The following is a 65052-nucleotide window of genomic DNA, read 5'->3' as shown; positions in this document are numbered from 1 at the left end:
TTACAATGTTTCTGCCTTTTATGCGTTTTCGTCTTTAAAGGAAATCCAGAAAAAATCCAAAAGGAATTATGTAACACATAGAGCCTATGTTCATGGATAATTTTAATTTCAATTTAGGTCTCTAGCTTAGTTGCTAAGACAATGATAAAAACAGCTGCCACTGTGCAAAGCTCTCAGGGGTGGGGTCAGGTCTCTGCTGCCTTTGGGTTTTCCTGCCCTGCTCTCCCCGGCTCCCTCCGTGCGGCCGAGCTCTTCGCAGCCCACACCTGAGATTCTGCCTGGCAAAGGCAGGTGATTCCACCCAGTGCCAAGACTGAGACCGCTGCTCCAGGGCAGAGCCTCTCAAAGGCTTCCGGGAGCAGCCCCAGGGCCATCACCTGGGAATTTGTTAGAAATGCAAATGCTCGGGCCCCACCCAGCCCTGGGACTCCAGAGGCAGGGCCCCATCCCTGCTGTGACAAGCCTGCTGACGTGGTCCTGTGCTGGGGTGAAGGGAAGAGTCAGCCCTGTTGGGATGGAAATGCCAGGCCTAGGATGTAGGAGCGATGCGAAAGGAGAGGGCTGAGGCTGAGCAGAAACAGAGAGATTTGGGTAACTGCTAGTCTCAGGTTCCCCTGACACCTGTGTAAGCCCAGAGGTCAGCACCACACAACACTGAAGGAAAGCTTGCTGTGAAAACTGCTCAGGGGACCTCCAAACCACTGCACTCAGCAAAAGAAGGCAGACCCAGAAGACACGAGTTGGGCAATTGCACCGAGCAGGCAAAGTGACAGGATCCGAAAGTAAGTCGCTCCCAGGGTAGGGCAGGCAGGGCAGATGCCGAGGGTGCAGGGTTTCCTTTTGGGGTGATGGAGAGTTCTGAGGTAGATGGAGGCAATGGTTGTTGGAAGTAATAACCCTCCAGTGCCGAAAACAGACACACAAGAGACAGAAAATCTTGACCAGGCAATTTTCTCCTGATCAAGAGGGTGCGAGCATGTGCTCACTCCCGCTAAGCAACACACAAGCACAAAATGGCTGACAGTGGCTCCTCCTTATGTCCCTGACGCAGTCGTACCTGCCCCTCACCTGGGATTCGTCCAGGTCAAAGGTTCACAATTTCCCTCGATTGGCTAAAAGGCTCGGGGGATGGGTTAGGGCATGCAGTTTGGCGGGCAATGGAGTTGTACAGGAACCTGGAAGAAGAAGCAAGGGCCCTTTAAACATGCGAGTCACCTAAGATGGTGACCTGAGGAATTTTTAAGTAATCTAAGAGGGTAACAAATGCTTTGACAGAAAAGATCACTCTTCTCACATGGTTACACCACAGCGTGATGTACTAAACGAACGCCATGGGGCCGAATGCTTTAAAATGGTTAATTTTATGTCATGTAAATTCTGCCTCATTAAAAAAACAAGCCTGGTTCTATAGTGAGGTTCCATTCCTACCGTCTGCCGCACTTTCATTATGAGCTAACTCAGTGAACACCACTGGCTGAAGAGCAGTCAACGTCTGTCCAGAAAACTGTCCTCTCCCTCAGGGAGCACCTTCCTGAAGGACACCACGGAACTAGGAACGCAAGCCCAGGGCCCTCCCAGTCCAGTCTCAGCTTGGAATAACCCTCAGCCTTTGTTCAGGAGCTGTCAATGAGCCCCACAGACCTGCCACACTGTCTCCCAGAGCCTCTGTGCCTCATTGGAGGGTGAGGGTGGTGCCTCTCTATGGTTCTTGCTGACTCAGAAGGGCGCACTGTGGCTCTCAGCACAGAGCCCGATGCAGGCCAGCACTGGCCTGAGCCTGAAAAGTGGCCTTGCCTGTACACAGCCAGATGTACACATGCATGAATGGCCAGCTGGTGCTCTTCTCTGAAGGTGCCCAGCCTGCAATTTTCCCCAGCTATGCACACCAACCCATTCTATCTGGTGATCACAGATAAACAGAGGTCAGCGGCCAGGCTGTTCTCTGGGAGAACAGCCCCTCCTATAAAGCCCCTCCTATAAAGCCCCCTACCCGTTCCAGCCAAGCTGCTGCACTCTGAATCCGAGAGAGTCAGCTCCACAGTCTGGCCCCCAATAAATCTTTCTTTTTCTACACATGGCGTGGTCTTTGTTCAGCAGTTCCTTACACTATCCAGGGCCTTACAGTCCACTGGGTCCCTGCAGGAGCTGCAGATCACATTGTAAGAGGAGCGATAACAGAGGTGACTCCATTTTGGATGACAGAGGCACTTTAAAAGCAGATATCTAAGAGGCGTGGGAAATAACAGGCTTCTCAGAGAAAATAACAAGCCTCTCACCAAAGTAACAAGATGCAGCTGTACAATGTGGGGAGTGGGCTCCAAGGCCAGGATGAGTTGACCATACTCTCCTGGAATGTCCACTTTAATAAGGAGAGGGACAGATGGGTGGTCTGATTTAATGAGAAGCTGGCTCGGCACCAACCAATCACAAGTATAGAATAGTTGAACCTAAGCCAGTGAAGGCCCCATATAATCTAGACATCAGCCATTTTTTGGCTTAGCTCTTTCACTAAGTCCCACCTGTCAGGGAGCTTTGCTATCCTTTCAATAAACTTTGTTCTTGCTTTACTCTTAACTCCTGGTCTGGCATCTTCAATCATCAACTAAGCTAGGACACAAACCTGGGAACAGTCTGTCCAGGCTGTGTGCACACCCCTTCTTCATTCACCACAAGACAGCAGGTAGCCTCTCATGTTGCCTGGGGCTGGGAAAGGACCCTTGTTCCTACAAGGGTCCACTTGGACTTGGTCCTGGGGACTGTGCAGAGACTGCAGCTGGGCCACTGGTCAGATTCCTGCAATACTTCTAGGACCACACAGTGGTTTACAGATATATGGAGGGGTATGGTTTGGATCTGAAATGTCCCCCAAAGGTCATGTGCCAAAGGTGTGGTTGCTACCTGATGGGCTTGTGGGAAGTGATTGGATTGTGAGTACTCTGTGCTCATCAATGGATTGATCATCAATGGGCTCATAATTTTAAAAGCTATTTATAAGGAAGTGATGGAGACCTAGAAGGTGGAAACTGCTCTTTCCTCTCTGGCTCTCTTTCTCTCCCTGCCTCCCATCCACCATAAGGGGAACCACACACTTCCCACCATGACGTTTGGCCTTGCGTCTGAACCAAAGCAATGGAGCCAAGAGACCATGGACTGAAGCCTCTGAATCCATGAGCTGGAATAAACCTTTCCTCCTTTAAATTGTCTGTCACAGGTGTTTTGTCACAGCAACAGAAAGCTAAGTCAGAAAATTGTCACTAGGAGTGGAGCCACAGTTGTGACTATACCTGAAACTGGTTTTAGAAAACTTTGGAGGAAGAGGCTGAAGAAAGCCTAGAATTCTGGAAGGAGAGCTTAATGGGCGACTCTAGTTGGAGCTCAGAAGGCCACAATGCAGATAGGAATGCTGACTGGACAGAGAAGAAGAGGTCCACAAGCTTTCAGATGGGAATGAGGCCACTGATGGTGCATTACAGCAAAGACCTTGTCTACATTTTGTCTATGCCCTGAGACTTTGAGGGAGGCTGAGTTTAAAGGTGACAGGCTAATTAATCTGTTGGAGGAAACTGCAGAGCAGCTCAGCATTCAAACTGTGGCGTGGTTATTGCTGGCTGTTTTTAGCCAGATTTACAGTGAGAATCAGAAGCAAAAAGCAGAGCATAAAACTTGCAGTTTTTCCAGCAAAGGAGCATGTTGGACCTAAGGAGGTTGTGACTGCTGAAGAGATTAGTGTCATTGAAAAGAAGCCAGGAACTCTGTATCACGACAATAGGAAAGATGCTTTGACAGCATCTCAGGAACCAGCCTCACCCCATCCCTCACAGGCTCTAAGGTATAGTTATAAACCCCTTTGAAAAGAGATCTCAGGGGTACCCTACTGGGGTGCCCAGAAGTTGTTTCCCCAGGACTTATTTCACTGTGCTCAGCTGTCCAGGCACCCAAAGGCTGCTGCAGGTGCAGTCCAAGTGGACCCAGCTACTTCTCCAGCTGGCAGCAGACCTTGATATCATCTATGTGGTGCTGGTTTTGCAGACATGCAGAATGCAAAGTTTATGGGGTTGTGCAGACTTCCACCCAGCTTTCAAAGGAAAGCCTGGGAAGCCTGGCAATGTGTGACATGGACAGAGTCCCCGCAGGGAGCCTTGGAGAGGGTGATGCGTGAAGCTGGGAGAGGAAAGCCAAGGATGGGACGGAGACCCCAGGAATTGGGAGATGCCAGGAATGTGGATTTTCTGCCAAGGAAAGCCATAGGCAGCACGCAGAGCCAACCCAGGAGAGAAGCCATGTCGGCCACAGCCTGCAAGGTTACCCAAGGCCTTTGGAACTCACGTCATGCCGCCAGGTGCCTCAGCCATCAGACGTGGATCTACAGGGTTGAAGCTTTCCCTGCTGGGTTTCTGTCTTGCTTTGGTACCATCCCTCCTTTCTATGCCCTCTTCCTCCCTTTTGCAATGGAGATGCCATTCTACCTTGAGAGTATGTATCTTGCTTCTGAGGTTTGCAGGGGCTTGCAGAATTTGCTTTGTGTCTTGAACTTGGCCTTTGAGCCACGCTGGAATGGTTAGGATGTAGGAGATTCTTGGAGATGGACTGAATGCACTGTGAGGTGGCCGTGAGCCTTTGGGTTCCAGGGCAGAATGTTATGGTTTGGATCTGAAATGTCCCCCAGTGGCCATGTGCTAAAGGTTTGGTTCCCAGCTGATGGGCTTTGGGGAAGTGATTTGACTTCTTCCAACTTGTCTGAGTTCTTGACTCTGAGAACTCTGACATTGTCAATGGATTAATCCATTGATGGATTCATAGTTTAATTGGCTATTGGAAGGTAACAAAAATTAGGAGGTGAGGCCTAATTAAAAGGACTGTGTCCTTGGAGGCATGCCCTTGAGAACTGTATCCTGCCCCTGGCCCTTTCCCTTCTCTCTTTGCCTCCTGCCCACCAATACTCACACCATGACAGTTGTTCTTGCCTGGGCCTGAAGCAATGGAACCAGTCAACCATGGACTGAAACCATGAGCGAAAAAAAAAAAATCTTTCCTACTTTAAGTTGATTTTCTCAGGTTATTGTCACAGTGATAGAAAGCTGACTAAAAGAGGGGGTCACACCTTAGACCACAAGAAGGGGTTGCTACCACAGGAAATGGGCGCCTTGCCTGGGAAATCTGAACTATTATTCTGGAACAGCTCAAACATTAATTTCTTATGAAGGCTCAGGCACTCCCTTTGACTCAATCAGTGCCTCCTTGGCTCCCCCAGCATCTTAAAGTCTTCCTGGTCATTTGGTGACACTGAAGTGCATGAGCACCTCCCTCCTGTCGGGGCGAGAGTGGGAGTGGGGACTCACCTACAGCTTGTCCACTTGCATGGAATTAGATGAAGTGAGGTCTCCACCAGTGAGCCCTGCCCTGCAACTACTCAGACAGCCTCCCTCCCTGGGCTTCCTCCCAGGCCGCACAGAATTTTTGTACCCTCACCCAGCTGGTTCAGATGACACCAAGGTTTGGGATGAGGAAGCCCAGAGACAGAGGGCCAGGTATCCCTGGTCCCCTCTCAGGTGGCGCCTCCCCACCTGGGAGACCTGTCGTCTTCCAGACCCCACAGTCTACAAACTTCTCCCAGGCCAGTCCCAGTGGGCCACATGGTACCAGCCTCGACCTAAAGTGCAAATAGCCTCCCCAGCCTGCCTGCCCACACCTCACTTCCTCACTCTACGTCTGTCACTCAGGAGAGAAACCCTCCTAGGCTGGTGGTGTCTAGGGATGGACAGACAGCCCTCCCCTGCCCCAAGAGGTCGAAGGCCTTTTGCCGCATCTTCCCCAAGTCATGTGTCTTGGTCCATGGCCACCATCCCTCTGCCCTGCCAGGCCGAGCGAATGCACGGTCACACTGAGTGAATGAATGAATGTGCCTGCTGAGCTGAGTGGCCGATGGATGCCGCGTTGGGGGGTGGGGTGGGCGGGGCTCACTGTGAATTTGGGGCCCCCCCGGCCACCATGAGGCCTCACAGCATCCTTGAATCCCTGCACCCCCAGGAACGCTGGCTGGGATCGGGGCCCGAGCCCCACCTTACTGGCTCTGATGGGCAGAGAAGTAGGAATGCAGTTGGACTTCTCCACTGAGCGATCCAGTGGCCTCACTGGAGGCTCGCTGAGTGCCGGCAGAGATCGCAAAAACACCGAACACTTCTACCTCCAGCCCATGGCAGTTCTTTTCTTTCTTTTCTTTTCATTTTATTTATTTATTTATTTATTTATTTATTTATTTATTCATTGTAGGTACTGGGTTTGAACTCGGGGCCTCACACTTCCTAGGCAGACTCTACCACTTGAGCCACAACCCTAGCCTGTTCAGGTTTCTGTCATTTTTGTCCCTGGACCACAATTCTCCTATCTATGATATAGCTGGGATCCCAGTCATGTTCCACCACACGGGGCTTATTGATTGAGATGGGGTCTTGCTAACTTTTTGCCCTGCCTAGTCTTGGAGCACCTCAGCCCTCCAATCTCTGCCTCCTGAGTAGCTGGGATTACAGGTGTGAGCCACTGTGCCTGGCCTGAGACATGGCATTTCTAACTTACTTTTCCAACCAAAGAATGCAGCTGAGGGGCGTTTCTATCATGCTCCACCCTTGGCCATGTTTGTGCAGACACTATTGCTTACGAAGTGACACATGCAGCTCTTGCTGGCTTGTTGTTCCAATACTGGGGTTTTTCACTGAAAGCAAAAAGAATTCCTCCATTCAGTGGTTGAGGGGGGTTTTGTAAATAGTTGACTCAAGTGCCAGGTATGTGTTTGCAGATAGGTAAATCTAGCTCACAACATTGGCACAATTGGTGCCAGGGGCATGGACTGTGACAGCTGTCAGGACCAACAGAGATGACCACACCATTGAGTCAGACCGACCTGTGCAGGGCTGTTCCTCCTGCCTCACAGCGGGCCTGGCAGAGAATGCATCCCAAGGGAGCTGAGCCTGGCAGGAAGCCTCCAGTGGAATTCATCAAAACTTCAGGCACCAATTACAGTGTGCACCAAAACCAGGAGTGTCCCCACTGTGCCCAGGCCCTCTGTAGCAGGACTCACCCATTCCATGTGACACTGCTCCTGAGAGCTGCACCACCCCTGTGGCTACCCTTCAGGCTCGGTTGGATGTGTGCATCCTGGCTCGGGGTGAGTGCGGTGGCACCAGCACTAAGCTTCCAGGATGCAGAAGATGAAACCTGTCCCTGAAGGGCTGAAGTGGCAGGCAGGTGGAATGCTATGGTCACAGAACTCCAGGACACCCCGCCAGGGTCTGCAAAAAGACATTGCTGGGTGTAGGTGTGTCCACACCTCCGGGACCTCCCAAGAGGAACACACTCCTGGCTGTCCCAGGGCTAGAGGTACAGTGGCCAAGCTGTGGCTCACACACTCCCCACATCCCACCCAAATGCCCACCATGCGAAGAGCAATTCCCAAAGGAAAGGGTGGGGCCATTGCCAAGATCAGGAAGAGTGTTGGAGCTCAAACAAGCAAGCATGTCCCTCAAACCTGTGCTGGGCCCTCCAGGCCTCCCCACTCCAGCAGCCCTCAGGCCTGCAGACAGCAACCTATGTCCCCTGTTCTCAGCCATAGGAGAATCCTGCTGACTCCATTCTGAAGCTGATCCAGTGCACCTGCTGTCTCCATCTTCACTGTGTTCCCCAGAGCCCAGTTGTCACTCCAGCCTTCAGCCACCGTTCTCCATGCCTCCCTGCCAATCTACCCACCAGCAAGAGAGACTGTTAGTGGACACAAGTCCAGGTGGGCAGCTCCCTGAAACCTTCTGGGCTTCCCACTGCCTGAAGAGTGAATGCCCACACGTGTCCCCAGGGCCCGAAGCTGGTCCTGCCCTCAGTTTCACCTGGGGATTCCATTTAAAGCCTTCCCTGACCCCATCTGTACCTGGACCTTTCACCTCCTGCTCCACAAAGCCCCTTGACTCCAACACTGCCCCCAGAGAGACCCTCCCTTCCAGCCAGGATCCCCTTCTGCTCACCCAGGGCCATCAGGGCACCCTGTTCACCCCTAGGCTGCTTCTCACAGACCATCCTTCATCCATCTTATCCTGATTATCGTCTCTCTCGCAAATCTGGGAGGGTTTTTCACACCATCCTCAGCCCCAAGCACAAAGCAGCACCTGGTGAGTGTTGCAAGAGCAATAGAAAGAATGAACGAATGAGGAATCTTAACTTGTTACACTTCACAAGTTGCTGACAACGTACTGCATAACAGCACGAGGGGCAGGAGCCTCGATCCGCAGAGAAGGACATCCTGATGCTTCCTCGTAAGCATGTGTGTGCAATTGTATGTGCAGGCATGCATGATGTTGCACGTGTGTGCATGTTTGTATGTGAATGTATGTATGCGGGTGTATATGCATGTATGCATGTGTGTGCTGTGTGCACATGTGCCTGTGTGTGCATGGTGTGTGCACATATGTCTGTGTATACATGTGTGTGTGTGGTTGTGCACTTGTGTGTGCACATGTGTGTGGTGTTCCATGCGTGTCTGTGTGCATGTACTGCATGTGTGTACATGTGTGGTGTGTGCTTCTGTTTCTGTGTGTGCATGTGTGTATGCATGTGTGTACATTTGTGTGGTATGTACATGTGTGTACACATGCTTTGAGTGTGTGTAGTGTGTCCACTTGTGTGTGCATGCGTGTGCTGTGTGCACATGTCTGTGTGCATGAGTGTGGACCATGGGGGACTGTGTGTGTGTGTGTGTGTGTGAGTATATGGTGTGTGCACATGTGTGCATCTCTTGAGTGTGTGTAGTGCATGCATTTGTGTGTGCATGTGTGTGGTATGTGCACACATGTGCCTGTGTATGCACCTTTTGGGTCTGGGTATGTGTGTGTGTGCATGTGGTGTGTGCATGTCTTGCATGTGTTTGGTGTGTGCACTTGCATGTTTGTGCATGTGTGGTGTGTGCACACGTGTCTTGTGTGCATGTGTCTGTCTGTCTGTCTGTCTAAACAGCAAGGGCAGCAGCAGGCTCGTTAGACCAGAGGCCCATGAGTCACTTCCCACAGGTAATTAATGCGGGGAGATAGGATCTCAGCAGATCAGTCAGTGATTACATCGCCAGGTGGCTGAAGGGGAGGAAGCTGGGCGCATTCCTGTGACTCCCAGGCTCTCGAGTGCGCAACCCGGTAACGTCAGTGGAGCCATGCTAATGGGGTGGCAGGCGACTGGTCTCGACCTGAGTCTCTGCCCATAAAACATGAAAGCAGAGATCCTGTGAGGAATCGCACCCAGTGGCCCAGCTTCCCAGGTGGCTGAGCCTGTGTGTTCCCAGTGAGGTCACCTGGGGGTGGAGAAGGACAGTGGCCTTGAAGATATTTTAACAGACCCTGGTGAAAGCACCCTATCCTAAACCTCAGGGGCTCCTGGGGACCTGTCTGCCTGCTGCCTTGGGACAGTGATGGGGCCAGAACAATGACTCAGAGAAGAACTGAGTGTGCTGCTGAGCACCGCCTGTGCCAGGCTGTGTCAACAAGCCATGTGGCATCCAGGGCCAGCTCCAGGTCTGCCTGGTTCCAAAGCCCAAGTTCTTAGCTGGCCCCCAGCCCATCCATCTGCTGGGCCCTTGAGGATGAGGGGCTGCAGCTCTTACCTCAGGGTGAGTAGTCTGAGGTTCGGTCCAGTCAATAATTATTTATTTGTTTATTTATTTATTTGTCATCACTGCAGCTTCTCAGAGAAGCTTACAACTCATGAGGCAGCTTCCCGGGGAATCCTCTGTGTGGAAAGTCACCATGTGAAAAGTGTACACATACTTCTCTGACAGGAAAAGGTAATCTCTGGACTTAAAATAATGTAGTATTAAATAAAACAAAGAGGCAAGATGAAGAGACACACCTCTGTGCCCAAGGAGAGGCAGACCAGGCTACATCTGCTTACAGAGCCTGAAAAATATTTTTAAAATGTCATTAGTGTTATCAAAGGGGTAGCAAGCCATAGGCACTCCCGGGCCAAGGACAGGGCAGAAAGCCAAGGCATAAGCCGAGAACCAAGAGCCGCCTTTGCTCTGGGGGCATCTACCAGGTGGTGGGAGGGGCTCAGCGGCCGGGCTGAGAGCCTCCCCAGACCTAGAGAACAGGAGTCAGTGTCTACCCAACAGGGGTGAGTCCCTGGAAAGTAACTCCGCTTTACGCCAGGACCCGGGATGGCTGCTCTCTAAGAGCAGAGAGTGGAGAGTGAAAACACAGTGAGCCCTTGCACAGCCTGCAGCCTGACAACAGTCAGGTGGCCCAGAAAACATTAAGCCCAGAATTGATTCTAAGGCTATCTCAGATACTAGTTTCTGCAGACACCTAGCAGGAACAATTTTAAATATCCCATCTGGAAGAAAATAACATCATCCTCAACCTCAAGTTACTTTTTTTAAAAATAAATTTTCAAACAAAATGCTCAGCACATAAAGACAACCAGACACACAAGGATACAAAATCACATGAACAAAAACTGACCCACACAACAGAAGACAGAAACAGCCCTCAAAGACTGCAAGGTTGGAATGACTAGATACAGATGTGAAAATCTAGAAAGCTTGAAAGTTGGCAGGAAAGTGGAAACCATAAAAAGTGAAGTTTGTATGTAGAAATTATATAACTAAAATTATATTAGTTTCCTACGATTGCCAAAACAAATTTAGAGACTTAAAATAACACAATTCATTCCCGTATGGTTCTGAAGGTCTGAAGTCCAACGTGGGTGTCACTGTTCTAAAGTCAACATGTCTGCAGGGTTGCCTCATTCTGGATCTCTGGGGAAAATCCATTTTCTTGCCTTTTCCAGCTCCTAGGGGCTGTCCTCATTCCTTGGCACCTGGCTGCATTGCTCTAATCATTCTTTCTCAAACTGCAGATGAACCCCCCTGAATAACCCAGGAAAACCTTCCCATCTAAGATTCTTAATTGCATCTGCAAAGTACCTTTTGCCATGCCAGGACACTCACAGATGTCCAGGAGGGGATGTAGATGTCTTTACAGGATGCTATTCTGCCTACCACAGTAACCACCATCAAACATTTAATGATGGACTTAACAGATTTAAGTCATAGCTCAAATTAAACTCAGTAAAGTGGAAAATAGATGAGAACTAAATGTAGCTAGAAAGATGTATGAAAGGTAAAAGCATGGAAAATATAGAGGGAAGGGTAAGGATCACAGAGGACACAGTGAGAGAGTCCAACAGAGTCTCAGAAGGGAAGGGAAAAGAAATGGTGTTTGAGGACATATCTACTGGGAATTTTCCCCATATGGTCAGATGTATCAATCTACAGATTCAAGACCAGTACAAACCAAGCTGGGTAAGTCAGAAGAAATGCACAGCTAGACTCATCACAGTGAGACTACAGAAAACCAAGAGGACACTTCAACATGGCTAAGAAAAACTGGTGTGTCCCTCTGTGCCACTGGAGGCCCAACAATGGCAGCAGAAGCAGGAGGCAGTGGAGGACAGGCCTTCACCCTGCATGGCAGCTGGGTGGATAAACAGGGACCCTAAAGTCCTGCCACCCGAAGGCACCACCTCTGTGCCTGGCTAAGTGCTTTCCTCACGGAGTGGGCAGAAACAAAAAGAAACCAGACACACAGGGACGCAGCGTGCTCGGGGAGGATCTGGTTTAGAAGTGGGTGTTGGGCTGTGGGTGTGGTTCGGTAGTCAAGAGCTGGTGGCCTAGCATGTGCAAGCCCCGGTTCCATCCCCAGCTCTGCAAAACAATTAAAAACTAAAAAGTACATGTTGGGGAGGACCTCACTGGCAGTTGAAAAAAGGCCTAAAGGAGGCAAGAGAATAAGTATTTGAAGAAGAGCAGGCCTGGCAGAGGGAAGAGCCAGTGCAAAGGCCCTGGGGCATGAAGGCCTCTTAGAAGGGTGCTGAGAAACTTGGAGAAGATACATTTTCAGTGTTGTGAATTAAGAATACCAGCTCAGCCTTCCTTCATCTGAGACTCCTCAATCAAAATTTACATTACTTTTTTAATTTTTTTTTTAACTTACTAAAGAATGGGCAGGAGTGGAGTGATGTGGAAAGGGAGATTTACTCCTAAGGTTCAGACTCTGAGAGGCCAATGGCTGGACCACCAAACCACACAGGGGGGACCTTGCTGTCGGGTGAGACCCAGAGCACCCAGGACCCGCGCAGGTGGAGATGACTGGGCCCTACACCTGCAGACACGTGTTTCTCTGGAGACCTGGCCTCTCTGCCTCCCTGCTCCCCTGGGATGCTGCCCAGCTTAGCCAAAGGAAATAATCGAGAACATGTGGTGTTTGTGGCTGCAGTGACCTGAGTGAGGCACCCTCTGTGGCAGTGACAGGGTCCTTCTGGGCCAGGGCACACATGAGAGGCAGCTTGGGAGAGCTTCTGAGAGGAGACAGCACAACACCAGGAATCTGTGGACCGGAGCAACTAGCATGGATAAGGTTAGAACCTGAAAATCCCTGGAAACCTCCTGCCCAAGGTCCCCACAATGCCACCTGCAGGTCGGAGGTATCTGACTGCAGGACTATCAACAGCCCCATGTAACCCAGAAGGCCCACAGGGTCCACCTGGCCATCAGAGCTGACTGAAGGGACAGCCAGTACCCAAAGGCAAAGCTGCTGGCCCATGTGTGTCTCCCTGGCATGGTGACCACAGCCTCGGCCACCAAGGCCAGCAGGGTTCTGCCACTCACGTGATGGCCTCCCGCATCACTTAGCAGGACCTCGGCAGGCTGGGAGCCGGGTGTTGTTCTCTCCTGTGCAGCACAGGGACCCCAGAGTTCCCTGCGGGGACGTTTATCTGGTAGGCACGCATGTGTAGGCTGGCAGCTCACAGGTGATTCATGTGGCTAATTTATTTATGACAACCAGGCTAAATTTAGGTTAATTACTTTTTAATCATCGTCTCGAGGGTACATGAAAATACTTGAAGCTGGTCCACAAATGTGGAGTGCTGCTGGGTAAGCAAAACGCTATCTGATGGACCAGCTGCCAGCAGAGCTGGGGGAGGCACAGGGCGGTGGTGGGGACTGGAGGCCTCTGCCCTATGGTGGGCACTTGTCAGCCTCTGAGAGGTCTGGGGCCAGCAGAAGGGCACTCAGATGCCCAGGCCCAGGGACCACAAGCTGGGGGGGTATGAAGGGGGCCATCAGAGTGAGCTGTGGAGCTCCAGCCACGATGCTGGCCTCACACGTGCACCGCCCAGTCCTTCCCTTCCCCTCATTTGGTAAGTGGGGAACTGAGACCGAGAGAAGCCACCCCATGTTGTGTGGCCCATTGTTTTGCACTGGTCACTCCAACCTGGTCCCACTGAAGCCTCCTTCTCCCTGGTCTCCCTGTCCATAACAGCACAATGAATGTTCTAGAAAGTAACTGTGGACCCTGGGCTTCAGGACTCAGGCCCCAGCCCAGCAGGCTGAATACACCCTGCTAGTGCCCCCTGTGTGGCCAGCTCGGCATTCCCTCCTGGCCGCCTGTGCATTCAGTCATCTCTCTGGCAACTGGTTGCAAGGGTTTGTCCCACTGCCACAGGCCATGGAGGCAGGACACTGTTCACCTTGCAGGGGCTTCCTGCTGGATGCCTGGCCATGGCGGGCACACTCTCCATGTCCTTCAGGTGCATTGGCTGGGAATGTCCCTGAAGCCACAGCTGGCCCCTGTCTGCCCTTGTGTACCACAGCAGCCAGCATCATCGCTGAAGACTCCACCCTACTCCCAAAGGCCTGCAGCCCTAGAGTAGGCTTGGATGCCCCCCTACAGAGTCCAATGCCAGCCCCATAGACCAGACCTAGCCCCTGGCACCTGGCATGGTCTCCAAAGGAGCAAGGTTTGTGGGAATATCCAAATGCCCAGGCCCCAGTACACCACTCAGCATGGTCTAGAGCAAAGCACAATGACAAACAAGCTCTGTCTTTAAAAGTTGAAGAAGTGGCGTCAAATAAAACTGGTTTTGTTTTCACATCCCCTCCCTAGAGACCCTACTTGTCATTGCAAGGGTTCTGGTCAGGATCGATGGGAGGGTTTCACCCCCATCCCAGCAACATCCCCAGGCAAGGTCAGCTTCTTGCCTATAAAGGTAGGTGACAGTTTTTAACAGCATTCAAATCTTTGCTTTATGTCTTTCAGATCATAAAGGTATCAGGGGCCAGGCATGATGGTTCATGCCAGTAATCCCAGTTATTCAGCAAATGGAGACAGGGTAATCACAGTTTCAGGTCAGCCTGAGCAAAGTTAGCAAGAGACCCCATCTGAAAGACCAACTCAAAGCAAAACAGGACTGGGTATATGCCTCAAGTATTAGAGAACTTAGAGAACTTGATTAGCAAGCATGAGGCCCTGAGTTCAATCTCCAGTACCAGAAAAAAATTTCATTAAAAAGAAATAAAGGTAATACACGTTGGCTTAACAGGGGGATTGATACAAAATACAGATGTTAGTTACCTCTGTGTTCTGCTATGACAGGTCACTAGTCCTGGAAGTCAAAACCTAAGCAAGGTAGCCTGGACAAGGGTGAGTAGAGACAGCAATGACTGCGAGAAGGATGCTCAAGAGGCAGGCACAGGTCCCATGGCTCCTTGCCAGGGCAATTCCCACAGCTGGACTCTGAGCAGGGCAGGGCAGGGCTTCTGGAGCGAGCTTTTTCTCGCTCTTGGTTATTACTGAGCCTAACTGGGCCTAACCGAGGGCAACGGGAGATGCAGAAAAGACACAGGATAGACAGACAGAGAGAAAGTTGGGGCTAAGTGTGTTGGGTCCTCAAATGGAGATGCACAACAGCCTCATTGCTTCTTATCTCAATTAATCTCTTCATTTTACTCTGCTTCTTATCTCTATATTCTTTAAGGCCTTACTCCTTTATAGTTCTTTAAAACCTTGCTTCACTATTCTTTAAAACCGCTTTCCTTAGACTTGCACTGTCCCATGTTCTCTCTTTAGCTTTCTTAAAGCCTCGGCCCTCAGACTTGCAGACAATCAACAAGGCCATTCCCTTGCAAGCTGCCAACCAATTCTATCAACCCCTCTTTAGCAGTTCCCCTTTGGCAATTCCCCTTCAGCAATTCTTTTCCCTTCAGCAATTCTCCCTTCAGCCAAAAACCCTCTTCATCCAGAAGCCTCGAGTCCTTCTTCAGCAAGTCTTTTATGCCCCGTGGTGCACAAGGAGGTGGAGCAGCAGTTCTTGGAGAGGGGCGTGACATCGTAACAAGAGGAACCTGATTCCTGCTTCTCTGAACATAAACAACTTAGGAAAAGCAGCTGAGCTGCACCTCGCCTTCTCACTCTCTTCTGCAGCTGGGGCTGTGCCGTGCTCAACCTGCCGAACACTGAGTGCAACTGTGCTTCTAGTCATCTGCTCCCCACACAGAGCCAAGCAGCTAAGGGCCTGGGTGTGCAGGGCAGGCTCCTGGCAGGGAGCTGCTCAGAGACGGGCCCTGTCCTAAGTTGGTACTGTATGCGTTTGCCCTTTATAAGCATGTGGGAATTGTTACAGAGAAGCTGCCCTGGCCAGAGGACAGACACCAACAGTTGATGGTGCCACGAACACCAGAGTCCTGGAAGAGGCTGCAGGGAGACTTCACAGGTGCTCTGGATCCTGCAGGCACCAGCTGAGAGTCCAGAACAGCCAGCGTGACAGTGAAGATGACACATTAAGGGGTGTGTGCTGGCCCAGCCCTGACTGAGCCCAAGTCAGGTCCCAACAGAAGCACTGGGGCTGGATACTAAGTCCTACCAAGCTGGAGGGGTGTAGAAAGCACCCATGATATTTCTCAGATCCAAAACTCCACAGCTCAAACTCAAATGCACAGATTCATCAACAATCTTTTTTTTTTTTTTTTGGTGGTACTGGATTTTGAACTCAGGGCCTCTGCTTGCTAGGCAGGCATGCTACTGCTTGAGCCACTCCACCAGCCCCAAAAAGTCAACATTCTTTAGCAGCAAAGTTTAGAATGCAATAATAAAGCACAGACATGAGATGGAAACCTCAAAAAAGATGATACCAACCCTGAGAGGGCACAGATTGAACTTAACAATGTCGCTGAGGCAGGTATTATAAGTAGGGAGAAGGAGAGAAGGGGAGAAATAAGGATAATTGCAAGCATAAGGAATATCAATCAGCAGACCTATGCAAACCATAAAAATGCAAATTATACCTCTCTGCAGCAGAATATGTCTGGATCTGGAATGTGTGTCACTGGATAGGTTTACCTGGAAACAGATTCCTAGGCATTAATTAACCTGAAAGAGAGAAGGGGAGAGCATCAAGACAAATAGACTCAGGACAGAATCCAGCTCACATGCACCACTATCCTCCCCAGAGAAAACAGAGTGGAGCAGAAAAATATTGAAGAAACGATGAATGAAAATTCCCCAAATTTGACGAAAAGCTTAAAGGTTCTATATCCAAAAAGCCCAGCAAACCCCAAGCAAGATAAACGCAAGCAAAGTCACACTGAGGTGCATCAGTCTGGTAAAAATTAGAGAAAGAAAAATCTTAAAAACAGAGAAAAACAGCACTTTTACATCCAGGGGACGTCAAGGGGTAGACAAGTGGTCTACCACTTGAGCCACACCCCCAGCCCTTTTTCATTTAGTTTGCTTTTAGATAGGGTCTCACACTTTTGCCTGGGCCAGCCTCAAACCGTGATCCTCCTGAATAGCTGGAGCCAAAGGCATATGCCACCATATCTGACTTCTCACCAGAAAACAAAGAGGCCAGGATAAAATGCAGGGCATCTTTGCAGAAATGAAAGAAAAAAACTAACAAAACATCCTAGCATCTGGAAAACTGTTCTCCAAATATGAAATAAATTCATTTTAAGTGAATGCTGACAGATTTCCTGCTCTACAAGAAATGCTGGAAGATTCCTTCAGGTAAATGGCAGCAGATGGAAAGCTGACCGTCAAGAGGCAAACAGGTGCATAGAAGGAGAGTGGGTGGGGAAAGAAACACCTGAGGGCTCGTCCCACCATCTCCTTAAAAGACAGCTATCTGCTTAAAGCAAAAGACACCATGACCACGATGCATACAGAAGTAAAAGACAACACCACCAAGTAGAGAGGGTGCGGCAATGGAACACAGATATGGACACTTACGACATTTTTAAAATAGAGACGAGCCAGGAAGAGGAGGAGGAGGGAAGTAAGGTACAGACTGGATGTAATCCTTAACGTAAGGTACACACTGTTAGCCCTAAAGCCAGCACTACAACAAAGCCAACAGAGCTGTGCTAGGTTTGACTCTGTCTCCTCCACAATTCAGTTGGTGAAACCTCATGGCCAATGTGATGCTGCTGAAAGGTGGGCCTTTCAGAGGTGAATAGGTCATGGGGGCTCCTTCCTGAGGAACGGCATTAAGACCCTTATAGCTGGATGCTGGTGGCTCACGCCTGTAATTCTAGCTACTTAGGAAGCAGAAATCAAGAAGATTACAGTTCAAAGCCAGCCTGGGCAAATAGTTCGTGAGACCCTATCTTGAAAATACTCAATGCACAAAAAAGGGCTGGTGGAGTGGCCCATGTGGTAGAGTGCCTGCCTAGCCAGCGCAAAACCCCAAATTCAAATTCCTGTGCCACACACACACACGCACACACATAAAGACCCTTATACAAGAGACTTCATAGACTTTGGCTGGTCCCCTCTGCCTTCCACCAATAGAGGCCACAGCATTCCTTCCACCCAGGGACACAGTTTCAGGCTCCGCCTCGGAAGCCGGAGAGCATCACTAGACAACCTAACCTGCTGGCGCCTGGGCCCTGGGCTCCCCAGCCTTCAGGCTGTGAGATACTAAGTGTCTCCCGCAACCGTGTCTCTGTTTCCCTGACTTTGACACATAAGTGGAGGAAATAAATGTGGATCAGGAGAAATATGGGGCCAGCTCGACCCACCACACTAACGTAGAAAATAGATACAGATGTCTGCTCTTTATAAATTACCCAGATTTATGGCATCAGAAACAGATCCAGACACAGTAAAATGGGACACATTCATTGGGTTCTGGTGCTGGCCGAGATGGAGTCAGCACACCCCAGCCTCTCTTCCCCACTGGATCCAACTCAAACCTCTGCACAGAACACAGAAAGAAGCTCCCAATGGCCCCGAAACGCACATGGGACTGACCGAATCTGAGCTTGTGGAGCAGTTTCCTCTTTTGACTTTGTCTTTGACTGACCGGCTGCTGAATTGAAAGGCAAATGTCAAAAGCAAAACCCCAGGAGAAACCCCAGCTCTAAGCAGAGGACCAGGCAAGGTACAGCCCGGACTAAGGCACATGGCGGGGATTCATGTCTTCCTCCCTCCCAGCCCTGCCCCAAGCCCAGCCTGTCATGTCGCTGGCCTGCAGCAGCTGCAGCAGAGCCCTGAAAAAGGAATCCTATTTCCAGCCATAGAAGCTGGAGAAAAGGTTACTCCAGCTCTCCAGAGAGGCAGTGGCTCACGCCTATAACCCTAGCTACTCAGGAGACAGGTCAGGAGAATCACGGTTTGAGGCTAGCCCAGGCAAATTGTTCGAGAGACCCCATCTCCAAAATAACCAGAGCCGAAAATGGACTGAAGGTGTGGCTCAAGCAGTAGAGTGCCTGCCTAGCAAATGTGAAGCCCTGAGTTCAAACCCCAGGATCACACACACACACACACAAAGAAAACAATGACAATACTATTGAGGGTTCAAATGGTAAAACAATAGCTTTCTCTTTCTTCCTAAGAGAGCAGCAGACACACGGGGCTTAGCAGGAGTTCTGCTGAGTATTCAGAAACAGGATATCCTAGAAAAGGAACATTAGGGTGTCCCAAATAACTTGAGGTGTATAGAATACCATAAGAAAGGGAACTGAAAGATCCAATTCATTCACAAATAAGGACACCGAACCATGTGCCAGGGTTCCCAGGGAAACAGAAGCAGTAGAGGTGTGTGTGCGTCTTCTTGTGTGTTGTGTGCACGTGTGCACATGTGTGTGCATATGCATGTGTGTATATACAGCCAGTTCTCCACGTCCATGGCTCCATATCCTTACATTCAACCGACGACCGAACAAAACACTCAGAAAAATAAAGCTGCATCTATCCTGAACGTGTACACATTTGTCTTGTCATTATTCTCTAACTGATGCAGCCTATGTACACAGCAAGGTGACTTACCTGTGTGCAGGCTACAAGTCACATAAGGGACATGAGTGTCCCTGGATTTTGGTATCCCCAGGCAGTGCTGGAACCCGTCCTCTGTGGATAGCAGGAAGGACATAGAGAGAGGGACTGAGAATTCATGAGAGGCACTGGCTCACTCTGTGAAGGCCAAGGAGCCCCACAACCTCCATCTGTCAGCTTGAGGCCCAGGAGAGGCAGAGGCAGAGGCTACAAAACCACGAGGGCTGACTGCCAAGGTCAGGAGAAGAGGGATGGGTGTCTGAGCTCCCCAGGAGAAAGAGGGTATGTCCTTCCTCTGCCTTTTTGTTCTTGGGACCCTCGAGGCACTGGACTAGTCGGCCGATCCAAAGCTCACCTCTTCCAGAAACACCTCACAGACACACCGAGAAAGTGTGTCAACAGCTCCCCGGTGCGCCTCACCCAGCACAGTCAACACGGGCAACAAAACATCACAACCACCCAAGGAAACGCCAGCGAGTCAAACTGAACAAGGTAATTTCTGAAAGGATACATCTGTAACCCAGAAGATGAAAACGGTTAATGAAACGGTTAGCACTGGGAAACTCAGAAATGTAACTCACTTTAACAGTTTCTTTTCTTTTTCTTAATGTAGCCCTAGATAACAGTCTCTTAAAAGAGGAAGACACCGACCATTTGGCAGAGCAGGACAGAGAGCCGGGCAGCTGAGGGACCGTCTCGGGAGTGATGCCTCTGTGGAGCCCTGCAAGGATGCAGGAGTCACGTGGCCTCTCAGCACAGGGAAGCCAGGGCCCTCGGGCTCTTTGAAAGGCGGCATGAGGCAGACTCACAGGTGCTTTGGCCCTGCAAGGCCTTCCCATCCACGTCCAGCTTAGGGCCACTGGGGCCCTTGGGGCCTCGGGTGCGAGGGGCAGCATCAGACTTGGGCTTGAAACTTGAGTGATTTGGGGGTTACTTTTTACCAGTCCTACAGTGGCTGAGCGCCTCTATGTTTATCCCCTTGATCCCAGGCAGCCCTGGCCACTCCCTAATGGGCAGCAGGACTGTCAATACTTGGAAATTGAGTGCCACTTGCAGTGGCCAGGCCTCCCTCAGCACCAACCACAGTAAGAAGCACATAGAGTCAGTGAGGGGAGCATGGGACCAGGAAAGCAGGGCTTGTTTGCAGGGATTGGAGGACACCCACTCAAAGCTCTTGGGAGTAAGGCACAGTCACCAAGCACATCCGCACTACGACTCAACACTAGATACACGTGGCTGTGAGCAGGGCAGCTCCTGGACCCCTCTGGGCCTGCTGCCCTCCAGATCCTGGTCTCCTGCATCATGGCACCTCTGTTCTGCCTCCCTTCACATATCCGCATCCTATGTAAATCCAGCCCTGGGCAGGGGCAGCCTTTCAGAAGGGGAGGCCTGAGGCCTTGAGATGGGGCCTTGCACCCTGGAAATGACTGGGCAGTACACAATCTATCCATTAAGCCAGAAGCATCCACCCCTCCCTGTGACAGCAGACACTGCCCAGTGTCCCCACGGGGATGGCAGACCCTGAGGGAGAACCGCTGAGATAAGAAGTGGGACTGGACTAGGGATGGAGTCAGGCTGCAGTTATGTGTGGCCAGTTTCTTGCAAGAAGCTACAGATAGGCACTGACCAAGGTGAGTCTAGGATCTCTGGCCAGGAGGCCGGTGGCCTGGGGTTCAGTCCTGCTCCCACCACACTGAGCTGTCAACCTCAACTAAGCCCCAGCCACCAACTTCGATCAGTGAGAGCTGCCAAGGGCCTGGCACTCTCACCAAGGAGCTGTCAGAAGATTCCATAAACTGGGCACGCCTGTAAACCTAGCTACTCAGGCAGAGATCAGGAAGATGGTGATTTGAAAGCAGCTTGGGCCAATAATTCACAAGATCCTGTCTGAAAAAAACCCATCTCAAAAAAAAAAAGTTCAAACCTCAGTACTGAAAAAACCAAAAGAATCCACAAAGCCCGCCTGGCAGACTGTCACAGCACATCACAGAGTTGGGGCACCCAGTGGGTAGGGACAGAGGAGAAACATGGAGCTGCAGAGGTGGAGCCTCTCACCACTACCCTGCCTGGTGAATACAGCTCCATGGCTGCAGAAGGGGACATGGTTTCTCCACCTGGCCCCTAGTGGCTTCGTGGTAGACCCAGGAGTAGCCCACTAATCCCCACCCCCACCCCCATGTGTCTCTGCCAAAGCCCTACTGTTTTCAGGGGTTAGATTCTAGCCACTGTCCCATCTCAATAGCCCCTGTAGGAGGAGGGAGCAACATGTTCCCTCCAGTGTATGCCACACCTACCAGGGCACCTGTAGGCCCTGCCCCACCTGCACATCTGCCATCCACACTCGTGGCCCAGGTCCAGGGCTCGGGTCCTGTGCTCACCTTGGATTCCATCTTCACAGCAGTCAGGGCTGATGCAACTGGATGTCCCGCAAAGCAACCCCAGTGTGTGAGGGGAGAGACAGGCAGGGAGACAGAGAAAACTGCATAAAAGAGCAGGCTAAGTGCTTTCCTGGGACATTCCCAGACTCTCCCCGAGCTCACACTTACGCCCAATGCTCACAGATGCACTGGGCACTCACACGAGTGAGCACTCACATACCTACATGTGCCCGGTGCTCACATGCACACACACGCACACACACGCTCAGTGTTGTGAAGCCCCGGAGGTCTAGGGCATGAAGGGCCAGGCATTTGGGGTCATGCTTCTGCCCCATCCCTGCTTAGCTGCTTCACAGGTGGGAACTGGTCCAAGAGGGAGAACCCGTGAGAAGCCCAAGTGGTTCTGCCCATAGCTGCAACTGTTTAATGTGGTTCCAACTCGCTGGTGTATTATCCAGGATTTCAAAGATCCATTAGCAAAGGACAATCCTGCACGTCTCCGGTTTCCATCTGAATCCGCTCCAACATCAGGTCCTCTGCCAGGAAGCAAAGGTATGCGCACACATGCACACGCACATGCACACCTTGAAAGGAACTGCCAAGACCATTCCCCTGATGCTCTTCCACCAGCCCTGAGCCAACAGAAGAGCTGAGCCTCCAGGGCACGGTCCACAGACCTACCAAGCTCAGCTGACTTGTGCCACCTGTGGGAAATCCCAGGCCACCCCAGGGCAGAGGCTCCACCCACACCACATTGGGTGACCAACTGCCCCTTTGGGCAGGCCTGGGTGGGATGGCACAGGGATTTGCGGCTGACTGCTGCTCACCAGCCTCAGGATGGCCTGGTGCTGTGGGCCCCAAAGCTCCCTAATTCGCCTCCCCTCCTGACATATGCCTATCCAATGCCACACAGGGACTGAAAGGAGGACAGCTGAGGGTTCAGCATGTGCTGGGCCAAGAGAGCCCTAAGACAGGAGCCCGCCCAGGGAAAACGGGCGTGTAGGACAGGAGTAGCCTCGTGGGCACACAGGGAGCTGTGTCCCCTTCCAGCAAGCTAAGGCGGGAAGGGACACGATTGCTCATCTTCATGACTGTAGGCAGAGCCGGATACAGGTATGCATAGCTTGGTAAGTACAGCTGGATGTTACTGTTTCCATAACCGTCTCATAGACTAGTAAATGAAGGCCCAGAGAGGCCGCCTACCTGGCCCAGGCCACACAGCTGCCGGAGTCCGAGCCAGGCTGAGTCCCAGAGGCATCCCACTGCACCAGGGTAGCAGCACACTCCCTCCAGCTCATCCACAGCCACTGGGCAGCTCGGGGCAACCAACGAGAGGCCACATCTTAGCCTCTTCCCAGACGGAGCAGGAGCAGTGTCGCATCGTGCACCTGTCCTTCCTTCCGCCTTCCCTTAAGCCCTCCCCATTGGCCCAAGCAGGTTCCACCCATTCCCACCACAGTGAGTCCATAGGACAGCCCTGGCGGCACCCTGTGCAGCTTCCATGTGTGGGGCCTCCATCCAAGAGACTGAACCTGGCCACAGGCTGTGCTCTGAGGTGGCACCGGGCCCAGCTGAAGGCAGGCGTGGAGCTTACCAGCCCTTAACACTTCATTGTGGCTGCTGGGCTGGACTCAGTGCAAGCTGGGCAGTGGCACTGGCAGTGCTTGCAGTACACCAGCTTGCCAGACAGTCAGCAGCTGGGAGGGTGGGTTTGCTGCTCCCTTCTGACCAACAGTCCACTCTCACTCTCCTCCCTTGCCAGGCTGCTCTCTGCTGCCCGTCCCTGCTACTACTCTTGGCAAATCTGCTCACAGCCCCCATCTTCAGGCACCTGCTCCTCTGGGTGGCCCACTTACTCATCTGTCTCGGCCAGGCAGGGAGCCCTTGGGTGTGGGCAACACATCCCAGAGCCCAAGCTCAGCAGTGAGCAAGGCCCGCCTGCTGGCCCAGAGCAAGGGGAACGCACAACAGTCACTTTGCTACCATTCCACTGCCCCTTTGCAGCAGTGGTGACAGCATACTTCAGGACCGCAGAACCTCACATTCTACTGGCTTCTCCTGGTGACAAGCCACAACACTCACTCAACTGCTGTACATCTGTAACTGAAAAATGCCAAGTTCCAGTTACAGGTTAGCAACCACACAAGTCTCCCACAGCCAAGTTCAGTCTCCTGAATCCTGCCACAGACTCCCAGAGATCAGAGAGAGAAGGGAGGAAAGGGCGAAAGAAAGTAGGAGAAAAGTGCTTTCCAGGCAACACAAGACCCCAAAACACGGCTCCTGATGTGGTGATACAGTGCCCACACCACCTGCCCACCTCCGGTCAGCTCTGTGGCAGACAACAGCGGCTTATATGAAAACACAAGAAAAAACACTGCAGAGGAGGGAAATATAGAACTTTATTTTTATCACAGTAATTAAATTCTACTACAGAAGAGGGACGCCATAGGGTTCTCTTGTTTTTCATTTAATAAATACAAGTGGAATAAAAATACTTTTGTTTTGTAAAGAGACTGCCTCTCCTCCCCCATCTCCCATGGAAGCCTATGGAAAACCACGCCCCCCTGCAGCCAGCCTGCAGGCATGGCCATCTACCCCACAGACCACTTCTTGTCACTCTGTGGAGAGGGACACACTCATTTGTGCCTGCAAATACTATTCAGGTGCAACACCTCTCCTTCTCCACCCTCCCAAATACAAGTCTTCATACTGAACTTCAAATTTTAAACTCCTCCCTTCCAAGAAGGAAAGAAGTGGTTTCCACAGGAGCTGAACATGGAGCCTGGACCCGGAGTTGTTAACAGCATGAAATGGGAGGTTTCAGTGAAAGGTGACTGTCCACTGGACACATCCACAAAGGGAAGGAGAAGGGACAATGTGAAGTGAAATCCATCGCCTGTCTCACACTGTCCTTTATTTTAAAAACAGAGCCATTTGTTTAATTTGTGTTTGGAGCAGGCCAAGTGTCTGCTTCAGCATGCAACAGAGCTGTTATTGCTGTGATGTGCTCTGGGTGGCTGCTGCTCAGCTGGTCTGCTGATGGAGACACCCAGACTGCATCAAAGTCACAGCATGAAAAGTGCTCCCTGCATCTGGGGAGCAGGGCCCAGTTCAAGGTAAGGTAAGGCACACCTCTCTGCTCTGAGTAACTAACAGCAGATCCCTCCATGGTGAAGAATGACTTTGTGTTCAATTCCTGGTGCAACCACGACGTACACTACAGAACCTGAGGGCTTCCCAGTTTTCAGATGGAAAAAGAACTCTTGCAGGCTCACTAAAACCGTAATGATCTCCCTGCCTGCTCTAGGGAGGGAGCAATAGTGTGGCCATGGACACAATCCCCTAAAATGCGGCCAGGAGAAGCACTAGTCTTGATGGCCAGCAATAACCTTCCGTTCTATGTCCCCGGTTCTCAATAACCCATTTATCAACATTTCCCAACAATGCATCTCGGGGTGATGCTGTAACCACGCTGTAAGAACAAGCTCTGATCATAAGACATGAAATGAGAAGTTATGAATGCCTCACGGGGCACATGGGAACTGGAAGTAGGGAACAAAAGGGCCAGCAAAGAGTGTGCAGCCCCTTCCCGCTGCTTTTACACGTGGCCCCAAGTCTTCAGAAGGAGCACTGCTGGAAGCCAACCATCCATGGGAGGGCTGGCCTGTGCGGTCCTCAGTGCTCCAGGGAGAGGAGCCACAGGCCATGCTGCTGAAAGAAGCCATGAACCAGGCCATGGCTGGGAGAGGTAGTGATGACAGCTTGGACGACCTACCTGAAACCCTGCGAGGAGGAATACTTTAAAACTGCAGTAAGCTGTCATTATTTACACGAGTCACATTTCAGAAGAGAAGCGTGTTTGGGTGAAAAGGGAGGAAACGACAGGTGCTGTGTCTCTGCGGGTGGGCCTGTCTTGGTGCAGCACAGGGCAGCACCGTCACTGAATGCTCTGGAGGAGAGTTCTGGACTGCTCCGCAGTGTGCGCATCTGTGGGCGGGCATGGGCAGTCTCAGAGCCCCAGAGACTTCTGCACGGTCTGCTTGGCGATCTTGTAAAAGCGCTCGCGGTCATCCCGCCACATCTTGGAAGCATCCACGTTGGCTCCGCTTTCGTCGTTGGGCTCTGAAAGGAAAGGGAGCGCCGTGTGTAAACGGTCTTGACTGTGAGCCACTCGGCAAGAGCCTCCACTTCACTGAAAACGACAGTGAACTTTGCAGCGGCACTCTGGGGAAAGAAGTGGTGCTTCAAACAGACAGGGGCCTTCTTACCTAAGGGAGGGAGGCCGGGAACCAGGTGAGGAGGGCACAGACCTTCAGGTCAGCAGCTCCTCCTGCCAGTGACATGGGGCACCTCCCTTGTGTGGACAGGGGCCCCTTGTTCCACACACTTCAATTTCGTCTCTTGCCTGAATCTTGCTCCCTCCATATTCCGATCCTGGAAACAGCTCCCCAGTGCTCACATAAGAAGTACGAGTCCGTACACACCAGTGAGGCAAGTCTAACATCCTGTACCTTCAAGCCCTTCAGATCCCACCGTGCTCTTGGCTGGGACATACAAAGCTACTGGGACAACCTACCGACCAACCAGGCTTTGTTTCTCTGCCAAATGCTACAAGGATGGTCTTTCTAAGGCACAGCTAATGACTTAGCCACTGAGTTTCCAGGGCGGCTGGGGCTACTGCCCAGCTCCTCCCAGTCTCTAGACTTGGCTTGTGCCAATTAAGTCTGACTCTCACACAAATGCCTTTCCCTCTTCCCTCCTTACACATTGCCTTCTAATGTCCTAATTCACTCTAGAAAGGGGTTGGAGCCTGTGGTTGTCTGTATGTCAGGATGTACCACATAGGCAACTGTCTGTGGCTTTGGAAATTCCCCAGGGGCATGTGAACTTCAAAGTTGCTGCACTGAGCCTTATACCCCTCAGAGTGTAATAAGCAGGATTCCAGTAAATACCTACCGAGTGAACAAATGCCCACACATTGGAGAATGACTAGTCATGGTCAGCAATGTGCTACAAACACTAGACTGTCCTTAAAACCTACAACTATGGAAAGTACACTTAACATGGAAAAGCATACACAGTAACATTAAATGAAAATGGTGTGCCTAAACTAATGACAAAGAAGGAAATGAATCATCAGGTCAGATGGGACGAGGAACAGGAACAGATGCCATGCTGGCTTGCAGCCGGCCAGTCCACATAGCCACACAGTGCTTTACCTGCAAGCATGCTCACCACCGACAGCAGGATCTTCTCCACGCTCTGCACGGGGCTCCATCTCTCAGCACTACTCTCGTAGCCCATGGGGTCATCACCAGGAGCATGCAGGATGGAGATGCAGACTCTCCCATCAGGGTAGACTGTGAAGGTCAGAGGTAGCCAGGTGAGCCCATGAATGGTGCCCAAGGCAACACAGCACTGGGGCAGACTCCATAGATGGAGAAAAAGGTTGCAGACACAGGCCCAGCTGTTTGCACAGCTGGAGCAGGACTTGCACCTGGGTGTCACATTTCACACTGGCACAGTTCCCGGTGGGACTTACAAGCTGCAGGCCAGGCCTGTCAGGGCCTCACAGAGCCCTGTGCTCACTCGCTGGCATGGGCTCTGGGCTGGCCCATCTAGCTCTAACCAGTGGTAGTAGGATTCCACTTACTTAGGGATCTCTTTAAGCATTACCTCCAAAAGAAGTGAGTAAAAGTTGATCTGCAAATACTTCAGCACAATATCTAAAGTAACCAGGATTATTCACGATACTTTTCAGACATTCTTACTTCTATCATCAAAACCCTGTGTAAGATATATGCCCGAATCGATAGGATAAAGACATCTGGAATCATTTAAATGTCCAAAAAAAGAATGGCAGTGAGATTTTGCTTTTCTCTCAGTAACTTAGCCTAACAGAAAAGTGACCAATAGCACTGTCTGGAAGTCATGAGTCCATATCCATCCCCTCCCTGTCAGGTACTGTTACTAACAAGACACAGAGACTAGGTTGAGAGAAGCAAGTCCTCAGTTGGGGAATCCCCTCAGATGGTTTGATAAACACTCAGACCCAAGACAGTACTCCATCAGGATAGAATGAGGTGTGAATTATAAAAACATTAAAGTCACAAGTGATGATTAAAAGTAAACTTAACTGCTTTCTGTCTGCCCACCTGCTGCCTCCTGCCCTCTCTCTTCTGCCCTGGCCATGCTCCGCAAAGTCCTGACCCTCTCCGCCTTGTGTGCCCTGGCTGTGGCTTTCCCCACACCACCCCCAGCTCCTCTAGACTCAACCAGTGAACTAGACTCAACTGGTGAGCCAGAGTTTACAACTTATGTGGAGATCACCTCTGAAGTGGTCTTAAGCACGGCTGTAGAGGTAACCATAGATGGGAGATTCAACCACGGACCCACAGCAGACTGCAAACCCAGAGACCACCACAGACGTGTACGAGTGGGACACACACACTTTTGAATTCTCTACTGATGTCACGATGGCCACCTCCAGCTTTGTGGATGAAACCAGTGAAGCCACAGATCAGATCAGCACCTTCACAGAAAGCAATGAGTCTGCGACCGTGTATCTTTAAAATGAAGCAAAATCTCCATTAGCTGTGACCTGTGCTATCCACCATTTTCTACTGCTATACTACAGTACCCAGCCGAGGAGAAATGACAAGGCAATGATCCTGGGTGGGTGCTGTGAATTGCACCTAGAAGGCAGAGGCGCATTTTGTAGTTCTGTCCAATTTATTATGAGCTTAATAAATACTCACTGACTGCAAAAAAAAAAAAAAAAAGTAAACTTAAGTTGCCTTAACTCACAAGTGTACAATTTCATGAAAATCTAGAAATGTCAGTAGTTTCCTTTACCTCCGAATGGCCTCTAACACCCATTCATCTGTTCCCAGTGGTCACTCCTCCCTGGCTACCCATGAACTGTGCCATCAATTCTTGTTTAAGGAAGAGCTTGAGGAACTAGGTAGACACTTGTCCTGGACCCAGGAGTCCATCTACATCTACAGCCAGTGTCCCTGTCAGCAGTCGTCTCTTTCACCAAGGTCTGCTTGCTACACTTCCCACACTTCTTCTGAATCCCCATGTCACATCTCTGCTTTCATTAGTAACCTTTTTCAATCAGCAAAGCATAAACATTATTCCATAGCATTAAAACTCTTGTTTCATGTACATTTATTTATTTGTCTACTTTTGAGTTGGGGGTCTCACTCTGTTGCCCAGGCTGGTCTCAAACTACTGGGCTCAAGCAATCATCTCACCTGAGCCTCCACAGAAGCTAGGCGACTGGCACACACACCACCACACCAAATTTAAAAACTAGTTCAGATCATCGTTAATGTCTGTGTCACATTCTAACACACACAGTTTAGTTAGCACTCTGCTGTGAAGTTTAGATTGACGACAGTTTCTCCACCACTAAAAATAATTGTGACAAGGGCCAGAGTAGTTGACAGAGTACCTGTCAGGCCTAAAATTCTAGTAACCCCACTAACGTAGGAGAGCTGGGAAAAGGGCAGCCAGTTTCAGATGCATATTTAATCTACTTAAGGTGACCTTCAAAACTGAGATCATGGTGTAATACCATGATTGATTTGCTATGGTACAAAACCAGAAACACAGACATCTGCATCAAGCATTGACCATGTGACCTCTAAGCTGCTCATTACTGAAGCAGTGTGTCATAGGTTGCTGTATGACTCTGCACCTCCTATTGCCAGGACAACCATATTCAGAAGTACCAAGGCATGACGATTCACAACTGTAATCCCAGCACTCTACAGCTAAGAGGATAACAAGTTCAAGGTCAGCCAGGGCTACAGATCAAGACCCTATTTCCAAAAAAAAGAAAAACCAAGTACTTACTGTTGGGATGGAACATCTCACAGGTGAATCTCATCTTCGGAGGACTCAGTGGGTAGTCAAGTGGGAAACTGAGGATGGCAGGAAAAACACCAAACTCAAAGCAGGTGTCTTCCGGGCCCCTAGAAAATGGGAAACATGAGACAGAGCTTCACAAGGCTCTTTGCAATGCTACCACAATCTAGAAGAGAGACAGCACACACGAAGATTAAACAATGAGCTGAAAGTATGTCTTGTCCTCCTGAAGCAGCTGGTTTAAATCTTAGGTACAACAAAGACTCAAGTGCAGGTGGCTCTGTGTTAATGAAAGCAGCGTCGGCAGGACAGCCTCTGCAGCCTGAGAAGAGAACGCAGGAGCCTGCTTTCCTGCACATGTGGTGTGGGTGACGTGAGGCTAAAGGTATGGATTACTGCAGATGTTAAGAGTGTACGATATGGACACAAACAGTGCTTAAGAGTTCTATTTCAAAGGTTGTTTTGAACCTTTAAACCATGCCTTCAAGCAGCGTACGATCCCTGGCCTGCATGGACACATTAGGACAGCCAGGCCCAGTGTGGTGTGACCTCACTTCACCTGTGCCACAGCCCTCAACAATACCAACACTTGTAAGTCACCTCACAGGCCACTCTCCTCACATGTAAATGGCAGAAATGGGCCAAACCATTTCAGACTCCAATTCTAACATCCTCAGTTTTGACCAAGACCTAAAGGCACAGGAGCCCCAGTGACAGCTGCCAGGAGAGGCAGATCCTCCCCTCTAAATTTCACTAATGGGACATGCATCGGTGTAGTGACACTTGGACTTTTTTTAACATGTGCACTCAATAAGCCCAACTGCTGGCTAGCAGCTGCCAACACTGACAGAGGAGAGCCACCTTGAACATCCAGCATGTCCATAACGAGGAAGAAGCTGTGTGCTACTCGAGCAGCGTGAGAGAACAAGGCCCCTCAGGACAGCCTCTTAAACCAGGAGTGTTGCACACACCTGTAATCTCAGCTACTTGGGAGGCTGTGACAGGAGGGCCGAAAGTTCAAGGCCAGCCTGGGGCAGCTCTGTGAGACAGTCTCAGAAAGAAGACAGAAGGATGGGTTGGTGGATAAAATATACATATTTTAATAAAATAAACAGCTTTGCCTCCCTCTCAACAGCATCCCTGAGACAGGACACCTCCATCACAAGAGCCAAGTCCTAGACTCTCACAGTGAGAAGGGATCAATACTAGACCTAAGGCAAATCCAAGATAGTGCACAGAAGAAATGAAGAAATACTGACTCTAAAGAAACTTCACTTTAAAAATACGTATCTCTTAAAAGTACAAACTTGTTTAAAATGCTGGTGAAATGACTTAGTTCAGGGACACTAATACAGAGCTGTGAAACACCAGATGCAGTGCTTGCCTCCATAATTGAGGGAGAGAGACAACAGCTAGCTTAACTCACTTGGTATCCACACGAAGGGTTTCATAAGAACAATACAGTAAGTGTTTGTGAAGTCAATTGTTTTCAACCTAAGTGACAAACCTTGACTCTGAAAACTGTCCTGCTACTTTTTTGGGAAACGACAGTGAATAGCTCCTTTGTTTGGAAAGATGACGTGATGTTATGACAGCCCATGGGGCCTTGGCCTGAGACCAGGGCAGGGGGTGCTACATGAAGAGGCGGCAAGGGAAGATGAGCTACTGGCATAGTGGCACCTCACGAGGGCAGTGGTGCCGCTGCTGGACAGAGGGCAGCTTGGCAGGAGCACACAGGGAAAGGCTTCAGCCTGGGGTGTTCTGCTCTTCTGCAGTGGCCTGGCCAGATGCCTGGAGCCTTGCCCTCTACACACAAGTGCATGGCCACTTTGAGTCTCCAGTCCAGCACTAGGGCTGCTGGCACAGAGTACCTCTGCTAGCACTCCACACATCTTCTGAGGAAAGGGTGTCAAGGACTGCTGCTGTCATCTTACTGCTGAGTAGAGCTGGGAAATCAAAGCGTACGTGACTTAGTCACAATCCTAAGTCAATTGAGTCTGGGAGTTCAGAGTTCAGGACAGAATACAGTTCAAACTACACAAGGTCGGGCAAAGACACTACCTTCAAAGTAACACCGTTAATATGTCAGATATGCTTGCCAGTGTCTATTTCTGGCACCTGAGTCCAGAGTAAGAAAAGAATGCCTCGGTAGTATCTCTGGAATAAGCCACATTCTATTTGCTCAGTACTTTGATAACAGTTCTTTGTTTCTCATACTGGGGCTTTCTTTCAATTAAAAAAAAAATTCCCTGAGTTGTTGGTAGCCTCAAAAGCATGACCAAACATTTCCTAAAGTGTGCCTACATCTTAAATATCAAAGGTATTTGCAAATGCTCCAACTCACTGCTGGTTTGAACTGGGGTTCCATTCTCTTTTCCGGAATGCCCCGGCATTTGGACAGGTATGCAGGCGGGCAAGGTGTGCAGTAGCACACCTGCTGACTGCGGAAAGCACCACTGAAAGAATTCCTGAGCAAGGACAGACAGAAGTAGCAGAGCTTTTGGACAAGTTTTCCTTTTGTACTTCTGGACCACCTCACTTCCTTCACTAAGATGCTCAAAAGAACAAAGGAGGAGACAAAAGAACCATTCAAAGCAATACAAATTTTTCAAAGCCCACAAAATGATTCTCCATTTTACTGATTCACTTATGTCAGAGCTGAGATGAGGACTAGCCAAGCTTTAGAGTAAGGCACCAAAACCATACTCTGCACGGGAAACCCTGTTTCAAATTCCTCCAGGTGAATTAGAAGTGAAAGAGAGCAACACCTGCCGGTGATTAGTGGCTCTCTCACCTGACTAATGGCCTGCTGCCTCCCCACCTGTCCTCTAGAGTTGCTGCATCAAAATCATGTGTTAGCAACACCCTGGCAAGTATCAAACTCAAGCGAGAAACTCTTTTCCCTTTGAAGACACCAAGGGCTGCAGAGAGGCCTGCAGCAGGTGGCAGGAGGGTCTGAGTGGCTGATTGAGCACTGGGGCCTGCCTGGAGACAGCCCCGTGCTGCAAGGCATGCCAGATCAGTGTGACCCCAGGGACAACAGATGTTGGAGAAACTGCTTTGCATTCTCTATGAGTGTGCCATGGCACATGGACAGACTGTCTCACGCACAGGTACCACAAGGTACTAATAATGGCAATTCTAAGTGCACTCACCAGAACACAGAGCAGGTGAACTGCAGTTCTGAGGGAGGATCATTCTCCCCAGGTGGGGACTCCTGAAGCACATAAAGGGAAAGGGGCTGCTTCATAAAGGCCCTGTGGGCTCCCCCTGGAGCATCCAGAAAAGGGGTCCTGAGGCCACTGAAGCCTCATTGATCTCTCCAGGCAGCTCCCCCCACACCTGGCAGTGCTGGCCACATGCTGGAGCCAATCAGAAACTAGTCAGGGGAGGCCTCTGCTCCCAGGATGTAGCACCCTCTCGGCAAAAAGGAGCCGGTGGCTCACACATGTAATCTTAGCTACTTGGGAGGCTGAGATCAGGAAGACTGTGGTTCAAGGCCAGCCTGGAGCAAAAAGTTCGCAAGACTCCATTTCAACAGAAAAAAGGTGGGCCTGTTGCTCACACCTGTCATCCCAAGCTACTTGTTAAGGCTGAGACCTGTAGGATCTCAGTTCCATGCCAGCAACCCCAACAGCTGGGTGTGGTGGCGTGCATCTGTCACCTCAGAGATGGCAGAAAGTGTAAAAACAGGAGGACTGCCATCCTGGCAAAAAGCAAGAGCCTATTTCCAAATAGGCAAAAAGAGCTGAAGGCAGGGTTCAAGCTGTAGAGTGCCTGCCCAGCAAGTGTGAAGCCCTGAGTTAAAACCCCAGTACTGCCAAAAAAAAAAAAAAAAAAAAAGACACTAGTGTCTTCCTGCAGCTTCACTGAGGCAGGGACACAGACATCCCGAAGTTTCTTCTGTGGTATTGGAGGTGTCCATGTGACTCACACAAGAGGAAAGAACTATGGGGAAGAAAAAGAAGAGTCCTTCCATTTCAGCAAACGACGGTGCTAAGAAATACAGGTACTGTTCCATATCATTATTTTCCTGATTAAATCTGTCCAAAAAGAGCCACAGTCATAACCTAATTATTTTTCCAGCAGAGACATTTCTAAAAAACTAAAACAAGTATAGTTGAAGTGCATGGTGTCTGCCCATCAATCACAAGGATTTCATAGTGAATTCTAACATAGACAATCATCCTGCTAACATAGATTTTGACCTTTTTAACTAGAAAAATATTAGCATGCTGAATATCCAAATACAGAAGTACATAAGATAAAAAGTAATACCACTTTGTCTACCTTTCCCAGTAAACCATGTGGTTCTTCTTCCAGGCTTTTCTATGTGTGTATAAACTTACGGTATTGTGACAGAACTGCATTTTGTTTGTTTGTTTGTTTTTCTGGTACTGAGGTTTGAACTCAGGGCCTACACCTGAGATACTACACCTGCCCCTTTTTTTGTGATGGAATTTTTCAAGATAGGGTCTCACAATCTATTTGCCTGGGCTGGCTTTGAACTGTGATCCTCCTGATCTCTTGCCTCCTGAGTAGCTAGGATTATATGCGTGAGCAACCAGTACCTGGCTGAACTGCATTTTTAAAGAAGATGGTCATGGTGGTGCACATCTGTAATTCAAGCTACTCAGGAGGCAAAGGCCAAAGGATTGTGAGTTCAAGGCCAGACAAGGCAAAAAAATAGTGAGACTTCGTCTCAAAAGCAAAATAAAAACAAAAGGCTGGACATGTAACTCAAGTAGTAGAGTGTTTGCTTTCCAGGTGCAAGGCCCTGGGTTCAATATCCAGCACCACAAAAATAAACAAACAAGAGGATGGGTATAAAATTCTCATGGTGAGAATGTTAAAAGGCCCAAGTAAATTGAGAGACATCCCACATTCATGGATTGGAGTTGACAATATTCTTCAAATTGATCCAAAGATTCGCAGAGATCCCTCATCAAACTTCCAGCGGGCATATTTGCAGAAGCTGACAAGCTGCTTTCAAAATGTATGACAAAGTACATGGCACCCAGGATAGCTCAGACAGTCTTCAAAAAAAACAAAGTTGAAAGACAAGACTTATGTTTCTCAATTTTAAAACTAGCTACAGATGGTGTGGTACTGACATAAGGATGGGCACAGATCAATGGAACAGAATTTAAGTCCAAAAGTAAACCTTCTGACAAAAGCGCCTAAGTTATTCAATGGGGAGAGGACCATCTTTTCGACAAAGGGTACTGAGACAACTGAACAGCCACATACAAAAGAATGAAGATAGACTCCTACATAATTCCATATACAAAACTAAGAATGGAATGAAAACATAATTGTAAGAAGCTATAAGCAAACTTCTGACAGAATACCTCCATAACTCTGAGTTATACACAAACACCAAAAGCATGATCATCTTTAAAAAAAAACAAACACTGCTAAACTGCACATCATTAAAATTAGCAACTTTTACAAGCCCAGTGTGTTAGCACACATCTGTGATCCCAGGCATGCGAGGCTGAGGCAGGAGCATCTGGAGTTTAAGGTCAGCCTCAGGTATACATCCAGATCCTGTCCCAAAACCAAACACAAACAAATGAAAAATTAGCAACTTTTCATTTTCAAAAGACTGGAAAAAATGTGAAAATTATGTATCTAATAAAGGATTTACCTCGTGTGTGTGTGTGTGTGTCTGTCTGTCTGTCTGTCTCACGGCTCAATAAGACAATAACGCAGTTAAGAAAATGGGCAGAATGTCCCCCAAGGTAGACATATGAATGGCTAAGAAGCCTATGAAAACATCATCTGCCTCATTAGTCTCTAGGGAAGTGCTACTCAAACCCACAATGGGACAGCACTTCACACCTACTGGACACCTTTGATCAGACAACGGTGAGTGTTGGGGAGGAAGAGAAGCTAAAACCTTCCTCCGCTGCTGGCAGGAGTAGACAGAGGACCTGCTCTGGGAAACAGCTTGGTAGCTTCTCAGAAAGTTAAAAGTAAATTTACCCCATGACCCAGCAATTCCACACCTATACATCTAACAAAGAGAACCGACACATTTCCACAAAACTTGTATGCAAGTGCTCATGGCAGCATTGCCCAAAATAGTGGAAACAACCCAGACCTCCATTCTGTAGTGGATGGACAAAATGAAGAGTGGAAAAAAGAAGGAGCTACCGAAATGTACTCCTTCTGTGTGACAATTCACTGACACAGAAGAGTAGATCTACGACAGGTGCTTAGAAATGCCTTTGGTAAAAGCTGTAATTTTTCACTTGGCTGGAAATGCTCTGTCTCCATTGCTCTAAGACATTCTCTCCTGTAGTCACCTTGGATTCCAGTAAGGACAGAACTGATAGACAAATATCTTCTGGTAAGAGTTGACTCTACCCTCCAGACACCAACAACTTTCTTATTGTGACAAGACCTCAATCCTGAGCCAATGATCAACCAGGCCACATCTTTGGGACTATTTAATAATCATACATACCTCTCACCCCAATTCTCCCTCTATTTAACCAAAAGCTTTGTATATGTACCCCCAAAGATGAGCCGAAGTGCTTACTCTCCTGCTTCCCAAGACCAGCTGGGGCATAATAAATCTTTCTCTGACCTTTACCACTACTTATCTCATTAACTGGTGTACCAAGACAAGTGGCTAGATATGACATGATGGAATTCCTAGTTGGGCCTCTGGCTACAGATACCATAGGACTCCACTTATTAGACATGTTCAAAAAGGGCAAACTGCAGTCAGAAAACAGACCCATAGTTGCCTGTGACTAAGGGTGAAATGGGGACAGGAATAAGGATCTTTCTAGAAATGTCCTAAAACTGGATCAGGGTGATGGGTGTAAAACTTTAGAAATTTACCCAAACAATGACTTGTACACTTAATGCAGATAAAACATAGTGTGTAAGTCATAGTGCAATAAAGCTATTTAAAATTACAGGGAAACCTATCACATTATACCAAGCCTTTTTATCCTCAGCAGCACTGACACACTGAGCCAGACTGGTCTTTGCCTTATAAAAGGCCTTTCTGTGCACTGTGGGGAGCTCTGCAGTCCACCCATCAGATGTCAGTAGTAGTGGTTCCTCCCCACAGGTGTGACAACTACAAATGTTTCCAGTCCCAGCCACATGACCTTGGGGAGCAAAGCCATCCCAGCTAAAACCACTGGTTTAGACCGAATAGTCTATAATTTGCACTTCTCACTCAATACCTTGTGCACATCCTGTCACCTAGTGCTCCTGGCACGCCACTGTATGGCTGTCCCATAAAAATCTTGGACAATGATGTTCCCATTTTTTTTTTATTACTACCATAAATGTTGCAATAAACTGCCTCATGCAGAGATCTTTTTAATGCTGTCATGAGATGCTCTGTGACAGCTTCAGTAAACAAGAAATCCTTCCCTAAAGGATGGTCACATCCTACAGGATGTCATGTGACATCAGCACCCAACATGAGCCAGGCTCCCTGGCAAGAGAAGCAACAGCCTGAGAACCCTGCTGAAGAATCATGGGCAGAGCACTTCCCCAAACTAGGCCCCAAAGCCAATGGCAGGAACATGGGGGTGCAGTTGATGGAAGGCCCTTCTAATTGCACCACGGCCTCAGGAGCCTGTGGTCAGGAGATATGACAGCACTGAAGCTATGGACCTGCCAGGGAGGCCACTAATGCCAGCTGCTTCTGAATGCCAGGGCAGGACAAGACAGAACAGGATGGACAAAAGACTCCCTGTGACTTCTGCCCTGCCAGGCACTGAGGAAGAAGCAGTCACAGCTCCATGGGGCTGGTTGTGTTTTGCAGAAGTGCTCCAACTGAAGACCACATCCACTTCCCTGTAGCTGCACCCCACACTGTGGTTCAGTGGCAACAGGGTCACACAGGCCACAGACCCTAGGGCTGGAAGAGATCTGAAGCCGCGAGTCCAAAAGAATCCTGGACCTCTTTGCTTTGGTCCAAATAAGTGAAGATCAGAGAGGTCAAGTGACTGGGCCACTGCACAGCTATGGCAGCCCTATCCCTTCTTGAGACCTGCAGTCTCAGTCAAGTTCTGCTGGGTCTTGGCTCACTCTACATCCACAGCTTGGTAGTCATCAGTTACTTGCCACTTTTAATTAGAGATGTCACCAGTGGCAGCTTTATTACTTGGCTCTTCTCCTGTTCATTAATTTGTCAAGCTCTCCAGCCCACTGCCCCCTAACCCTGTCCTCTCAAGTAAAAGATCTGGGTTCACCTATGTAATGTCTGAATATGACAGTCTCCAAAATTTCATGGGCTGAAGGCATGGTCCCTAGCTAGTGGCACTTCTGCAAGGTGATTGGCTCAAGAGGGCACTACCTTTCATCAATGGGTTAATCCAGTGATAAGTTCAGAGCTGAATGAAGTAGGTGACAGGGGCACCCTCTGAAGGATGAATCTTGTCGCCAGACACTTTCTCTTTCACTCTGCTTCCTGGCTGCTATGAGGTGAGCAGCCTCTCCCACCACATTCTCCCAAACCACGATCTTCTGCCACACCTTGGGCCCAAAAACAATGGAACCAAGTGACATGGACTGAAACCTCTGAAACTGTGAGCCAAAATAAATCTTTCCTCCTTTTAAGCTGTTTTTCTCACATCAAAGCTGATGTCCAAAACCTGTGACCTGCCAGCATCCACACTTAAGGGCCAATAACCGCTGCTTGAGCTTGGAAAAGACAGGAAGCAACTGCACAGCCTTGAAGAGCTGAAGGCCTGCAGGCAGGTACAAGGCTGAAAACCAGCAGCATCAGGCTTCCATAGGGCAGGCACTGTGATGAAAAATACTAGGGCAGGGGAGGCCCTGGAAAGAGTGAGGATAAAGAGAGAAAAGAGACCCTCCCTATTGCAAGTGAAAGCCCAGCCAGCTGTCTGCCAAAGCAACAGGGAGACAAATCAGTGGGAGGACACTTAATTCCCTAATAGATGTTTTAAGTACATTTGTAAACGGCCTCTTGTTTGTGAAGGGTCTGGAACAGGACCAAAACCCACAAAGTCACCAGATCTCAAAGCAGGGGAATTCCACACAAATGCGAAAGCCTTATTCAAACACAAAAGTGCTCTCCTTAAAAAACAGTTCTAATTACTTTTTAAGACAGCTTTTCAAAATATTGTTTTAATCTCATACTGTTGATCTAAAATTAGTAATAGTTACCCTAACAGATTTTTAACAATGAACACTTTAAAAACTATACTGGAGGGTTCAACTGTTTCTTTAATGAGCTTCTAAATATAGCTATGGTAGATGAGCAGGACAGGACACCCTCTGAAGAACGGTCAGGTGTCCTGACCTCTGCTCTCAGGTGAGCCTCCCAACAATGTGTCACCTAAGGCAGGAGTGCTGCTTGGATGGCAGGTGAATGGGTACAAGTGTGTATGTGTTGACACAGAACAGCTGATCAAATAAGCAGGTCATACATCAGTTCACACACGTGATGCCCTGCTTTTTTAGAAGTAAACAGGGGCTGGAGATGTAGCTCAGTGGTAGAGCACCTACCTAGCATGCACACGGCCGAGTTTGATCCCCAGTATTACAGAAATGAAATACAATACAACAAAAGCCACATTAACATAGGGTCAACATCGCACCGACTGACTGCAGGACAGCAGTGACTGTATGCTCATCATCCCTTCACTGCCTTGAGTAGAGAACAGTAAAGCAGTCCCTCTTATCTGTGGTTTTAGTTACCAAGGTCTGAAATATTACATAGACGATTCCAGAAATAAATAATTCATGTGTTTCAAATAGCTTTTATACGGAATATTGTTAGCTTTTCTATTTAGTAGTTATTAGTTATTGCTGTTAGTCTCCCGCTGTACCTAACATAAATTCAGTTTTATCACAGGCATGGATATACAGGGAAAGACAAAGTACTGATAGGCTTCAGTACTATCAAAGGTTTCAGGAATCCATTAAGGGTCTTAGACTCTTATCCTGAGTATAAAAGGGGTGGGGACAACTGTTACCACATTAGACATAAACACAGATTCTAGAATCTTTTAGACACAAAGAAAATATGTGCCATAGTCCAAACAATTAGGCCTGCTGTGCTTTCTCTGGATAGTTATTATTGATGGTTTTTTTAAAAAGACATTTTATTTAGCCAGGCGCTGGTGGCTCACACCTGTAATCCTGACTACTCAGGAGACAGAAATCAGGAGGATTGCAGTTCCAAACCAGTCCAGGCAAATAGTTCATGGCACCCTACCTCAAAAAAACCCATCACAAAAAAGAGCTGGTGTAGTGGCTCAAGGTATAGGCCCTGAGTTCAAACCCCAGTACTGCAAAAAAAAAAAAAATATTTGTCAAAAATCCTTCATTTTGCTGGGTGCTGGTGGCTCACACCTGTAATCCTAGCTACTTGGAGGCTGAGATTAGGAGGATCACAGTTTGAGGCCAGCTCGACCAACTAGTTCAAGAGACACCATCTCCAAAATAACCAGAGCAAAATGGACTGGAAGCAGAGTGTGCAAGCACAAAGCCCTTAATTCAAACCCCAGGACCAAAAAAAAAAAGTCCCTCATTTTCCTCCAACTTTCATAATTTCCTAACCTTCACAATCGACACTTGGCAGCAATTCGTTTCTCAGACCAATGTGCAGATCATTAAAAACTAACCTGCATGCAACAGTATGGAATTCCATCCTCGCCCATGGTTCATGCCTGGTCAGTAGCCACCCACTTCTTCCAGTTCCTGTCCACTAGGTCACTTCTCAACAGAATCCAACCTGAAACAGTCTAACTAACTGAAATCTCTTATTTCAGAAATGAGAAAAATGGGAGACTGACCACAAAGTTCAGCTTCCTAAGTTTTACCTATCCTCATTTTGTTGCAACTTAAGGGAAAGGGGAGGAAAGCAAAGGGCTTGTCAGGACCACTGGACAGTCTAGTCAGGGGCCCTTTGGTTTCACTTTCAAGCGCCATCACTATAAATTAAACACCATGGAATCTAGCATGGGGTCAGAAACCATACTGCTCACCTTGGAATCAGCTGTGTCTTCGGATCAAAAGCAATGGAAGGCCCACAGCCCAGAGAAGGCAAATGAAAATGAGAAGAGGCAGCAGCAAGTCAGGAAGAAAAAGAAGTGCTGGCCTGGAGGCACGGCAGAGCTGGTTCTGTGCTGGCTGGCCCATGGGGTCACTTAGAACTTTGAGGTCCCATTTCTTACTATTAAAATCTCAGGGGTTTAGAGATTTCTGGAAGCCAAAGCCACCCATACTATTTGAGGCCAACCCATCATGACCACTGAAATATTATGATAAATATTTTGGGTTTTACCATAGTTACTGGCTTATAAATCCCTTCCAAAACAGGTCTTTAGGAGACAGAATGACACTTCCCTAAGTCAGGTCATGGAAACTCTAACCTTCCCCTGCCTTTTTCTGTTTCAGAGTCGGCTATAAAGAAATTCTCTGAGCTACCCTTGTCTGATAGGTCCTAAGACCCTTCTTGTTCCAGAGGAGCTCTGCCCCATACTCTGGAGGAAGGAATGTTGCCCAGAGAAGCCAAGACAGGCCTTGCTGGGTTTCTGCAGTCAGGCTAGTAGCAATCAAGTCTCCATAAAACCCTAAAGGGTGGGCTGGGAGCTTCTGAACAGCTGAGCGCTGGAGGCACCCAAGAACTCATCCACCAGCAGGGAGAAGACACACCCTAGCTCCACAGGTACAGGAGCTCCCTGCCCTGTGTATCTCTTCACAGGCCACTTCTTTGTATCCTTTAAAATGTCCTTTGTTATATATCAGTAAACACAGCTAAGGGTGTCCCTGAACTCTGAGCCTCTAGCAAATTAACTGAACCCGAGGAGGGGATAGTGGGAACCCCAATTTGTACCCACCAGGCAGAAGCTCCAAAGACCCAGACTTGAGACTGGGTCTGAAGTGGGGGCCGTATGGAGGACAGAGCCCTCAGGCCATGGGTCCTGACATGCTGTCCAGGTAGACAGCATCAGAACTGAAAGGGATTGGAGGATGCTTGGCTGACATCCACTATACAGCTGAATGCCTGCTTGCTGCTGACGAGGAGCCCCACACATTTTGAGTCACAAAAGTCTTCTGAAGCTGGCTGCTGGTAATTCGTGACTGTTATCCTAGCTACTCAGGAGACAGAGATCAGGAGGATGGCGGTTCAAAGGCAGCCTGGGCAAATAGTTTGTGAGACCCTGTCTCCAAAAAACCCTTCACAAAAATAGGGCTGGTGGAGTGGCTCAAGGTGGTTGTGGGGTAAGAACAGAGGGAAAAATAAGCACTTTGTTCTTCCTGACTAACAGAACCACAGTTATCGTCTCGAAACTCTACAAATACTAGCATTTACAACTAAATCTTTTGATGGTTCTAAGGAAGCGCTGCCATTTCTTTTGGATCCATGTTTATGCTGTTTTGTGGCGCCAGATTAACAGCCTGTGCAGACAGTGTGGCAAATCCCACTTCTCCCAGGCAAGGCTTCAGAGCCCAGCCTCACTGCTAACTGGGATTCACAGGTCTCATTCCCAGGAAAGCACTAACAACTGGTAACACACGATAACTTACATGATCAATGCCTCCCATTCAAAAAAATTCTCTTCATTCATGGGGCCTGCAGGGAAAGAAAAAGTACCACAATGGCTTAACTTTGAAGGCAACTTTGGCAGTTAGAAGAAAATCATAAAAGTCACCTGAGTCCCTTACCTGCCACGATTCCTTCGGGAGGATTCAGGGTTAATTCTATAAAGGAGAAAACATAACTGTTATCACACATAAAGAGTACTATTCTAATAAACACTTTACAAAATACACAAGCTATAAATTATGGAGTACACATCTTAAAAGAGGACAATTCTGTTTGCCCAAAATGAATGCCTAGTCCAGATACGATAGTGAAAGAGATATGTGAGCAGTTCTTTACACCAACACACAGCCTTTCGGCCTTTCATCTAACAAAAGAAAAAAACGAACCAAAGGGGCTAGCTGTCCTTCCCAGACTCCTGCCAGTTACTCTGATTAAAGCTCACAGATCTCAAATAGTATATTATTTTCCAACTAAATGATGTTTCTCTCATTTTAAGAATGGGAGCCAGACACCACTGGGTCACAAATGAAATCCTAGCTACTCAGGAGGCAGAGATCAGGAGGCTCAGGGTTTGAAGCAGCCCAGGCAAACAGTTTACAAGACCCCATCTCAAAAAACCCCTTCACAAAAAAAGGGCTGGTGGAATGGCTCACACACTGAAAGCACCTGCCTAGTAAGTATGAGACTGTGAGTTCAAAACCCATGCTACCAAAGAATAATAGTAATAAAAAAAAAGGTTGGCACAATCTTTCTGCATATGACAAAGAAGAACTATGAACCAGAGTTGCCTAGCTGGGCCACTGTGAAACTGCCACAAAGTAGCATTTCAACACTTGGTCTCAACTGAGTTTCTTATCTGTGTGATGGTTTGGATATGGAGAGGGTCCACTAAGGACCTGAGTGTTGGAAGCAGTGAGGCAGTACTGTGAGATGGTGGAACTCTTAAGAGATGGAGCCTATCCAGCGGGAGGTCCTAGGTCATTAGGAGGAAGAGATAGTGTATGACACCTTGGAAGTTAGCGGGAGAGAACTGTTATGTACAAGGCAAGCCTGCCCCTCCTTTCTCTGGCTTTCTGTTCCAGGTGAAATTACCTCCTTAGGCGTGACCTCCAGTAGCAGCTGCTCCATCTGCCAGGATGTGTCACCACCTACTGCCATCAGCAGAGGCCACATGATTTTGCACTTTTAACCTCCAAAACTGTGAGATCTCTAAGCGTCTTTCCTTTATAAAGTTAGTCATCTCAAAGATTTTGTTATGGTAGTGGCAAACAGACTCCAAAATGAAACCAAACCTGTGACACACTTGGAAAAACGAGTAGAAGGAAATGACAAGAGTCATGGCAGGTAGGGTTCCAACACAGTAAGAAAATCAGAAAATCAGGTAAGAGATGCATTCCCTGTTTGGATAGAGTGCTGGGGAAATCAATCTTTTGTGTGTACAAGCATACAAAAGATCAACTAAACCAAAAGGGATTTTCAAAGGACAAAAAATTTTTAACAAACCTCTGTCAAATAAAAATGGAAAAATAAACCTGATTTCACAGATGTTATGCTTATACAACACACAGAAAGTCCAAAGGTTACCTAAAGATAACTGGAAAAAGTGAGCTTGGCAAAGTTTATGAATGAGGTCAATATATACATAGCCAAATTATATTTCTATATGCTTCCAAGTTTGAAAATGAAAGCCTTAGTCAATGGAAAACTTATTTCCATTAAGTTTTTTAAAGATACTACAGAATAGATAATATTACTGACAAGAAGTTTACAAAGACCTTAATAAAGGGGTAATATCATGATCACGGATTAAAAACTGAACATTATAAAAATACCAAGTTCCTCAAACTGAATCTGTAGATTCAATACAACTTCAGTCAAGATCCATCAGGGTTGCTTGTTTGAATTTGACAAGATGATTCTGAAAGGTATATAAAAATGCAAATGACCAAGAATAAAGAGGTGGTTATCAAGACTTCACAGAAAATTTTAAGTAATTAAGGCAGCATGGTACTAGACCAAAGTAAACAGACCAAGGCAGCAGAAAGAAGAGAGGCCACCCAGGAGCAAGCCCATTCCAGGAGAGACCCTGGATGATTGTGAAGGCAGCAATACAGAACAGAGGGGAGGGTGAGGGCCAATCACTCCTCTTGATGCAATAGAGACATGGTAAATCGAAGTGGGTAGGCTGCTGCTAGGTAATCGGACAGACTGTGTACACTCAACATTTTCCTTATAAGTAAAGGAGCAAACTTTAAAACACTGGCAGTAAGTATAAGAAACACATAAACCCACCCACGCACAGGAAATCAATGTGAGTCAATGCCCTGTATAGCTATCCTTATCTCAACCAGCAAAAACCCTTGTTCCTTCCTATTATTGCTTATACTCTCTCTACAACAAAATTAGAGATAAGGGCAAAATAGTTTCTGCTGGGTATTGGGGGGGAGGGGAGGGAAGGGGCGGAGTGGGTGGTGAGGGAGGGGGTGGGGGCAGGGGGGAGAAATGAACCAAGCTTTGTATGCACATATGAATAAAAAAAAAAAAAAAAGAAACACATAAACCAGTAAGCACAGTTGTTTATCATTACATACAATGTCCTATATCCATCACTGTATGAGCTATACTTTGCTGTGACTGACAGTGCAGGTGGTGTTTTTATACCAACATCCCTTAACAGGAGAGTACTGTGTTATACTCACTCACAATGACAATGACTTAACATCTCTAGGCCAAAGGAGTTTTTCGGCTCCATCATTACCTTTGGATACTGAGTCTGATGAGAGGTCAATATACAGCACACGACTGACTATTATAAAGGAGCAGCAACAGACATGAATCCGCTCAGACTGCCAAAAAAAGACATGGATGGTGTTGGTCTGAACATTTGTGCCCCCCACCCCCATTCATACAAAGAAATCCAAACCCCTCAGTGGGGTGGAACTAGGAGGTGGGGCCTTTGGGAAGTGGTTAGGTCATGAGGGCGAGCCCTCCTGGATGCATTAGTGTCTTTCAGAGAAGGAACACAAGAGGCTTGGTGGAGCAAATGTCTAGCAAGCATGAGGCCCTGTGCTCAATCCCCTGTACCAGGAAGAAAAAAGTAAGAGGATCAAGGGAAGAGAGATGGTGTCTCTGAAGGCCTTGGGAGGGAGGTGACCATATGCACATGAGGAAGAGGTCTTTGCCAGAAGCCTCACCAGAGCCTTGATCTCAAGCAGCCCAGACTCCAGAGCCCCCAAGAGTAAATGCTCTGCTCAAGTTCCCGGGGCTATGGCAGTGTTGTTACAGAGGCCAGAACTAAGACAGCACATAAGCACATAAAAAGGCGCTCAAGGTTTTGAATCATAGGGACATGCAAATGAAAACCACAATAAGATAGTCACAAGAGAATGGGCAAAATAAAAGCACTGGACACCAACTGCAGACAAATTCAACAACTGGATCTCTGCTGCATCAGCGGTGAAGTGCAAGTAGTTATCCCTCAGTGAGCAGCCTGCCTCTGGTAAAGCTAAACATGCTTATCCTGACACCTGTCATGCTGTTAGGCCATCGTCCCCACAGACTCACAGGTGAGCGCTCACAGTACTGTGAGTAGTAACACAGTACTACTCAGTTATGAAAATGAACAAACTGCCGACACCTGTAGCTCACACTTGTCAACTCTCAGAAGGCAGAGATCAGGAGGATCACGGTTAAAAGTGAGCCCCAGGAAATAGTTTAAGAGACCCTATCATGAAAATACGCAACACAAGAAAAGGGCTCATGGAGCGGCTCGAGTGGTAGAGCACCTGGCAAGCGTGAGGTGAAACCTTCCCTGCACCCTCCTCTACATCAGTTCTAGTTCGTGCTAACACCATTTTAAAAGCTGTACTGCAACAATCTGGGCAGGTGACCACAGCGAAATCTGGGATCCAAGCAGCAGGTGGGCTTGCTGAGAAGGCGCATAGCCAGTGAGGAGTGAGCACGGTCCTAGGCTTTCTTTGTACCACAGAGGCAATGGTGAAGCAACACTAGGATAGAAAGGAAAAGTTCAGGGGACCAGGAGATCTAATTTAAACACTTAAGATTGACATGCCCAGTAAGTAGGCAAGCAGAAATGACAGGCTGGTGGCTGGGAAACTCAAGGGAAGACTGAGCCTGGAGATGTAAATTGGGAGTTACTTTACAGAGAACACACGTGACTCCTGGCACTGGACAGGAGCCTCTGGAACTGTGTTCTCAGGAACATCAGGACACATGCGATAACATCTTGGATTTCACAATGATTGGGGAATGTTCCTGCAATTTGGTAGGAAGAGGGCAGGAATGCCAATGCCCTGCCATAAACAAGGCCTACTCAGAAAAAAATTATTTCACTCAAAATGCCAACAGCACCTCCTGAAAAACCCTGATCCAAGGAGCAAAGGTTGGAAGACTGCCAAGTGCCGTCACTGAGGATGCAGTGGGAAGATGAGAGACATTAAGGAGAGGCCACTGAATAAGGGTGAACAAGAGCATTGGCCCCAAAGTCAAATACATTAAATATTCCAAGGAGGGAAAAAGCAAACATGAGTGAGGACAAGTACCAGGAAGGCTACCACCCTTGGATTTGGCAAGACACACCTTGACAGTTTCACTTTGTATCTCTTCACAGAAGTGGGTTGGGAGAAGTAACACCGAAACCAACTTATCATGCTTCACAAACCCAATCATCTCAAATCTAGTCCAGCTGTTGCAAGTAAAATTGATCACCCAATTTTAATAAAAAGGTAACAGATTAAGGCAGATGGATGGTAAACTGCTGAGATGTGAATGGGAAAGAGAAAGCACAATGCTGGCAGGAAGCAAAGTAGGGTGCCAAGATCAAAATATAACAGAGTCCTACCAACCATTTTTGTGTGGCCAAAAGAAGGAATTTATACCAAAAACAGTCCGCTTTATTTTTTGTTGGAGTTCCCTTCTGGAACTTCCCTGTAACACCCTCCCTCAGGGAGAGGGAAGGGGTGGTCTAAAATCTGCAGCTCCACACCCACAATTCTAGAGACCCAAGCTGTGTTCAGCAGAGAACTGTCCCACCAGCCTCATTATTCAATAGTGACATCTACTGGTCCAAGAGGAACTACAGTCAAAGAGGGCTTAGGAAAAGGGGAAAAAACGCTTTGTTTTGTTGTTTGTTTTCAACACACACACCATAGTTTCATGTTCACTTATAAAAATAAGTTCCAAAAGAGTCACAGATACTAATTGTTTCAGAAACTTTCAAAGGTCATTAGTTCCTTGCCACTGATTGCTTGAGAATGTTAATTTGCTGAAATTACTTTTCTTACAGGGTGTGGCAGCACACACCTGTAATCCTGGCTTCTCAGGAGGGAGAGTCAGGAGGATCACAAGTTCGAGGACAAAGTTAGGGACACCCTATCTCAAAACCAAAATGTAGACAAAAGGGCTAGGAGTATGGATCAAATGGTAGAATGTTTGCCTACCATGCACAAGGCCCTGGGTTCAATCCCCAGTACATTTCTCCAAGATTTTTTGTTAAAATATAGTGTCTCACAAAGTAGCTACTCACCAAATATGGTGGCTTAAGCCTATGATCCTAACTCAGGAGGCAGGGATGGGTAAGATCACAGTTTGAAGCCAGCCCAGGCAAAGAAGTTCCTGAGATTCTATCCCAAAGTAGGGCTGGAAGTAGCTGGGAGTGGTGGCACACACCTGCCTTCCCACTGATTGCAGCCCAGGCTGTCCTGTACATAAAGTGAGATCCAACATAAAAAGGGTTGGAGTCATGGCTAAAGCCACATAAATCCCTGAGTTCAAACCCCATACTGACAAAAAAAAAAAAAGAAAGTAGCCACCAATGGCTAGAGTAATGGCTCAAGTGGTGGAGTACCTGCCTAGCAAGCTGGAGGCCCTGAGTTCAAAATTTAATACCATCAAAAAGAAAACAAAAGGAATCTAAAAAAAAAAAAAAATTATATTCCTAGCATACATTGCCCAGCTCAGCTGATGCAGAGCAGCTCTCAGTCAGTCCCAGGTTAGGGTCAGCTGTTGATCTGTTGAGGATTTCCTTGCCCTTAATTTTGTGAGACTCCATCTCCCCAGCAGCAAGGTACAAGTGAATGTGCTTCACTGAAGTGATCAGGGAAATTTCAGATCTCTTGAAAGGTAGCCTGTCTTCAGCAGAAGCTGGACAGTGTCATGGAAAATGAATCAGGCACCCACAGTGCAGTGCTGCGTTCTACACACGCTGAACATGGGCAATTTTTCCTCCATGGTGGTTTCTTTACAACCATATTATTTGCAGATGGCAAAGGTCTACTGTATAACAATAACACCACCACAGAGCTGCTTTTTTAAGGGCGGCTGGAAAAAGCAACACTATAAAGGCTACAAAGACAAAAACTGTAGCACATGCGACACACACGGAATTAGGAACAGAGAAAAAACTCCTACAGTCAAGAATAAAAAGACCAACAACCCTATTTAAAATTAAAAAAAAAAAAACACAAATGGCCTACATACATGAAAGGGTGCTCAGACTCATTCCTAAGACGTAAATGAAAGCTACAAGACACTACGCCACACCCACCAAACGGTAAAAATGAAGTGCTGCACACCACTACTCAGGGGACCCTGGGCTGCCGCTGGCAGTGATAAGATGCTGGAGAGCCACACTGAAACCAGTTTGGCAGGACCTAGTAAAGCTGGCTCTGTGAGTGAGTGCTCCACTCCAGATAGGTACCTGCCATCTGTGTACGTGGAGATTCTCAAAAATGTTCACAGCAGCCATACTTATAAACATAAATAATCCTAAATCCTGGAATGGATGGATTTTTGCCCATTCGTAACATGGAATCGACTTGGCAGGGAAATGAACTGCAGCTATGTGAGTCAAGAGAACTGACTCTCAAAAACCATGCTGAGCAAGATTCACCCTTCAGAAAACACTGCTATTTCTAAGTTCACCAACGGGCAAAAGTAAGCCATATGTGTTTATAAAGGGATAAAAAATAATGAAGGAAAGAAAAAGAATGATACACAGAAGTTACAGGGTTAACTCTGGAGGTGGTGGAAGGAGCACAGATGTGCAAGTCACTTGTTCACATCTACTTCACAAGTAGAGAGTTTTACACGTTGGGTTAGTCAGCTTCACATTACTGTAACCAAATACCTGAGACAACCAATCAACTTATAAGCAGGAAAGCTTTATTTTGGCTTGCAGTTTTAAAGGTTCCTGTTGTTTTGGGGCCTGTGGCAAGGCAACACATCTTAGCCATAGTGTGAGGCATGGCCAGAACACAAAGCAGAGAAGGGGCTTGGTGGGAGGTCTCCTGATCACTAAAGGAATGCCCTTGAAGGAAATAAGGGGACTCCAGCACATCCTCTTCCTCTCTCTTTTGCATCCTAGCCATGAGGTAAAGAGCTCTGCTCTGCTTGGTGCTCCCACCATGATGCACCGCCTCACCACAGGCACAAAACCAACAGCTGCACCTGATCATGAGTGGAAATCTCCAAAACTGTCAGTCAAAATAAATCTCCCCCTGGGTGCTCATGGCTCATGCCTCTAATCCTAGCTACTCAGGAAGCAGAGATCATGAAGATTGAGGTTTGAAGCCAGCCTGGGCAAAATAGTTCATGAGACTCTATCTTGAAAACATCCATCAAAAAAAGGCTGGTGGAGTGACTCAAGGTGTAGGTACTGAGTTCAAACCCCAGTACTTCCAAAAAAAAAAAAAAACAGAAAAAATAAATCTCTCCTCTTTATAAGTTGATTATCTCAAGTATTTTGTTACAATAACAGAAAGCAGACACAGATAGATGTACATTATTTAATAGAAACATATGCCTTTTATATGCTTTAACATATACAATATACTTTACAGTAAAAAAAATTTTAAACACTAAGAATGGAAAATGACAAAGAACAATGACAGCAATAAGGACAGATGGAGATGGCATCTCCCTGAAGTGGGGAGGACATAGTGCTAAAGCTGTCCAGGAAGGGAAGTACCTACGACAGAAACAAGCCAGAGGGGCCAGAGATGAGGGAACGAGGAAGAGGTGCAGATAAAGACAGAGGTGGGGGGCGAGGGTAGAGCATGCAGAGCTTTATCAGCCCTCACAGGGCTTTTGCTGTCCTAAGCAGAGAGTAGTGTGAGCTGAGCTGAACCTTCACAGGATGTGTCTGCAATGCTGAGATAAGGGACAAAGTGTGGCAAACGCAGAAGGACAACAAGACACAACTTTGGGCAAGAATCCAAGTCAGGGTGAGAGTGGCTGGGAGCAGCATGGGCAGTGAATGCTGAAGCTCCAATGAATGTGAGGGATTATGTACAAGAAAGGGAGGCGCCAGGATACTCTACATCTTTAGCCTGAACAATTACAACAAGGCTGCTCTCAGTCTCCATGGGGAAGCTCAGGAGCCTAGTTTGGACCTGTTAAGCTTGGGATTCCTATTAGAAACTGTGCTAGGTAAACATTGTTCCCCCCAAATTCAAGTCAATTCAGAATCTATAAATATGACCTTATTTGGAAATGGGGTCTTTGTATATACAATACAGTTAAAATGAGGTCATACTGACCAGGCAGGATCTATACCAAAGACTGGGGTCCTTATTAAGTGGGAAATTTGAACACCAGTACACACAAGGAAGATGCCATAAGAAGGTGGAGGACAGACTGAAGTTACATGGACACAACTAAGGAACACCCAGGATTGCCACAACACCAGAAGCTGAGAGGCACGAGGGTCCCTCCACTGGAACCTGCACAGGGAGCACAACCTGCCCACCCCTGGGTTTTACAGTTCTCTTTCTAGAGCTGTGACAGAATAAATTTCTGTTGTGTTAAGCCCCCTAGTTGGTGACACTTTGTTACAGCAATTCTAGGGCACTCCTACCTACGTCTACCTCACAATCTGAGGAAAAGTTGGATAATGTGTAAAGTGAACACATCAAGAAAGCAGTTTAAAATGAATTATTCTCCTGGCTATCCTTTTATACCTGTTATTCAATTTCCTGTAAAATCTATAAAATCAGGGGATGTAAACAAAACTACATCCAAGGTCCTACCGCCACTAAGTTTCTGCAGTTCTCCAAGTAGTCTCAAGAACAATCAAGTGTGCCTGAACACCTACCAAGTCTACCTGCACTCCATTCCACACACAGGTAGTTCCTGTTAAGTCTATCTTTGCAATGGATGCACTACTTTAAACGCAATGAGGACAAAGCAGATGCTAAGACACAAAAAACAAGAAACTTTAAAAGAAATTTTTATCACAACCAAGATACTGCCCTCACTTTCCGTGTCACTGCAACAACATCACACAAATGTTCTAGTCTTAGAACAATACCCATTGATGAGCTCACAGTTTCTGTGTGTCAGAAGTCTGGACCAGAACTAACCAGCAGCTTCTCCGCTTAGTCTTACAAGGCCAAAATCAAGGTGTGGGCAGGATTGTGGCCCAAGTTCGTTCAGGTTGTTGATACAACTCAGTTCCAAGTGGCTGTAAGACTGAGGTTCCAGGTTCCAGACTGACTGTCAACCTGGGGTCAGCTCATGGCCACCTTTCCCTCTTCAAAGCAGCCACAACAGGTGGAGTCCTCCTCATACTTTGAATCTCTCTGACCACCTCTCATCTGATTTTTGGATCTAGTAAGATTACTGGGTCCACTCACATTATTCAGGATAATGTTCCTCTCTTAAAGTCAGCTGATTATCTCCCAAGAACCCCTCAGCAATTCCAGAAAGTGTTTAGATAAGTTAGGGCACTGGGACCCTGGGGAGACATCTTTAGAGTTCTGCCTCCTATATGTGCTCCAAAATTTAATGTAATAACACGTAAAAACATATAAAACACTTCTATTATACAGCTTTGGAAATCAATAGTCATTTAGGTTTTATTGCTGCAAACTAACAATATAGTTGAAATAATGCATGTAGCTATTGTTTAATTCCCTACACAAGGCCTTCTCTATAAAAACGACAAAATGATACTTCCTCAGTCTACAAACAGGGCTAACAGACCAAGATGCTAAGAAATGGTGGGGTTCACAGTCTGAGCCCCCACCCCAGCCAGGTTTCCATAAGGAGAAGGGTAACAGCCTGCCCCCCATGCCAGACAACTGTTCAGAGTGGACCACTTCTTCCCATTGCCTCCTGAAAGTCGGTTTTTGTTGTTTTGATGGTGCTGGGGTTTGAACTCAAGGCTTTATGCTTGCTAGACAGGCGCTCTACCGCTTGAGCCACACCTCCAGCCCAGAAAGTCGCTCTAAAATACACGTTCCTACTTTGGAGGACCTGCTGGTAAGCAGCATCTGAACGCTTACGTTAATGAGTAATGAGGTGACCTGTGCAAGGCTTTGGTTTGCTCAAGTCAAACATCAAGTGTCACTGAGCAGTGTCCCCAGTTTAGGAAACCGCTGTAGGTATGCTTACCACTTCTCCCAAAACGACCCTCCATTTAATCACACAGTGACAGCAGCTAACCTACAGCAGCTACAAGATCAGGCGTGTCCCTCGGGAGGTGCAGCTGTCATCCTCACGGGCGAGGAGACGGCAGAGGCTGGAGGCCCGGGCAGTGGTCCCAGGCTCTGCTGCTGACCGCACCGAGCCGGCGAGCCGCAGCCGGCTCAAGCACTAACGTCCCCGGTGGCCGCTGCCCGCCCCCCTCCTCCTCCTCCCGGGGAGCCCTGGCACTGACGAAGTTTCCTGGACGCCTCGGTGTGACGGTGACAAGGGTGGGCACGCCTTCCACCCTCGGCTCGTCCCGGAGCCCGCCCCTTAACATGCGGGCCGCGCCTGGCCTCCCCGCGCCGCCGAGCTCCGCGGCCCTCCAGCGGAAACACGGAAACTGTCCACAAAGCAGCGGGACACTTGACCCAGCATCCTAAACCCACTGAGCGCCGGCGTCATCTATCTCTGAAGCCCTCTCGCTAGCTCGCAAAGAGCGCGGGGCACGCGCCGTCCATCAAGACTCACAGCGGCCGTGACACTCACGCCGCACCTCTCGAGCACCGTGTGACTCAGGGGGTTCGAGGAGCCGCGCGGCGGAGGGTGGGGAGGGCAGTGGACAGCAGAACCTCGCTGCCCGGGGTCCCGGACTCACGTTTGTACTCAGCCATCAGCCTCTTGAGCGCTGTCCCCGCCATGTCCGGCAGCAGCTGAGCTCAGTGCCCTGGCTTCATCCGCGCCGGTCCCGCCCGCCTACCCCGACGCTGAGAACTGCTTCCGGGTCGCCGTAGCGGGCCAGAAGCGCTTCCGGGGCGTAGCGCAACGCGCACGCGCGGCTCACGTGGCACGCCGACGGGGGCTAGAGACAGCGAACAGATAGCGTCCTTCGGGCGCGCCGGAGTCTGGTCCGGCTGTAGCCAGTAGTCAGCCAGCCGGTCCCCGGGGCCTCAGCGCCTCACGGCCGTTCAGCGCGGACTCAGCAGTAGCTGTGCTGTGCTGTGCTGTGTCGTGTCGCTCGCCGGCGCCCTCTACAGCTCACCCTCCTTATCCGTCTCCTCTACCCGGAGCGCCTCCCGAGCGAGGGCCAGGGGTCCGCGCCTACTTCCGGACTGCGCCTGGACGCGGCCCGCTGAGGGCGGAAGTGCGTGACCTCGGGCGCTGTAAGAATGGCCGGGCTTTGGTTTGCGCAGGGAGGCAGGAGGTCCGGACCATCCTCATCTGGATGCCGGCGGCTTCCGCACGCCGTTTCCTACTCGTGGAACCCCGCGTTCTCCTGTCACCTTCAGAAATGTGGTTTACGCCGATCGAGATGACTTCAGGCCTCATGCAACAGCCTCAGACCTGCAGAGACCGGAGCTCCCTCACACATTCTCCTGAGCTGCTGTTCACTTCCGTATTTTGAGCATCCTGCACTTGTGACAACTCGACATGAGTCACTTGGTTCAGCTTCAGCGCTCTGAGTAGTAGGTGTGTGACAGTGGCTTTCCTGAGACGTGCAGAGTAAGATGAGTTGACTTCAGCCTGGCAGAAGTTCTGAAGCATGAGGACCAGCATAGGTGGGCAGCGCCGTGCTGGGGCTCAGGGGCTCCCAAGGCTTCAACTTCAGGGCTCAACCAGGGAACGTTCTGACTGAGGCCCTGGGCACAGATGAGGGAGTAAGGAGGCCTACCCTCCTGAGGCACCCACTGAACCCAAAGATTTGAGGTATTAGGTTCATGTAATTTAATACTTTTAAAAATAGTAATACCAACAGATTATTCCAAATTCACTTGCACAAGTTTCAAGGGTGAAGGACATCCTGCTGTTGGGTGTTGTGGGGGACATGCAAAGTTCTAACGTATCCAGATGACTATGCAGCTAACCCAAGGCACCTGACTATGAAAAAACTCCCTCTGCTTAGGGACTCATGCTGGATTTTAACCACCACTCCTACCCCTCCACCCCAACCATTTTAGGGGGTCTGACAAATGGCTGTCTCCTCACTGCTTTAATCCACATACTGCTGCTGAATCAAATGCTCTGTCACCTTGTGCTTATTCAGCTGATGGACTGCCCCCATCATCAACCCTAGTTTTGTCTCATAGACTTCTCGAAATCAAATTATTAGTTCATTTTCAAAGCAGGTAAGGAATAGGCTGTCGACTGCATAAAGAAAAACTAGAATATTTTCAAAGAGCAAAAAAGTTGAGCTGCCCCAGACTAACATGCTGCCTCCAAAATTCACCTTGTCTTTACACAGGAAACCCAGGAGAGGAAAGAGAAGTGGTGTCATGTTCGGGTTCAGGTCAGCAGGTGATAGGACGGCTCTGTGAGGGCAGCAGAAGCTGGCCCCACACAGGTGAAACACTGCAGAGGGAACAGAGCCACGGGGTATATGGCCTTCCAGCGACTCACTTCTACATCAGTTTCTAAGTGGCCTCACCAATGGTCAGTACAAACACTGAGCTGTGACGTCTGCCCCAACCTCCAAATGCAGTATTAAATACAAGCCAAGAGACAGAATACCAAACTATATTTACTGTTTACAGTAGTAAAGGACAACAAACAATGTACAAATTGGTGAATGAGCACAATAGAGCCAACAAACATCCCACCTGAGCCACACAGCAAAACAAAGGAAACATTTTCTGCAAGGTTTCAAGCAAGCAAGAAATGGTGGGTCATTATCAGGTGACTATAAAAGGCAGAGAATGGCCATTAAGCAGCAATGAATCCTTACAGGACAATAGGCAAAACTCTGAACATTTTAATTGGTATAGATCCCAAAATATCTCACAGAACTGAAGTCACCATACTAAAGCATAACTTCAATACGTATTTGGAACGCAGAGGAGCACAAATCCATGAGAAGAGCATGAAGTCACCTTTCCGTGGGTTTCTTTTGCAACCACACTTTGAAGTAGCTCTTTTACACAAAAACAAAACTGCAAATTCAACAACACTTAATCTTACTTTTTTATAGAGATCATAATTGTTCATCAGAAGAAATACTAGAAGAAATCTGAGGCCCTCAGTACAATTACCAAATGAGAAATGTGGTAATTACTTTCTTCCATGTTATGAAAAGGGATAAAGCTGAGATTTGGTGTGCAAATCACTATCCAAGTACCCACCCCCCCACATACTAAGGAGAGGATGGTACCCTGGGCCTTGGGTCCTGGGAAACTCGCTCCAAAGCAGGAGTATCCAGGCCTTGTTACTGAAGGACCTGTTTTTACCTTCAAAGAAACATCTGGTGTTTTCCCTTTAACTTTACCATATACTTGACAAAGCTTAAATTTGCAATATTTAGCATTTTAACATCCTGTGTCTTTAACAAATATTAAATTGGAATTCTGCCCCCCCCACACAGCTGTCCCACAGACATGCCCACTGGTGAACACGGGCTCTCTCTCTGATTAGGACAGTACCCAGGGTTAGAGCCTGGCCATAGAATGAGAGCCAACATTCAGTCCCAATTTTGAGGGAAAAAATTATCTGGGAGAAGAAGGGAACAAAATGAAAACAAAACAAACCCAAAACCTCACAACTCATTTCACCTAAACGAAGAAAACAATCTGATTGGCCCGACTTAAGCTGCAGCCCCATCCCTGCAGAGACAGTTTTGAGTTGTCCTCAAAGTGCTTCAGAGAGAGGAGAATCATTTCAGTGACTGTCCTTGGCTCCTGCAGACTCTTCTGTGTTTGGTATGGTCACACGCTCACCATTCAATAGCAAATGCAGGGACGATGGGAGGGTGTGCAGACGGTCCCTTGGGAAGCTGTGCCTCCTGTCTGCTGTTGGAACACATCAATGGTATCCTCGTCTTCCATCTCCAGCTGTCATGGTTGCCACAGCAAGCCCAGTGAGAGGGGACAGGAAATGTCAGAGGAAGGGAAAATGCACCCATACAATGCTCCCTGAGCTACTTCCCCTACACTAGAGACATGGCCTGGCCAATCCCACCCTGAGTCACAACTACTTAGCCACCTAATTTCCCCTAACAATATTCACAAAAGAATATTCATAGCTAAAAACTTCAACTAATAGAAAAACTAAGAGTCATTATAAAACAGATTGAAATTTTTGTTTGTAATGGAACTTTACAAAATCAGATTCCAGTGAAGAGCATCTGATTGGTGGCATGGAGTCTTCAGGACCCACAGGAGTCATTCACTTGATACCAGGTACAGTGGGTCACACTACAAAATCCAGAGCCAACAAGACTCCTGAAGAAGGGTCCATAATATAAGGGATCCACTTAAGACGGGGATCCATTGCTGGCCCTTTTCCCCTTCAGAAACAGGACAGAGGTAGGGCAAACCTTTCCTGCTTTCTTCTGACACAGCAGGTAAAAAAAGCATCCTCCCGACTTTTTCTTGTTCTCTGGGCAAAAAATAGCTTCTACAAATCCCAGAGACCAAGGAAACCAGAAGTGGGAATGCCTGCAGAAGTCTCTTCCAGACCCTGCTGTGTACACTCTGGGGGTGGGACAGGCTGACACCAATGAGCCTTCCTCCCAAGCAGCTCCTCCCTGCTGCGCTGGGAGCTTGCCTTCCAGCTCTGAGCTTGAACCCCATCATCCCAACAAACCTTTCCCACTCTCTTCCCTCCTTTGGATGTCCTCTTAGAGGTGTCTGATTTCCTAAAGTGCCTAGAAATTAGGTATTTATTGCAAAAATGTTTTCAATATTCAAGATAGTAAACACTTTACAAAAATATTTTCACATAAAACATTCCAGCTATTCTCACCACCTTATAAGGGAAGAAAAAAAAAATAAGTGTTATCTCCATTTTACAGACAGACAAAACTGAGACTCTGAAAGATTAAGCAATTGAGATCACAAGGCTATCAGGTGACAATGACAAGATGCCAATTGAACTTAAGTTCCAAGAGCTTCTGAGTCTGAAGCTCTCTGCACTAGTGTGACACACTAACATGAGGTGTGGCGTCTAGGGTATTTCTGTGTGTGGAGTGTCTGTTCTCAAGACTATAACCAGTCTATGTAACATCCCCCCACCCACATCCCCTGTGCACAGTGCTCACAGGGCACAAGAATGCAGCCTGGAATCTAGCTACAAATGAACAACAACTGCAAATTCAGAGTCCAGACATCTAGAGGGAGAGGGTTTCTGCCCAGCCTCTGCTTGTGGACTTGTGGGCAATCCCCAGTTAATGACTCTGAATTCCCTGGGAGCACAGGCCCAAATATCAGACTCCCCTCTCCAAACAGCAAAGATTATGTCTGACAATGCACCTTTTTGTCATTTGGACAGCTTAATCTCAAAATACCAAAGTTTAAAAATCTAGTAATTAAAATCATTAAGGAAATTTAAGGCATTCTCTATGTGCATGCATTGAAAAATCCTCAAATAAAGAGTATTCCAAATGGCAGCTGCTAACGTGCAAATCAGGAGTAGCCTCTAGGCAGAGCGGCCTCATACCTGTGCGGGAGTGTCTGTTTCATTAATTGGCTGCCCGTCAAACCTGAATCTGATCTGTCTCATAGACAAGCCCTGTAAAGAGAGGCGATTAGCGTTGAATGGTCTGGATAACACAGCTTAATTCAATAAATGAAGGATTTACGTCAAAATATCAAAACTCAGTACACACATTTATGATCCCGTTGAAATATCTCCTGGTGGCCCACGATCTAGTTCCTAGGCTGCCCCAAACTGACACAGTCAGCATTCAATTTTCTGACATCTCATCCTGGCACCTAACCTGCCTTGATTCCGCTCTTGTTTCCTCCCATAAGCCAAGCAGAACTTTTATGATGCTGGCACTGCCATTTCCCCTTGGAAAGTTCCCAGAGAGAAACAGGTCAGGTGACAATAAGCGGCAGGCTTGGGAAAGCCGTAAGGACAGCAAGAAGAGGCGTTTTCCATCCAAAAAGGAGGGCAGCAGCCTGTGCACATCCCAAGGGAACAGAGTCACTCCATTTAACCAGCAGCCCTGCTTTCCCAGAAGCAGGACAGACAGGACTGCAACTGCCATCTGCTCCCTGCAGAAGCCTCCCTGAAATGACAAAGAAATGAAAGGTACCATCCCCAAGGACAAAGAACAGAGGAGGAGGAGCCAGCAGGCAAGGCTGTAGCTGCTGGCTGGTCACTGAGAGCAACAAGGCCATTGCCACTGCTGGCCTGAGGACACTGGCCCTTGAGCATTGGAGTGGGACCAAAAGTAACAGGCCCTAGAGGTGGAAGGCCAGTGAGGCAGGGACATGGCATGTGGCAGAACATGAACAGCTGATTCAACGTGTACATCCAGACCCCCAGGTCAGGCCCCCCACACCCCTAAAAGACCAGGCAACGATCCCTTCCACAGCAACAAACAAGACATCTATGTTCTGGAAGCATAAACTCAGGCCTCTGGCCCAGAACACTGGGGACAAGTGGCTAGCCAGAACAGACAAGTAAAAGCCAGCACTCCCGCTGCACCAGGGAACCCAAAGTGGCACCCACTCCCAGGACTTAGCATCTGGTCCCTTCAGAACCACCAATCCCAGCAGGCCACACTATGGATGTGTGGCTCCTGCCACACCCACCCTCACACAGCACTTTTCATCAGAGAGTCACTGCTTCATCCTTAAATAGCAGAAATCAAGGATCAGAGGACATGTAAGGAAAGACTCAAATATGTGAGATCCCCAAAGGAGAAAAGAAACACAGGTGCTTAAAGCAATTAGGGAAGTAAAATAAATAAATACTATATCCAGAAAACAGTAAGTTACTCTACTGGAAAAACAAAGAACTTTTGGAAATGAAAAATCATGGCAGAATAAGAATAGCATAAAGTGAAGGCTGGGCACAATGGCTCACACCTGTAATCCAGCTGCTCAGGAGGTGGAGATCAGGAGGACTGTGGGTCAAAACCAGCCCTGCCAACAAGTTAGTGAGACCTCATCTCAGGAAAAAAGCTGGGCGTGACGGCTCATACCTGCCATTCCAGCAACATGGGAAGTGCAGGAAGGAGGACTGCCCTGGACATAAAGTGGGAGACCCTATCTGAAAAATAGTAAAAAACAGAAAAAGGCTGGGATGGGTCTCAGGTGGTGAGCACCTAGCAAGCACAAAGTCCTGAATTCAAAACCCAAGTACCACCACCACCCCCTAAAAAAGGGACCACCAACAACTGTAAAACCCAAACAAAGCAGGATAAAAATTACCAAATGCAAACCTGGAAGAGAGCTGACTATAGAAGAACTAGGAATTCCAAACAGGAAACAGGGACTACAGACAGACACAGATTATTAAGGACTAACAGTCATTTTTCCAAACTAAAAAGTTTCCAGACAGAAACCCTGAGAAAGGAGATAAGTTACCTACCCCAGAGCACCTGGCCTGAAATCTCACAATACAGAAGATGGCTTCAAAAGCTTCAGAAAAAAACCCAGTGACGTGCAAAGAACAGAAACCAGAGTGTCACTGGGCTTTTCATACAGCACTGGAGGCTAAAAGAAAATGACGCAGTAACTTCCAAAGGTGAATTTCAACGTCACACGCAGCCTAACAGTCAAGTGTGAAAGGTTTGTGAAAAGCAGAAGTCCCTTCCGACTAGAGGCGAAAGGCTATGCTCCACAGAGAAGGGGAAGATGAATCCAGAGATACACAAGAGGGAGGCCAAGGAAGTTTCTACAATGAGTGACAAGAAGCTGTGCAGCTGGCCTCTCCTCCAAAGCAGCAGCCCAGGTGGGGCTGCCAGGGGGACCAGCCTGGTGGATGACCTCATATGCCTGCCCATATTGGGGGTCTCAGCACAGTGGAGAACGTGGCTGACTAAGTAATCATGAGTACCCAGAAACAGACACAAACACTACCACAATGTGCGACATGGAGGAGGAGAGTGCACGCAGCACTGGCGCAGCCCTGGTGACAGAGCACAGCATGCTGCTGACTCATCAGGGAGGGCACAGAAGAGATGTGGTGAGTGTAGGAAAGCTCTATCCCACCTTCCACAGATGGGAACAGCATCTAAGGGCAAAGCCCGAGGGAGGACAAGAATGCAGTAACCCAAAAGGGTGACAGTGACGGCCCTCCCAGCGGCAGGGCTTAGAAAGTGGGGAGGAAAAGCAAAAGGTAAGCTATATATGTACCTGTTTTGCAGAATTTCATAATTAAAATGTTCAAAGACAGGAACTATCAAAGCCAAGAGAACAAATAAAAAGGGAACAAACCACTAAGTTTTAAAGCAGCCTCACAAGATCTTAAGATACCAATGCCCAGCTAAGGGACAGGGCTCCCTGCCAGAGCCACCTGATGGCAAGGCTGGAGCAAGACCTGGCACAGAGAGCCTGGGCAGCTCCAAGCAAGAGGGAAACCAAAGGGTTTCCATGTGGACTGGAGAGCCACCCACTTGCCAAGAGAGCTCCATGTGGAGCTTGACAGCAACACAGATGGAGACCAAGCTAGTGTTCCCAAGGACACTAGTTAACAATGACAACTGGAAGTAACCAATCTAACTGCAATGAAGGATGCAAGTCAATCAGCTTACTACTTTGAAACCTGATCAAGTGGTTTCTTCTGTACTAAACAAAAAACAAATCAGGGATGATGCAGCATCTCTACAGGTGAATTCCAGTAAAAGGCTTAAGAAGGGGTTGGAGTGCCCCACCAGTGACCTAAGCCCTGATCCCCAGTGGCTGTCAGCACTAGAGGGCACTAAGGACTCCGTGCTGGCCGACTGGGATCACACCATCACCATGAAAGTGTCTGGGCAGGAAAACACCCACACCTGAAGCTGATCAAGCCCAAGCTCCACCTGTCATTTGTCAGCTCACAAGGAGAAGAAACTCTTTAAGGGACACTTAGGAACACAATCTGCAAGACCCAGCAGAGGGCAAGGGTACAAAACAAAACAGTCACCCCCTGCTGCCCTCCTTGCATGGAGGGAGGGTCCCCAGTCCAGCGGGGCCCGCGCCCTGGCCCCAGCTCTGGCCAGGCCGCACCTGCCTCTCACAGTAGGCCTTCATCAGCTTGCTCAGTGGGGTGTGCCTCTTGATCTTGAACTGCACCACCGAGCCGTCCTGCCCTGCCACCTTCAGGTTGATATGGTCGTTCTCTGTCTTCACTCCCTCCTGCAAGACAGGAAATGGCTTCAAGAGCCTGCCTCAAAATGACCATGATTTTAAAGGGCAAGGCTTTAGGTAGTAGTTTTGTGTTTAAGTCATTAAAACCAATCTAATTCTTGGGGCTGGGAGTGTGGCTTTTGCAAGCCCAGTGCATTTACAAGGCCCAGTACCACCCAAAAAAAAAAAAAAAAAAACCCAACTCTTAAAATTCTCCAGGAATTCAGTTGCTCATGTGATGTTTTATTTTTACACAGAGCTTATTTTTAACTTTCACTTGTGAAGCATCCAAGTGTGAGGATGAGCAGTGCAAAGCTAGAGTCCTCACAGACTGGCAATTCAAAGAAAAATCTGTTTAATAAATCTGGGGGGGTGGGGGGGAATCAGAGAAAATCCATCTTTGTTTTAAAATTACCCATGCAGCTAGTAAAAACACACATTCACAGGTTACATATGATTGTATGTGACTGGTAAAAATAAGTGAACATAGAACAAAACAGTGCAGGACCTCCCAGGGAGCCTGGCCTCAGGCACTGGAGGCTGCAAGATGTCCAGCACCCACCTTACTGGAGTCTCTAGTTTGAACAGGGCTATTTTGGGTCTGGGGTATAACTCTGAGGCACAGCGTGTACCTAGTGTGCACAGACCTTAGGTTCCACCCCAGCAAAAAGAAAAAAGTCCTGTCTGATGACAGCCTTTCCTAGTGTTTTATTTTTATGTAATTCAGTGTTCATGGCACACTGAAGTGCTGAACAAAGGCATAGTCGGGTTTCTTGTTGCCTGGAAACACTGTGAAGTGAACAAAGTCTATGTGAAGGGCACTAAGCCAGCATCAAAGCCCACAATCAGCAAGGAAGTGGAGTCCCAGACTGCTCTGTTTGCCCAAGTGTGCCAGGCTCACCGATGTGCCACTCTGGCCACCTGGCACCATTCGGGAAGAAAGGAGTCTGTGGGAGTGGTTTATTTTTTAACAAAACAAGGATCCTGTGGTCCACCCAAAGTCCCAGCCTGCAGTGTGGCACTTCTCCCCAGCTCATCTCACCCTGCAGCCCCAGGGGAGCCGATGCCCTCAGGAGCCATGCTCCATGACACAGTCTACATTCCTTGATGTTGGCTGCTCCTTCCCTTGGGGGAAAGAAGACTTGGATGTGAAAAAGGGGAGCAGAGTGAGGAGGCCACCGTGGATGAGCCACATAACTGCCCATGCATGGGTCCTGGAGGTCTTGGGGAAGAGGACAGCTCTGTCCAGGGAGCCAGGTGGCATGTGAAACAGCCCCAGGTGGGAGGCTCCAGCAAGGGCCTGAAGATGCACATCAGCAGTCACCACCCCTCCAGTGCAGGCCCTGTGGCATCCCCCGACCCCCACAGGATACCAGGGGCTGGGGTGCTCAGCAGTAGAGCATTGGCCTGGCAAGCACAAGGCCCAGGTTCTATCCCTAGTCCGTACCCTGCCCACCCAAAAAAGCCCAGGAATCCACCCATGCTCAGCTACCAGGGAAGGCAGAAGCTGTCTCCCCAGCACCCTGCCCTCAGTCCGCGGCCAGCAGAAAGCCAGGGTCTGCTCCACACGGAGGGAGGTGTGCGAACAGGCCTGCGGGACAGCACCCATTTGGTCACCTTTGGAATTACAGCACTGAACCAGGCCATGCGGGTGACCCTATCGCGTCTTACTACATTTACTTCACCAAGAGGAAGGCACCTGCAAAGCACAAGGAAAGGGTGTGTGTCTGGCCCCGGTCTCACAGGTGCTCATTCGGCCACCCCGGTTGGGGCAGGGGACACGGGCTGGGCTGGAGTTAAGGGCAGGGGCAGCGCCCCCCTGCACGCGGACGGAGGGTCCTGGGGCTGGACGTCTTCTCACCCCGGGGGCCGCGGCTTTCCATCGGCCGCCCCGCGGTGAGCAGGGGTCCGTCATCTGAACGCGGAGGGACCAGGGTGGCGGCAGGGACAGGCCCAGTGGCGCAGAGACATGGGTTAAGGCTGACCCCACAGGGCAGACGGAAGGCAGAAACGCTGATTAAGTAGGAGCAGGCGACCTGGGCTTTCCAGGGACTGATGGCCGGCCGGCGTGAGGGGCGTGCGCCCCGGGACCGCGACGGGACTGCCATGGCGGGAACGAGCGTGCGGCGGCACAGGCGCGGGCTGGAGGAGCCCGTGGGTGACGCAGGAGGGGGAGGGGCCAGGGGCGGGGCTTCGGGTCGCTGGGGGCGGGGCGGGGCTGGAGGCGTGTCCCGGGGCGGGGCCTGGCGGGGGCGGGGCAAGCGGCGCCAGGGATGGGGGAGGGGCGCGGGCGCCGCGGGGGGAGGGGGCCGTGTCTGGCCGGGCGCGGTCCCGGTGGCGCCGTGCCTTGGCTTGGGGTCCAGGCCCGGATCTTGTCCGCAGCCTTCGGCGACGGCGCTGAGGGCGGGCGAGCGGGCCCAGGCTTACCTTGGGCTTCTCCTCGGACATGGCTGCGCGGTGGCGGTGAGATGAGCGGCGGGAACAGGCGGCGCCGGAGCGGCCGAGTCACGCTCTCCGCCCCACCGCAACTGCTCTCGGGGCCGCGCTTTATCCCCAAATCCCTACGCGCCAGTTGGCCGGGCGGGATCACGTGGCGCGGCGCGTGCACGAGGCGCGCGACCCGGCGTCGGGCGCGCGCGGGCCGGCCGCCGTTCCTGGCGGTTGGGAGTGCGTCACGGGGCGGGTCCGACGCCCGGGGGCGCGCAGGGCTCCGGGATGGGAGACGCTGGGCCACGGGGGCGCGCGGGACGCCAGGGAGCGCCCAGAGCCTCGGGCAGGGAAGATGGAGGCATGTGCAAGGTCAGGGGCCGGGAGGGGTCGTGTCCCCGGGCCTGGGAACCACCTTCCCCACCCGTGTCCTCATCCACGTTTAGCCCCGGGGCAGAGCCCGGCGCAGCGCTTGTCCCTAGAGCAGAAGAGGGCATTTGCCCAAACCACTGGGCTGTGGGGGGACCAGGGAGAGGAGTAAGTGGTGCCTCGAGCCGGTCCCTACTCCTTGGACTTGAGGCCACTGTCACCCAGGGGCCCCATTTCTGCAAGCCTCGTGTGCAGGCACACCCGCATTTGAGGGGCTCCGCAGAGAGGCACAAACTCCTGTGCTGTTCCTTCCCCTCCTAAATCTCCACGTGGGGAGGACAGACCATCAGAAGGGCATTCCCGGGCCTTTTCCTCTTTGCTTCTCAAAGAATGCGCTTGCTCAAGCCGCATTCTCCCTCTTCCTCTCTTCCTCCTTACCCAGTCTCAAGCCTTCTGTACCCCAAAAGTGAAAGGCACCTAGGAGGGGGCAGGTGCAGGAGGCCACCCTTGGGACCCACCGTTTTTGCTGGGTTTCAGGAATGCTGTCCTAGATGCTCACACCCCATTTTCACAACGACCCATTTTACACAGAGGGAAACTGAGACACTTAAAGGTTAAAGGACACACCCAAGGTCACACCATTGGTAAGCAGGTACACTGGGACTTAAGAGCAGGCAGCAAGCTGTACCAGCCCTGGCTAAACCCAGGGTCAGCCCCCAGTGGAACCAGCAGAACGGGTGCCCAGGGCCGGGAAAAATGCAGTAGAGAAGTCGGGCCTTCGTCCCTCCCTGTACGGAGCTGTGTGTTCTTAGAATGCCATGTCTCTGTCCTTC

The 65052-nt window shown here is 49.0% G+C and overlaps 2 protein-coding genes and 1 long non-coding RNA gene across 6 annotated transcripts; 1 reads left to right on the top strand and 2 right to left on the bottom strand.

Annotated features, from left to right (window-relative positions):
• Positions 1-23898: 23898 nt before the first annotated feature.
• On the bottom strand, positions 23899-61432 carry Ube2g2 (ubiquitin conjugating enzyme E2 G2). 3 transcript variants are annotated; one of them, XM_074072502.1, is made up of 6 exons: positions 61304-61432; positions 42068-42103; positions 41930-41975; positions 29381-29499; positions 26737-26877; positions 23899-25639 (listed from the first exon to the last, which is right to left on the bottom strand). In XM_074072502.1, exons 3-6 carry the CDS (start codon positions 41968-41970, stop codon positions 25527-25529), a joined length of 414 nt encoding a protein of 137 aa, XP_073928603.1. In that variant the 5' UTR covers positions 41971-41975; positions 42068-42103; positions 61304-61432; the 3' UTR covers positions 23899-25526. The 3 variants fall into 3 exon arrangements, with proteins under 3 accessions (XP_073928603.1, XP_020032798.1, XP_020032799.1); XM_020177209.2 differs by lacking the exon at positions 61304-61432 and adding an exon at positions 53032-53224; XM_020177210.2 differs by lacking the exon at positions 61304-61432 and adding an exon at positions 52362-52669.
• On the top strand, positions 53769-55834 carry LOC141423174 (uncharacterized). The gene is made up of 2 exons (XR_012447821.1): positions 53769-54080; positions 54616-55834. It is a non-coding gene; the product is annotated as an uncharacterized lncRNA (long non-coding RNA).
• Sumo3 (small ubiquitin like modifier 3) lies at positions 54879-63989 on the bottom strand. Of its 2 annotated transcripts, none has more exons than XM_020177212.2 (4): positions 63851-63989; positions 61304-61432; positions 57801-57872; positions 54879-56194 (listed from the first exon to the last, which is right to left on the bottom strand). In XM_020177212.2, the coding sequence occupies exons 1-4, from the start codon at positions 63869-63871 to the stop codon at positions 56084-56086; spliced, it is 333 nt and encodes a 110-aa protein (XP_020032801.1). In that variant the 5' UTR covers positions 63872-63989; the 3' UTR covers positions 54879-56083. The 2 variants fall into 2 exon arrangements, with proteins under 2 accessions (XP_020032801.1, XP_073928604.1); XM_074072503.1 differs by lacking the exon at positions 63851-63989 and adding an exon at positions 63460-63554.
• Positions 63990-65052: the final 1063 nt, after the last annotated feature.

The sequence above is a fragment of the Castor canadensis genome, chromosome 5 (assembly GCF_047511655.1).
Source record: "Castor canadensis chromosome 5, mCasCan1.hap1v2, whole genome shotgun sequence".
In the NCBI taxonomy this organism is placed as follows: domain Eukaryota; kingdom Metazoa; phylum Chordata; class Mammalia; order Rodentia; family Castoridae; genus Castor; species Castor canadensis.
This window is presented reverse-complemented; position numbering and strand designations above follow the sequence as displayed.

Coding starts and splice junctions, on each gene's coding strand:
- Ube2g2 (XM_020177209.2), bottom strand. CDS start 53,074: ATGGCGGGGACAGCGCTCAAGAGGCTGATGGCTGAGTACAAAC. Junction 41,976..42,067: donor TCCCGAAGGAATCGTGGCAG/GTAAGGGACTCA, acceptor CTTTCCCTGCAG/GCCCCATGAATGAAGAGAAT. Junction 26,878..29,380: donor TGAGATGTTCCATCCCAACA/GTAAGTACTTGG, acceptor TGACCTTCACAG/TCTACCCTGATGGGAGAGTC.
- Sumo3 (XM_074072503.1), bottom strand. CDS start 63,531: ATGGCAGTCCCGTCGCGGTCCCGGGGCGCACGCCCCTCACGCCGGCCG. Junction 57,873..61,303: donor AGGCCTACTGTGAGAGGCAG/GTGCGGCCTGGC, acceptor CTCTCTTTACAG/GGCTTGTCTATGAGACAGAT. Junction 56,195..57,800: donor AAACAGACACTCCCGCACAG/GTATGAGGCCGC, acceptor CAACCATGACAG/CTGGAGATGGAAGACGAGGA.